Here is a 51,441-nt window from a genome sequence, read left to right on the forward strand (position 1 = left end):
TTTTTTCCTGGAACCCGTCGGCTATACCTTTGGTTTCGGTGGGGGGGGGGGGGATCTTTGCTTTTCAAATAAGTTTTCTTATTTTACTCTCCTTGATTCGATTTAGATTATCATATTCAGATATGGGGACATTTGAGAGTAAACTTGGATCAACAACCAAAACCGAAAACCCAGTTAAAAGGCAGAATAGAAATGTATGTAAGAGAACAGAAGTTCACAGACTGTCATGAAAGCACAGAATTACATGTTGGATAAGATAGCACGACGGAACACTTAAAAGCTTGAGACGATAAAGAGAAATTAATTTTTCTCTCTTTTTGAATGTAGTGATACCAGTTTTGAAGTGCTACAACATATATCAAGAGTGCTTCTGTTAACCATCATGATTGAACGAAAGTCAAGTCCTCTTCGAAGTTTGGAAATATCATAAGCTAGAAAATAAGTAGACTCACGGCATATTATAGGATGATCAAAGCAGTATAGATTTAAGCTTCGAAGTTTCCTGAAACCTATACCATCGTCTATGATGGCAACGTCTACGCCACCAGATCACCGATACTTCTTTGTCATGAGGGTGTTGAGCCGCAACATTTCCTAGGCTCCTGTATCTCCATCGAGCTTCCAGTATAGGTAAGTTCCTATACGACGGATTAATCTTAATTGGTTGCCAGAAATTGCGTGACTCACTATCTATCTACAGCAGTCAACCAGAGGGCGTAATCGTTGGCTGACTCACATTCGGAGTTAAGCCCCGGAACTCTGTGTTCTCTCGGATCCGAGCCCCGAGCCTCTACTATTAAGCTCAAGACTTCCAAACTCTCGAAAACGAACCCAAGTCCTATGCTCGACGTCTACAATCATGACTGAACAACCAATTGGTCCAATTACCCCCTCGGGCATCGCGTCCGCACCCTCTCGTGGGGCCCTTGACGGACGCTACACTTCTCTTATCCCATTGGAACCCTCTCACGCCGATCCAAGCTATAAGCACCTTGGTGGCGAGGAAAATGGCCATCTTTGGACATATATGTTTGGAGGACCATATCTTGATCAGCAACAATGGAGAGAAGCTGTTGAAGGATTCTGCAAGTCTGAGGATCCATTGTTCTATACTGTTCTATCTGGGCCACGCGATGACCCCAAGTCTGAACCAGTTGGGCAAATGTCTTATCTCAACATCGTTCCAAGCCATAGAAGGATTGAAATTGGGAGCATCATCTTTGGGTCTCAGCTGAAACAGACACGCGCTGCCACTGAAGCCTTTTATCTAATTATCAAGCACGCCTTTGAGGATCTTGGTTATCTAAGAGTCGAGTGGAAAGCGAATCATCTCAACAAACCTAGTCTCGCAGCTGCAGAGCGATTAGGCTTTGTTTTTGAGGGTATCTTCAGGTATTTCTCATACATCTCATTGCATGAGAGCCCCTACTAATATCTCTGTATAGAAAGCATATGATTCTCAAAGGGAGGCGTCGAGACACAGCTTGGCTGAGCATTACTGATGAGGAGTGGCCTCTTGTTAAGAAGGCGTTTGAGGCTTGGCTCAGCGAAGATAACTTTGATACAAAGGGAAAGCAGATCAAGTCTTTGAAGGATATCAGACAAGACTTAGCGAAGGACCAAAGTATGTCGGTGCTTGCTTGACCAATGAAGCCGTGCTGAAATTACTGAAGAGGAAGAACGCGGAATGTAATGACGACAGAACTATAATATGATCTAGTTATTACCTTTTGCCGGACTCAAGATTTGTATCCCTAAGGCTGATTTACATCATAGAGCCGACATGTGGGTACAGGACCGAGGCGTCATCTGAGAGACTGAGATTAATATAAATGTGATCTTATCTGTATAAATTCTCATGCATTTCACTCACCATTTTTTGTTCGCCGTCGAAGCCGATCAAACTTGACCATGTTTTCATTGCTTTCACAACCCTGCTTATGATTCTCGGCACATCGATACCGATGTGTGAAGATCAACTTGGAGATTGGCAAATAAATGTCGTTGAAGAGTGGTGGAAGCATCTACGTTAATCAAGCGCCTAGACCTAGTCGAGCTTGCCGTTCGCTCTGTTTTGCCTGTTTCGCGTAGCTCGAGCGCTGGAAGAATTGGCGTGCGCGAACCTTAAAGTGGAATAATTCCAAATACCAGTATCCTCGTGATTACTATTCACAAACGTTAGTCTCACTTTTGATTGCCACGTAAGTCTGAGCTTTGACACTGTTGATAGCGACACATGTGCTCGGACATGAGCGACATCACCAGTTCGTACGATTGAAACTTTTTCGTGCACTGCTCTTATTAAGTCCGATTAAGGGAAGCATTACCCGCAGTTGAGAGTCTGGACCCTTTGTGTGACGTTGGGCGAGTAATATGCGACTCTATTTCAGCCTTGCCGGAAAGGCGTTTGGCATTACAACCTATCATCATGTCACAACCCCGCAAAGATGAGAAAGCCATTCAGTTTAGCCTGGAATGCATTGCCTCAAGTTTGAGAAATGTGGCTTTGTAACTTCGTGTAGCCCGGGGCTGGCTGCATCCGGGTGCCACGACAGATTTGGGGTCTCAGATGTAGGTGATGATGGCGTTCTTGGTGATCCAAACTCGGACCGATATTCAATTCTCAGGGGCAGCTTTTACTTGGACGGTCTGCCACTCTTGGATACCTGTTTGAAGAGATAAGTTATCACTGAGATATCATCACAAAATCAATTGCCGAGGCTCTGGACAAAAACAAAAGAACACCAGGTGATCTAAGACAAACGGGCGGCATTATCCGTTTAGACTAGACCACAACCAGACAAGAGCCATTCCGCATTCATTTACAACAATTCCGGAATAACGCGACAAAGTTTTTCCTCTGCCCATCCTTGGATTCTTCGCGTCGCTCCCTGTCGATCTCCACACGTCAACTCCACACTAACATGGAGGACAACAGCTCGCATACTGTTCAATATCGCTCGGCCTGCGCTGAGTGTCATCGCAGGAAGCAAAAGGTACGTCATGGCCCTTCAGAGATGGCCTGCAGGCCTTCTGGAGAACCTCTCGACCGCCTCGCGGGCCGTATGAAGCCACTGTACTCACTGCCGACAGTGCAATCGAGAATGGCCTTGCAACCATTGCCAGAAGCGCAAAGTCGCAGATAAATGCCGCTTCGTTCAGCCGACTACTACGAGTTCACCGTCTGACGGGCTTACGCCAAATAGCGATAAGAAGCGCTCCCGCAGTCGTGAGGATGACGTTGAACCCGACGACTCCGAGCCTGATGAGGATGACGACGACGTTGGGCTGGGAGCGATGGGCTATGCCGCGGGCCCTCTCTTTGAGTCACTAACTATCGATGCAAAGGTAAGGGATTCTCTTCATACTGACAAAAAATGCCGTATCAGTTGAATTACATGCTAAAATTCATCGCAGAAGGATAAGAAGCCCCTGGGCGAACTGACTTGGGTTCATCCCAGTACCTGTTCCCAGCTCAAGCATGCCCTCGATGTCTTGCCTGGCCGTCCTCAAATGGGTAAATAATGACTCAAAGTAACCAGATTTCAAGAAATTGAGCTGACGACCCGCCAGACGCTCTTGTTCAGAGCTTTTTCAACAACATGAACTATCACTACTACATCATCTATCCGCCAACCTTTCTCCAGGAATATCAACAATGGTGGGAGCGAAGGAATCATAATCAATCGCTCTCACTTCAATGGACTATCCTGCTCGTCATGGTCTGCGCTTGTGCCACGCAGCATCTAGATGTTGAGATAAAGCCCATTGTCGAGGTTGAGCTTTCCGAGCCTGCAGAGAAGCTCACAGTAGAATACCACAAAGCCGCTACGGAACTCGGAAGGGTGATCCCGGTGGGTCACTGTCATCTGTTGAATATTCAGTGGATGCTTCACTCGATCTACTGGTACAAGTCGGAAGCGAAGTTTGTTGAGGCATGGCATGTTATTGGTGCTGCTGTACGAGAGGCACATGAATTAGGTGAGTACGTTCGACCTCCTACGATATCAGTGAACTAACTCTTGCACCAGGTCTTCATCGAACTGCCATTGCCGAAGGCTTATCAGAATTTGAACGTGAGATGCGTAGGAGAGTATGGTGTATCTTGGATTGCTGGGACTGGTAAGTGAAACCACCAAGGCCTAGGTGGATGGCATGCTGACTCTTTTCAGGCAATTTGCTTCTGGTTTAGGTCGCCCGACGATCATTGACCACAGTGATATCAACGTGGAGCCACCGAGTCTCACACTCGAAGACTTTTCTCCCTCACCACTTCTGCATATGAAACTTCAGTCGGAGCTGGTCACGTCACTCGCACAGCGATGGGGTGCTCCCAAGAACATCACTTCAGCAAGCGATATTCAAGAGTACAAGTCCATGCTTGAAGACTGGATCCGACGTTTCCCTGCAGTTTATGATGTCGACAACCCTGACACGTCGAAGGACTATAAGTTTCCATGGATTGTCTACCATCGGTTCTACATCCACACAATGGCATATCTTATGATTCTCAACCCTATGCGAGCGTTCATGGCCCAAGTTTACACGAAAAACTCACCTGCGGATCTACTAGCAGTCCGAGAAGATGCAGTCTTCTATTCCCTCAAGAATCTGGACACAACTACTCGGTGGGCTGATCATGCTTCTCATCGAGACGCAAGATTCCACTTCATCATTTTCTCACTCTTCGATACAGCCGCTGTTCTCTCCACTGCTGTTATCAAGGATCAGGACGACACAATCCCCAGGAAGGATGAGATCGTCGAATCAGTGGATACCGCAATCAAGTTGTTGAAGCGTCTCAAGGCTTTGTCGAAGACAGCCAAGACATCTCATGACATTCTTGTCAAGATGGTTCAGAAGATGCCCAGACGATCGCCACCGCCACGTGAGACTGTGAATCGTAAGAAACAACGAGTGGCTCCAGTTTCCCCAGCAGCACAAGCCACAAATACCAGTCATGATGTCGTTATCAAGCCTGAGGGTGGATATCAACCGGAGCATGTGTCACAGGAAAGCTCACCGAGCTATTACGCCAGCTCTGAAGGTGCACCTTCAGGATCGACGCCGCAGAGCACTCACTCTTCCTATGATAACCACGAGAACACTGGTTATGTCATGAACAACCAAGTCCCCGCCGAAGGGTATGCGAAACCTCAGGTTGCTTACAACATGGGTGTCGCGCCCGGGCACATGCCACCTCAGCATGTCCCATCACCAAGTGCCGGGATCGATGGCATTGTCCAAGGAGGCCTTTATGGCATGCCGCATGCTGACCATACCGGAGGTGGTATGGTTCCTCCAGCATACGTTGATTATCATCCCCAGGATCTCAATGTCGATTACGGTCTAGGCAACATCACCGAAGTCGACCTCGGAGACTTCTCGCAGCTCTGGGATTGGAGGAGTCTCAACTTGGATTTTATTCAGAGCTCAACATAGCACCTTCTCTTCTTTTCACTTCACATAGTTGGTGTACATAGATATGACTTTACGTTCATTGATGAGGTAATCTGACCGAATCTTGATTTTTCCTCTCCTTGTTGTAACTCGTTGTATTCGGTCTTTAATGGGTTGGTCAAAAATGCTCTGCTTATATTCTTTGGAGGGTTCAGTTTTATATCTCTGGCTTTTTGCTCAGTGCGGGATCTTGGATGTTCGGTGCGATTCCTTGAGGGATTACGTTGAAGGATAACCAAGACTGAGATGATATTGTAGTGTAGCTAAGACAGTCAAGGTTCAAAGGGAATCAACTTTACACTTTTGCCCTGGGCTCTCAGATTCTCGCCTGCCAACATCTTATCTGACCATAAAGAGGACCACGTGTAGTCTATGTTAATTATTAAACCAAGCTTCGCGAAAACCTGAAAGCCTAGCCAATCCAGAGATCAAAGGGGAGGAAATGAAACAACAACAAGAAGAAAATAATGAAGTGAAAATTAAGAATTTGTGTGGTCTCAGAACTGACCAGTCCGTATATCCCCGTCACCGAACGTATCAACTTCCATGAACGTTCTATCTGGGATAGCACCGTAGTACTGCACCCACTGATCCGTGTCGCGATTTTGGGCACCGATAGTAGCAATAGTTCCCCCGGGCTGGATGGTATAGTAGAAGAAGGTAATTGGGGTCTGTTGATCCTCTGAGATCACCATTTGAAAGTGGTTCGGCTCAGTTGCACCTGGTGTAGTGAAGACACACCAATCTATGGTCAGCACCCCTGGTTGATTGGGAGTCTGCTCAACCTGGTATGTAACCTCGGCCCCTGAACCTTCTGGAACGATCATGTCAATCCAGTAAGGGAAAATAGCCAGCGACTCAATGTTTTCATCTGGTAGGAAGGCCAGATCGGGGACCGAGTCGGCCCCGAAGGAGCCTCTGAGTGTAACAAGTCCATTGGGGCTGACATAGACCATTTCACTGGTTTCACCGTAGAGTGGTACCTGAAACGGGAGCACGAGCCATTCGACACCATTGTCAGATGGCCTCTCGCCATTGAACAGTGTCAGTGGATCAGACAAGCCTTCTGGACACGCACGTGTTCCTGTCGGTTCAGAGCTTGTAGTTGTTGAAGTTGTGGTATCGGCAGCTGTCGTGGTGAAAAGACTGGTATCAGCCGTTGAGAGGACCGTTGAGCTCGAGTCAAGAGATGAACTGGTATCCAATGGCAGATCGGATAGTGTGCTGGTATCAGTCTCTAAACTGTATGATGATGCAGACGTAGTTGAAGAACCATCAACAGAGCTTGCCGTGGATTCGGTACCAGAGCTAGTGACACTTGTAATCTGAGAATTTGTAGTAGTTGGTTCAGGGGTAGAAGGTAGCTCTTCTGACGTTTCCAAGACATCCGTGGACAGTGCATCCGTGGATAGGCTCTCCGGTTCTGAGGTCTCGGAGCTCAGCCGAGATGTAAGTGGGAAGTCTACAACACTGGTTGAAATGTCCAACACAGAAGATGTTTGAGTAAGACCAGGTTGCGTGACAGATATGATAGATGAAGAGCTGTTATAAAATCGCACAGAGCTCGTATACACAGGTTCAACCTGAGAAGTGAAAGCTGGAACATCTGTAGCGGAAGAACCCACCTGGATATCCTCTGTGGTCGTGGAAGCTACTGCGTTGGAGGGAGACGTCGTTCCGGACAACACAGATGTAAACTCTGATATCAGAGGTGTACTGGCAGTTCGAGAAGAAAAGCTCGAGGATACATCGCCATCTCGGCAATCGTCAACTAGAAGGAAGCGAGTCAGCCTAGCACCAGTGGCACGAAATGATGCCCATACCTTCAGTAATAGAAAGTCTTATCTTTTGGCAACCTAAGGGCAATGCAGTGAAAGTAATATAGACTTGACCGCTCTCGGTGTCCTGACAGAAGCCTGCCTCACCATTTGGTAGGGCTGAGTTGGAAAATCGGAGGAATCCATCCTCATCAGCAAAGGTCTCCGTGACAGCCCTTCGAGATAACGCTCCTGGGGAGCCACGTAGCTCCTTGAAACTCTCGCCGTTGTAGTATATGGGCAATGTACCATCCAACAGACGACCTTGCACCAGGTTGAAGACAGCGGCAGCGGCACAAATTTCTGACTGACTGCCAACAAAACCGCCGACTGCCCTGGCCTGTAGGGCTCGTTTGGTGTCCTGCGATTCTGGAACGACACGGAATATCACTGATCGGCCACTGGCTTCAGGGATTGGAATTCCAGTAGTTTGACTTGGGGCCGAAGTAGTAATAATTACATCATCAGGAACAGAGAGAGTTGAGGGGATAGCCAGATCTGTAGAAAATGTCAAAGGTGCTTCAGAGGTCTCTGGGAAAATGGTTTCTTCAGGAGAAGAAGTCGTTGGGCCAGTGTGACCCCCTGATACGGGGACCAAATAAGTTGATAGATATGTTATGCACCAAGTTTCAGGCTGTATTTGGTCATTTTGAAGAGCAATGGATGCACCAAAGAGACTTGCAAGTAAGAAAGGGAATAAACGAACTGGAGACATCATGAAGAACGAGTGAAAGCCTTGGTAAGACGGAGATCAGGGACTTGTCCAACACTATGAATTTCTACGACTCTTAACTACTCTGCACTCAAATTTTCAGCTTCAGCCTTGCAAACGCACGGCCAATGAAGCCTAAGACATCTGTTGGTTGCTGTCAATATTTCAAGATGTTAAAATTTGGTGGTGAGCGCCAAGTGGATAGTGTCTCATCTAGTTAATGAGGCGTTGGTCTAGAATATGGTTTCTAATATGATATGTCATCGCGTCCAAGTTGAGACATAAACCATCGTACTAAACGAGCTAAGTCACTAAGACTCCCTTGAGCTGCTCCCTTGCATACCAGAGACCAAACAACACAGACTTTTGGTGCCAACAGAATCACTGATTTCAATGTAAACAACCGTAACGGGCTTTGGCCTTTCAGTCAGCCACAGACAGTCAAGCTATCCACGGAACCGGAATTTAAAAGTAAACGAGCGCCAAATTGAACGCTAAGAACAAATAGTGCATGGCCCACGCGCTACCTGGGTCTTCTGGGGAGACACTATCATATTCTGGCATGAAACTATTCATGTCGCCGGTAAGCCACAGTCTTTGGGTAATTAGATGGACGTTGAGGTATGGAAGTAACATTTCTGCATTTTTAGTATGAGGCTTTAATAAGCGCCAAGTCCCCTTTATGCCATCCAACATAATCTTTCTCTGCTCTTTCGCTCAGGCTGTGTGATCTCCAGCTGTAGTCATTCGTTTGGTGCATTTTTGCTCTTCACACTCGTTAATCATGTATTCCAAGTCAATCGTTATTCCAGCGCTCTTCGCTACTTTCGGAGTCGCTCAAGATGATGTCCAGTACGAGACCCGCACAGCAACGATAACTCAATGCTTCACACGCGATGGCCTACATCCTCCGGCTACCGCCACCGTGCCTGGCCCGACATGCGTGGTTCACAAGCCAGCTGTGACAGGAGAAGTCATCGTCGTTGAGGTTCAAGCTCCCGACTGCCACTGTGGCTGCCCAACTTGTGTCCACACTCTTGAGTATACGACCAAGTACCCTGCTTTCTGCTCTACTGGTATGTTTGAGCAGGAGTATGTCATCACGGAGACGTACAGTGGCATGGAGGCAAAGCCTACCAAGAACGAGCACGATCTTCCCCATGGATTCACGTGTGAGGTTCAGACGTGTACTACTTGTGGCCCTGAGCCCGTTACCGCAACTATCACGCACCCTGTTGAGGGTCATTACATGAACGAAGTTGCACCAACTGGGATGCCCATGGCAAAGCCCGGCGAGGAGCAGCCTGGCAAGGAGCAGCCAAGCTATGAGCAGCCCAAGAAGCAGCCTGAGGAGCAAGGAAACTCTGCACCCAAGGTCACTGGAGACGGCAATGGTTTCCGATCAAGCGTCAAGCCCACCCCAGTCCCTTATTCTTCAGAGAGTGCTGCTCCTGGTAAGTTCACTATTGGTCTCCTGATAGGTATGAAAGCTAACGCTTGTACAGGAGAGTCCACAGATCACCCTGTTATCGTATCCGGCGCCATGAGCCAGCATTTGGGCCTGGCTGGTGCTGGTATTGCATTCTTTGCTCTTATTCAATTCTTGTTCCTCTGAGCTTTCTCTTGAAAGTTCATTGATGGCATTTAATCTGATGGCATTTACTATTGAGCCAAGATATCTTTGGTAAATAGAACAATTTCACTATTTTGGGTCTTCAAACTCAATTGCATTTCTAGTCCATATCGGAGTCTCTGAGTGACGCAAAGTGTACCTTGGCCTACTAAAGAGAGTAAAGATTGTCAAGGCCCAGATTATAGGCATCGACGTAATGTTAATGCTACGGGCGGTAACCGCGGCTATACCGGGCACGATGCTCCATTTGAAGGTGGGACATCTCCATAATAAAAGGACTCTATCACAGAGAAAAGTTACTCATGTGCGATCAAGATGGCCAAGGAAATATGCAAGTGTTGGCGCATACAATGATAATCGATGGTGAGATTAATCCTTGCAGTGCAGAAACGTTATGTCGTATTGCCTTGACCTGTCACAGACTCAAACAGACCAATGAGATGGACTTTTCTCGGGGAGTTGAGCCTCAGCTCTCACCAATCCCTGTCCGCGGCCCTGGATCGAGGCCAAGGAGCAAAAGTTCCGGTGAGTTGCATCTCGATAGACAATGGATCAAGACCATAAACATCGATGTGATATCATTATTCTACCATCGATTCTGAACGTCCAGCTTAAATTGATCGCTGTTCCAAGCAACAGTTGACCTCTATTCCCCTTTTTCAGTGGTCGCACGTGATAACGCATAGTGAAATTCCCAGTGGCCCAGGTGACCTCTCGTCCCCACCCAAAAACTCACCGCCCGGCCGAGTCCCGACTGGGCGAGCTAGTACTAAGGTTTGGTTTAGAATTGGTTCCCATCGTTTTTGATCCAGGCAGGTCTTGTCAAGACTGTACCAACACACGACTTTGTTGTTGGAGCATTTGCTTCGGCTTCAGCCTCAGCCTCCCACCGAAAAGTCACGAGGGGGCTTTTTTTTATTCTCCCTTCCTTTCTTCCCCTCCTATCCTAGAACAATGTCCGACGAAGACGTCGATGTCCTCGGCCCAGACGGCCAGCCCCCAGCTCGAGTCGACCGCGATCGAAGAGCTCCACGCTTCAGCTGGACTCCCGCATACGAAGCGACCTTCTTCCGAAGCCTGTGCGAGAGTGTCCAGCTTGGTCTCCGCGAAAACTCCTCCTTCAAAGCAGAGGCCTGGGAGCGCGCTGCTCTGGCTCTGCAGGAGAGTCATGGTGCCTACCCGGCCAAGAGCCACCTGATCAACAAGAGCGACAACGCGAGAAAACGGTTTCGGCTATGGAGAGGTCTTCGTGAGGACCCCGAGTTTGTCTACAACCCGGTTAAGAGAACGGTCACTGCTAGTGAGGAGGCGTGGATTGCCCATATCGAGGTAAACATTCCTTGTACTATGACGATGCAATGATCGGGAATTGCCATCACGCGAACGACGAGGCCCGGCTGCTATAGCCTCGCGCACACGAAACGACTGTGTCAAGCACATACTGACGCTCAAATAGAGGGAACCGCTTTCTAGGGCGTTGCGCGGTCGACCATTTGATCATGAAGACTTTATGGAAGTCCTTTATCCAGACGTCATCGGCTCAGGTGGCGCTCCCAAACGTATAATGAAACCACGGAGACGAACAGATGGCCCTATGACCGATGATCCCGATATGCCGGGCACCGGTATACTCAATCTGACTAGCGATCCTCCTCCGCCTCGACCTCCGGGCCTCGAGAGCCCGAACTCTCGGCCTATGTTGACTCAGACTCCCACTACATCCTCCACTGGGTCCGCGACCCAGCCGCGACCGACGTCTACTACAATTCCCCCACGCGGACCACCGACTGTAGCAAATGCTAATGCTCTTACCCCTCCCGACGAGACTATCACACAGAGCCGCAAGCGACAGCTGCCCACTACAAGCACCTCAAACATGCTCGAATCAACGCCACCTGCTACTACTATTCCTATGGGTCAGTCAGCCCCCGAATCTCCTGGAAAGCGTCGCCGTACTTCGTCCAACGATGGTTCTCGTGCTCTATCAGCGTCTGTTCTCAACTCCTCCATGTTGCCACTGGCTGTTCGTGATGGCCCGGGTGCTGGGTCCCCGACCCAGGCTGATAGCCAGAACACCAACGGGACCAACGGGCCTGTGATGGAGGAGATTGTCGAAGCTGTACGGTCTCGAAATACGCTACGTTGGCAAGAGGAAGCGCTGGACATATTCTTCCGTGACTTTGCAGACGAGGATCTTGATGTGCAGGTCAAAATCTCTGAGGGCGTGCTCATCAATGAGTGCAAAGCGATGGTGTTTTGTAAGATGCCCAGCCGCGTGCGACAGCACTGGGTAAAGCGCCTTGGTCGAAAGCTTTAAGGAAGCTCCTATCCGGCAGTAGTATGTCGGCCCTTGCAACTTCTTTCTCAGGTGTCTATAGACCGATACCCATGAAAGCATTAAGGACGGGGGTGATGAATCATGAACCTCGAGGCTCCAACACCAAACATCACAATCTAAGGAAACAAAAGACACATATCCACAGCAATCAGGGCAGGAGTGATAAAAAAAAGAAATCCAAGAGAGTATGGTCTGGCGCTTATTTGGTCGTGTTGAAGATACCAAGGGTTACGGATATGAAAGCGACACGGCGTTCTATTTGGGCAAAAACAACATCTATTTGTTTTCTTGCTTTTTGTTTCTGCTTTTTTCCATGTTTGAGGAGTTGCATATAGCGGGACATTTACCTAGTAACGGGTGATAGTTATGTGAAAGGATGGGATTGTTAAGGGGTTATGGAGCTGATGGTGGGTTGATGAAGCGTGCTTTGTCATGTCCTTTTTTGTTGATACCTAATATATATAATTCTCACCTCTCGCTACTCTTATGTCCATGATGGAAGACGAGTCCAGACTATTTGGGGCTTCATGAACATCATGGCGTGATTTTGTAAGAACCATGAAGGTAAGAGGGGATTCACCTATCGACACTCTTCCATCGCCTGCTGCATGAATTAATATACGTAGGCAACTATTTTGAAGTATACATAGCTACCTTGAGGCTGTTTCTTGCTTGAACCCAGACATATGCTTTCGAACCGCAACACATGATATCAAACAATGCCATCTACCTCTCGATCAATATTCGCAACAAATTTCGCTAATCCCATTGATATCATTACTTTCTATCTATCCATTATTTTGTCCCGTAGTAGTTAGTTCTTTTCGATCCCAAACATCTTATTTTTCTTCTTATATATCATGATACTCAGCCCAAATTCGACTCCTCCTCCAAGACCCCCTTGGCTCTCAGAATGGGTCCCAGCTCCTTCAACCTCACAGGCTTTGTCAAGAACAAATCCAATCCGCTGACAGTAGCCTCCCTCTGCGCCTCCTCAGAAGCCAACCCTGTCAAAGCAAGGATCAGAGCAGGCCTCAACCCCTGTTGTGACTCAAAAGCACGAATCCTCCTCGTTGCTTCAAAACCATCCATGACCGGCATCGAAATATCCATCAAGATACAGCTATACCGACCAGGGTCTGCTTCATATGCTGTGACGGCTTCTAAACCGTCTGAAGCTGTTTGATATGGCTGTTTGAGCTTCTTCATGTAAGAGGAGAGGATCTTGAGGTTGATGAAGTTATCGTCAACGAGGAGGAACTCGGATACTTTGAAGTAGCCTTTTTGTTGCGTTGGGGTTTCGTCTTCGCTTGCGGGGAAGGGTGAGCTTGGGTTTGTTAGTGAAGGGGCTGTGCTGGTGACGATGCTCAACGATTCGGGCTCTGTTGAGGCTGTGGTTGGAGATTGGGTAGATGTTTGCATGACTGTCCAGCGATACAAGGCTAGTGAACACGCTTTGGCAAGCTTTCGAGGGCCGAGTCTTGAGTTGTGGTTAGCCTAGAGCACGGCGTATGGAGAGAATTATAAAGGATTACTTACGGTTGTGAAATGAACTCAAAGACTCCGGGTCGTGGTATTGTCTTTGCACCAGTCGCATACTGATGTGCAGTAACAGCATTGGCACAGAGCACAATGTTTGGAATATCCGGGACTGAATCCTTGGAGACATTTGGTCTTTCAAACCCCTCCTCCGACCAAATTGCGAGATCTGGCATGAAGCAAGGTGTCTCTGAGGTGGTATTGACCTGCATGTTTAACCAGTCTTTGCACATATCTTGCACAAGTTGGTCAGGAGATTCGATCGTTCTTTGTGCGGAACCGCCTCCCGTAACTGAGTCTTTGCTGAAATCGACCAATTTGACCCGAAGACCTCGAAGCTTTTCTGTCTGCGCATCAAACTCTTCTTCTCGTTGTCGAATTTCACAGACGTTGTGATGACAGTCGTCGCCAAGCTTCATCGGTAATCTGACTGTTACTGTAGTACCGACGCCAAGTCTGCTGTCGACAGAGATGTGACCTCCGAACTGTGCAGTTATCTGCTTCACGAAGCTAAGGCCGAGACCTGTGCCAGGAGATAAGTGATTCTCTTGCGAGAATGGTTTGAACAAGCCGTTTTGCAGAAAGTCCTCGCTAATGCCCACGCCAGTATCGGAGACCTTAATAGTTACCCAGCAGTCATTGTCATCAGCACCAAAAGCACTGGTCTGCTCTAAAGAGACCCTGATGATTCCACATTGCGTGTACTTGAGCGAGTTGCCGAACAGATTCATGATAATTCGACGCACGGGACCTGGCTGGGTGTAGAAGCCCCACGATGGTCGTGAGTCGATAACCAGGAAAACGTCGACGTCTCCAATCTTCGTTGAAAGATTTCCTTTCTTTTTCGATGGAGCTTGAAGCTCCTCCATAGCTTGCATGGTGTCCATTCGGCGGATAGAGGTGTGACCAGGTCGTCGAGGGGTTTGGCTGGATGATTGGGCAAGGGTGACCTGTTGAAAGTTGAATCCAGCGTAGATACTCTCGAGAACCTCTTCGGCCAGAACATCTAGCTGTACAACCTTTCTTGATGGCTTTGAAGCTATGCTGACGGACGAGGACCTGTTGATGCCACTGCCATCTGCTTGAGTCTCTCGAGTCGCTTCTTGAGGCAAAGCCTTGTTGACCTTGGAATATTCGAGCAGATGATCGATCGTATCTGAGAGTGTTCGACAGCATGTTTCGATGGTGCGAACAATATTTTGTTGTGGAATAGTAAGGTCTGTATCGTTAAGCAATTCAACACTCAAAACAGCACCATGAAGCGGCGATCTCAACTCATGAGATAGTGAGCCTAGGACATCAGTCTTGGCCTTGTCCGCAGCTAGAGTCTCCAACTTGAAAGCCTCAGCAGCTGCGAGCATACCCAGAGCTCTGAGGTAGCTCAAGTCGAGGTCGATCGTGAAGGTACGTTTGATGTTGTAAGTGTGAATAAAGCCACCAGCAGACCATCGTTTCTTCCTGAGATCCCAGACAGGAACAAATGCAATGCTTCGAGCACCAGGGAAGGTCTCGAGGAGAATGCTTGCTTCTCTCTGCTGAACTCGGAATCTATGGTCCTGTCTGTTATGTAGGTTTCCCCATTCATTGTTGTTTGGCAGATGACGGGTCGAATCATCAGGTAGTTCTTCTTGGAGTAGATTTCCGTCAGCATCGTAATTGAACACATGGCCCCTAGGGTATTGTCGAATCATCCTGGCGAGAAGGGCTTGTGGGAGAGCAATATGAGCTGCCCCGTGTTCGGAAGAGCCGAGTGCCTGGCAAGAGGGCCGTAGACGGTCATCAGAAGAGGATACAGTTGTGTAGGCATCTTCACTTTCATTGTAGCTGAATGTTGAAGGTCGCCGAGTCGCCAGGTCCTCATCTATCCATTCAGTGGAAGAGCCTGCACTTGAAAACTCAAGCATGTCTGCATTGAGGAACAAACAGCCATCAGTCTCAATAGAATCCTTGACAATTGATGCTGCTTTTGAGAAGATTTGCTTCGGTGTTTCGAGTAGCTGACTTGGGTCATGGGCAAACTTCGAGCTGGCCTGAGGATCGCACATGATAACCTCTTTAGTATGAGGAGCGTTAGTTGAGCGGGAGTCCGCTGTGACAGTTGAGTTTCTGACACTCATTCCTCCCAAAGCTTGCTGCAAGTCGTCGATTCTTGGCCTTTGCGATCTGGCCAGCCCGTCACCTCTCGTCTCATGTTGTGCATACTCTCGTCCGGTAGATGAGACTTGACTCAAAGGTGCTGTGTTCCCTTCAACAAAGCTAGTCAAACCCCAACTCTTCCTTTCGCTCCTTCGTTGGTGGCTTTTCAGGCTGATGGTCTCAAGATGCTCGGTCACGGCTCGTGATAGCTCCCTCATAAGTCTTGAATGACTGTCGTCCCATGGCAGTGAAGGTTGGGTATGGATTACGCAAATAACTCCGATGTTGACACCTCGATCCGTACGAATTGGCACGGCGGCGTAGAATCTTGCGGCGCCTCCGGGTCGACAGTACGGCTTGCATGAGTACTCGGGATTGAGCGTAACATCGTCAACTACAATGACAGGCAAGTCGTGGTTGGCCATTGGCCCAGATGAGTCTACTTCGATTTCATCAGAACATAATGTGCTTTCACAAGCACTATGTGATCGCGGGATTGCAGTTCCGCAATGCCAAAGAGTTTCCGGTTGAGCATCCCGTCCCAAGCTTGGAATCAATGGGGTTATCGATGAAGCTTCCGCGATGATATACTGATGAGTCTGATCGAACAATGAGATCATTGAGCGCGCCGCGCCAGTCTGAGAAGCGGCTAGACGAGCCAGAGCCGTCAATATGACATCGGGACACGTTGAGAGCTCATTACTCGGCACAGGTAATCCAGTGTCGTTGAAGCGAACATTGGTGAAAAGCGAGTCGTCATATCTAATCGGATCTCAGTAACATAACTCAACGGTTTTTGGTGTGAAATTGCCTCGTTACCTGAACGTCTCACGTTCCCGAGTAGCTTCAGAAACGATACTTTTCTTAGGTACCTTTAGATAGGCTGGACTGGCCATTCTCAGGGCTGCACATGCGAAGGAGTCTTCAAAGTTTCCCACCAACGGTCATTCTCACCATTGGCAAAAGACAGAAGAAGAGCATTGAAGGTTGGGTTCAGGGCTTTCCGCTAGGGGCGAAACGCCGAAGACCGGGAGGCTGGAGGTAGAGTTTAGTTAGGGTGAGTCTAGACTCGGCGATTATGCTAGAATCGCCACAGAGCGGCGATCGACAAATCTGCGGTTGAGATGGAGACGCGAGTCTCAGTCCAAGTGGAGAATCATGTCATAATTGGCACTAGAGGCACTCTTTTCCTCCCTTTAGTTTGATGTCTTCAGCTTTGGATTGGTGGCTGTCCCTCCGTTTAGAAAGCCACGATACGGGCTATTGATCGAAACAGGTTTACCCGTCTGTGCTGCCGTTTCCCGATTCTGCCGATCATCGAGATGGCCACCGTTTCTAGAATCTTTCCATAAAACAGCAAATAATTACTGTTATCCATCAACTGTCAATAAACGCTACCATCTCAACTAGCTTGCGCAATTAACTGAAGGGTTCCATATTGACAGATACCGTCTTGAAAAGAACCTGAGATCAGACCCCTGTCAGTGTCCAGTAGGTACATACCTGGCTGTGGCTTACATAATACATCCAGATTGCAACGCTATTTGGCTTTGTATGTACGAAATACGAAAATATGTTTGCATGACTGCGTAAAAAGAGCATAGACATCCTATCACCATGTAATCAGCTCTCTCACGGGCTTCTATCAACTTGCGTTTACTCACAAGCTCGACGAGATCGAATACGCTCCGTCATTTGTACGTGTGTCACGTGAAGCTACTAGCTTCCCGATGTTTTAGATTGAACCTCGGTTTAGCTTCCGTATCATTGATGAACGGCATCTCTCCGATGGCTGGAGGAAACCTATTCTACCCTTGTATATCGCAGAATTGCAACCTCAAATTTCTCGTTCAAACCTGACTTCTGCTGAGACATCAATGGCTCTTCAATTCTCCCTGTCTCAGGCTTCTCTAGCAGCAGCCATACTCGGTTCAACTTACGGAACCTACCTGGCTCTATCTCCTCCCAATCCCAGCGAACATTCAGCGCCATCAACAGGCGACTCAGTTCGATGGTTATTCTTGACGAGGAAACACACTACAAAGGTCGTCCTAGCCCCTCTTGGGCTTCTATCGTTGCACACTGCTAGCCTAGCTCTCCGCTACCCCAATATCCCTCCATCTCTTGTTCATCATGGAATTGATAACGGGCTCAATCCAGACATGATTACATGGTCTGCTGCAACTGCAATCCCTCTGGCTCTGATTCTCTGTGCCGGTGTTCCTCTGCGTTTGGTACCGTATGCATCACTGGGCAAAAACTTCACATTTGCTCTAAAAGAGCCAGATCGGTTGAAAACCACCGGTATTTATCAATATCTTCAACATCCAAGTTACACTGGACTTGCTATCCTCATGATAGCCAACGTGGCGCTGCTTGGTAGACTGGATGGTGCTCTGAGCTGTTGGATTCCTCCAAGTGTCTATGAGACTTTCTGTTCCTGGGCCATAAGATTCCTTCCTTTCACTATATCAGGTATCACGTTTGGAATATGGACCAGGGTTTCCGAAGAGGAGAAGATGCTCAAGAGGGCTTTTGGAAAAGAATGGGAGAGTTGGCATGCAAAAACAGCTCGCTTTATTCCTTTTATTCTTTAGTTGATTTATGTCCCTCATTAATCAAAGTACCAATAAAATCTACTTTGGCTTCCTAATAAACTTGACCTCAAATTCAAGTATTCGTTTGACGACATCATAACGCAATTATAGTGATACGTAAGGTAGAAACCAGTTTTACAAATATAGCAATGCAGCATATTCCTAAAAATAACAAGATGCCCGTTCAACTGAAAACCGGAAACTAAATAATTGAATAAATCAATACCAAAGTCTTTTTAGTCCAACATTTGCTCCAAAAAACAAGTGTATGTTCTGCAACTCTTCTTCCCAGAGTTCAGCGATGCCATCCACTTCCTCCATCCTACAACCCAGAAGGTCCGCATCCGTTATCTTACTGCAAGGCACTTATCTCAAAATTCATCCTAGAAAGTCCCAGCCTAACCCTCGTCTTTCAGACCGCTTCTTGGAAAGCTCTATGAAGCTGTTGAGTTGCCTGGGCATGATCCCCTCCCATTTCTTTCCGTCCCGGTGACAGTTGTCTGCTGGTTGCCGAAAACACACTATTCCCGTTGCTTCCCTTGACTTTGAGTGATCTCGGTGCTCCTCAAAAGTCTTGAAGGTGATGCAGCAGGTGCTGCACCACGGCTTGCCAAGCTGCATGTTGTTTGAAGGGGAAGTGGAGAAGACTTGAAGATACAAATTTAGGTTGTTCTTCAAAGATGTCTGATGAATTTAGAATCAAAAGGACGGAAAGAAAAAAAGGGAAAGGAATAAGGTCAGTAGTTGTGTACAGTTTCTATAGTACACTTAAGTTGAGTTTGGAATTTCCTGAGAGATTGTAAATAAAGAAGAAATTTCTTAGCCCAGATATGCGATGGATGCCTCTTATAGTCACTCTTGAAGCCTTTCACTTTGGCATGAACGCCTAGGCTTTTCAAAATGGCAACCAAAATCATGCTATGATCCGGCAAAGACAATAAGTCATGAGCATCTTGGTGGCTCGGAACCACATGTGTATCAGGAGCCAACGAGAAGAGCAGAACCGGAAAGTTACCCTTACTTACAGATCTCAAACTGAAGTCAAAAATTGAACGGCCACGATGGTATACCAAGCTGCTCAATCCCTGATAGGTCATTGTTACAAAACGTAAACCTTATGATGTTTAAGGGGCAATATACTGAAGGCAAAGTATGAAATGCTTCAATGGAATAAACTTAGTCGTACCTAACTTTTATAACATATCAATGTTCCCTCAGTGCCTTGAGTACCGCAGTCGCCAACTCTGCATTTTTTGTGAACAATTCCAACTCATGCTCTGGGTAACCAGATTGGATAGCGATCACGGCGTCCAACTTTGGAACTATGTAGATAGACTGGCCATACATACCAATCGCTGCGAACGCGCCATCGTCTCCCATCTTATAGTCTTTGTCCCCCCTGCCTGTCGTCCACCAACCACTTTCGTAGCCAAAGTTGGAGACAAAGTTATCCGGTTGAAGAGCCCTGGCTCCGACACTGTTCTTGGCATCAGATATGTCTTGGAACCAAACGGGTGGCACATTAGGGCCTTTCCCTCCGTCTTTGAAAGTTTCAAGAATAAAACACCCAAACCGTGCCATGTCTGTCAAAGTTATCGAGAGACCTCCGTGTCCATCCACGTGTCCTGCGCCTGTTGTTCGTATATACCCATCGTATTGCATTCCAGCAGGATCCCATATCGTGCGTGAGATGTATTCATTCAGAGGCTCTCCGGTTGCGCGTGAGATCGCTGTCGACAGCACATAATAGTTCGGGTTATAGTAATGAAACTCTTCCCAAGGTTCAGCCACCTTCCTCGAGGTCTTGAGCCAGTTGATAACAGCCTCTGGATCCGTTTGGGGATAAAGCTCAGTGGCATACATGGGATTGGGCACATCGGCGGGTCGCTCTTCTTCTGATTGTTCAACTACCCCTGAAGACATGCTAGATAGAGCAAGAAGTGGCACGTCTGCCCAAGCAGTTCCTTTCAACTCTTCTACATGGTGAGATACGGGGTCGTTGACGGATAGTTTTCCTTCTTGCTGCGCAATGGCGAGAGCTGTTGCAACGAAAGATTTTGTGACTGATTGAACGTCGTTACGAGATGCTTGAGAGTTTCCGTGTCTGTATTCTTCGAGTTTTATGGCTCCATTCTGAACAACAACGCAGCCGGTCAATCCATATCGACGCATGAAATTGTTGAGATCAATCCCGGAGTCTTCCTTGATAGCTTCAGCTATGTTGAAGGAAGTATCTCGAGTAAACCGTCTGAGATAAGAACCATGTCTGACTTGAGTTGTTCGGTTCTGGAAGGTTTCTTCGCGTAGCCGATAGAGGAGCGGAGTGTAAGCTGGGTCAGCCGGGTGAATAGATGATAAGCTGAAGCTTCCGATATGATCACTCAAATGTGGCAAGTCTCCCATCCTGACTGCGTGTCTTGAAACTTCGGTAAGTCTATAATAGAGGAAGCTCGGTATCGTTGATATTGAGATTTTCAGGTTTGGCTATTTTTGAAGTCGGGTCGCATCCGAAGCTACACAACGGAGATGGATACCGGCGTTAATAAGGGGTTCATGAGACCTCCAATCATGATTTATCGTTACCTTTTGTGGTGTCCACCTAGGGTACCTATTATCGGCAGACTCGGCCGAGCCAAACCGGCTTTAACCCTCCGAACTCTGAAGCAGGCATCAAATATTAGGCCTTTGTTATGATAGTACGAAGACTTTGAAATTAGTTTACTATCACATTTCCGGTATGTAATCACTGAGTTCGACTACGTTGCGGTGCATCCAGGGGAATAAACTTATACAGATGTCAAAATATCAGCCTTGCCAAATCACGATGATCACGTCAACAGCATGTGCAATGCTGTGCTAGGGAGAAGTTGTACACGTCAAAGGATCATCAGGATATCTGTAGTTTTACCTGAGCTAACCCCCACTCTTGATTGGGAGGGCGGCATTGATGGGTATATAATCCTCATGTTGGGGTAAGGGAGCGGGCTCACTTCTGCCTCCGACACTATCGATTCATCCTCTGTAAACAACTCATCATGCTAGAAGTCCACTGCTCTGGCACGCCCTATGAGGTAAAGAGATTACATTCTACGAACGGCGTAATACAATCTTGAGGACTAACTTACGATTCAAATACAGATTGGCCATCAACATGGCACAGCTGCAAAAGACAGGGTTGTAGGATCTATCGCCTTTTACAAAGATCTGTTCCAAGAATCATGCGCCATGGACTGGGAGGCAGTACGCCAAGAGGCTCAGCAATACATTCAGCCTCTGCAAACACTATTCCCACGCTATTTCGAGGAGCTTCAAGGTTTAGCGGACGGCGCTGGCTTCGAGCTAGTTGATATCGTCGCTCTCAACGTTCGAACAGAGATCACATTCGGCTTATATACTCGAGTCCCGAGTGCACCTATCCAGACCGATGGCTGTACGAGTGCTGCATATCGTCAGCCAAACGGGGAGGTTCTCCTTGCGCAGAACTGGGACTGGCAGCCTGAACAAGCACCTAATCTGTTCATCTGTCATATCTCCCAGCCTGGGACAGATATACCCGATATCTCCATGGTGACTGAAGGAGGTGTAATTGGCAAGATTGGTATCAACTCCTCTGGTGTAGGCACCTGTCTAAACGCTATCCGAGCTCGGGGTGTTGATAACACCAAAATTCCCATCCATCTCGCCCTGCGAACAGCTTTGGAATCTCATTCGGCGCGCGAAGCAGCCAAGAAGCTGTATGAAGTGGGCACGGCAGGAAGTGGTCATATTCTCGTGTCAGATCCATCTGAAGCTATAGGCTTGGAATGCACCAGCATAGGGATCAAAGAGATCAACTTTGACGGCAACGGAACACTTATTCACACGAACCATCTACTTCTTGACCATCCCGGGGTGGATGAGCCTGGCTGGATACCCGATTCCACGGATCGCATCAAGCGCATCGCCCAGCTTCTTGATGAGAGATTAGACACTTCAACCATCGACCATTCTTCATTCTTTGACTTTTTTAAGGATGAGCAAGGTTATCCAACAGCAATCAACCGTGATCAGTTCTCGCCCGGGAACGGCAAAGCAACACTTTTCAACATTAATATGGACCTGACCAAGAGAAAAGCGATTGTCACTATGGGGAGGCCAACGAATTGGACTGAGAGAATTCAACTATCACCAGGCTTAGCTTAGGCGGAAGAACAAGCCTTGTAATCAAAAGAGAGGAAGTTATTGCTGTTTCCATATTCTTATCTTTCTGAGCATTTAGCCTTATCATGAAAGCAACTCCAATCCTCAACTCTGTAAAACTGTGGCTTTTTATGATCAAGGTTGTGGCTAACTTTAAATGAAACGGCGATGCATTCCTGCTATGGAACATCGAGAGCTTATACGCATAGAGTTTATTGGAAGAACTTCATATCAGAGTACACGAGGTTAGAAAGATACAAAAACAAAATTGGCATCGGAAGACTTTGTGATCAAAATGTCGCCCCCTTACTTCGGATGTTGAGAAGATACAGGGTAACCTGCTTTGGACTGTATTAGACGGTGTGTCATTAATCCGTTCCGCGAGATCTGGCCTTATCATGTATCTGAACACCTAGAAATCATGATGAAAGTTGTCGTTGCATTGCTCGACAACCTCCAGCATCTTCCCTCAAGCCCGCCGCCATGGTAAGTCAGATGGAACAAATACTCAAGCATAAATCCGCTGACTCATAAACGCAGAATATCGCCTACAATTCCGCCTTGCGGCAAAGCAAGTCTCTCCGCGCAGAGCTCTCCAACCTCAACAGCAAACCTCAAGCGTCTCCCTCCGAAATTGGCAACGTGTCCGCCTCAATCGCCTCCTTCACCAAGACCCTCGATGAATATCAAGCTCTCGCCCGTCAGGAGATTGTCCCCAAGAAGCAAGAAGAGGGCTTCGAGCGAGTAAAGAGGTTCCGCGAAGACCTCTCCGACTTTCGAACCCAAGTCGATTCGCTGAAGAAAGTTCGCGATGATGCTCAACACCAGGCAAATCGTACAGAACTTCTTGGCCGAAGACCGTATAATGCTACACCCGAGAACCCTTATGCGAACGCTACAACAACAAACACGCACTCTGCGTTCCAGCCTCGACACCCACCTCAAGCCAGCGCCTTGACAACGGGCTCGCCAGATGAGCAGCGCGAGGCACATGCTTTCAGGGAGCAGAACTTCTTTGCAAACACAAACCAAGCGCTAGATGATTATATTGCACGCGGACAGGCTGTACTGGGCGATCTAGGTCAACAACGGGAGATGCTCAAGAGCACCCAGAAGCGACTCTACAATGTAGCCAACACCCTTGGCGTAAGCGGCGATACGATCCGTATGGTAGAGCGACGGGCAAAAGAGGACAAATGGATCTTCTTTGCGGGCGTCTTGATATTCTTCCTGTTTTGTTGGCTGGTGCTCCATTTCCTGCGGTAGAAAGAACCCGAACTGGGCTTCAAGTATTTGGAAGAGAAATGTCACAGAAATGTACGCTTAGGGGTATCAGCGCGGCGCATGGAGTTTTTGAGTGTCTTGTGTTGTCTTTTTGCCTGTATCATACCACGCTAGGCCAACATGTTCTTTGCCGAAGCACTATTCTATTCGTCATCGCCGTCGCCTTCTTTGAGTGCTACTGTGAACAATACATCCTTGTCCGTCGTCACTGACACGACCTGGGATTCGGGCAGGATGTGGTTGCTAGTGCTCAGCTTGCCACCGATCTCAGTATGCCAGTTCTCGACGTCCCACTCGAAACCCTTTGTCGTGATGTTGGCAGCCTCTTTCAGAGGGATGATACCAACATGCTTGCCAAAGGCATCTTCCTCACCCTCCTCTCGAACTTGGATCTGATGACTACCAGCCTTGAGCAGGAAAGTCAAGCTTGAGCCAGAAAGAAGAAACAGTCGACCGGTCGTATAATCGGGGTCGTTTTGGAAGAGGTACAGGTGGTGAAGCTGAGAAAGACCCTGGTCGACACGGCCTCCAATACCTCCAAGTGCGACGATGTCGATACCTTCGGGGTATTCTTTGCGAATCCAGTTAATAGCCTTTGCAAAGTCGGTCGACTCTTGGTCAGCGTCGTGGATGACTGTCGCAGGGGAGGGTTGCGACGAGTAGAAATCGCGGACTTGTGGGGTGAGGGAATCGAGGTCGCCAATGATGAGTTGAAGGTTAGACTATAGGATTAGCAACCATTTAATATTATTATCCACGAGCAGTATCGTAACGTACGTATTTTCCGTGGAAAGACGACAGCTTGTGTAGACGATTCGCTCCACCATCAGCAGCTACTCTCACAGAAGCTGTGAAATGGACGTTAGGTACTGAGACCGCAAGAGCAGCATGTCAAGCTACGTACAGTTCTTCCAGAGCTTGCGCAAATTGACGCCGTTCTTCAACGGCTGGTTTAGAATGAGCAGCGCAAAGTCCTGGCCTATGTTATAGTCCTGGAGCAGCTTTGCCGGCCGCCATTCGAAAGATTTGGACGCCATGATTGAGGATATCTTTGGTTAGTATGCGACTTGCAATGAGTAGAAGAAGATGAAGTAGATGCGATCTAAATCGTCGTGTCCCTTGCGTGATATTCGCAAGTTGTCAAGTCAAGAATGGTTTTGCTTTTTCCTCTCCCTGAGAAATGGCGAGACAATGTCTAGCTCGAGAACTTCCCCTCGATTCCTGTGCGACAGCTTTCTCCCTTTCTCTCCTTTGTCTTCTGCTGATCGCTTGAACCAACGTGTTTGACAAAACAAACTTTGGTCTACTGTAACAGCCACAATCTAGGTCGAAAGTCAAAAAGAGATCTAGACGCAGCCTGCACGTTAAGCCTTATGAGGGTATAGAAGCAGCTCATATGAGCAGGAATGAATGTACACTACCTAGATCCAATAAGCCGATGGTGGGGGAACGTCATGGCGCGATAAGGCTGTTATCAGATAAAGAGCACGGACGGTTAAATTACGGTTACACTTTTTTCACGCAACCGGCCGGCGTCTCGGAGACCAGGGCCAAGTATTTCCAAGCATCATACCTACTCCAAGATTTCGATGCTCCACCACTGCTGACCAATTCCTCTTGTATTCTTGATTTCCTGCATTGACCTTCGTTCCTTTGTTAACTACTGTAATTCAAAATGTATCGTACCACTATGCGATCGGCCTCGAGGCCTGTAATTACCAGCCTGCGCTCGAACACGATCCGCGCAGCCCCTCGACGATTCAACTCGACAGCTACTCCCGCCGACAAGTCCCGATCATGGAAGAGCTCTGTGGCACGATTGGGTCTGGCCTTCGGTGCTGTCTATTACTACAACACAAGTCCCATCTTTGCTGATGAGGCTATCTGTGCGTTGCAATTGATACTCAGAATTCGAGATTATGCGACTAATATCGAACAGCAAAAACGGTTCCCGCACCTGCTGCCTTCTCCGACGATGACCTCCCCACTGTCGACTCCGTCCTCGAGGAGAAGCGCAAACAGATCAAGGCCAAGAGCGAGAAGCCCGCCGAGTCATCAAAGCCCTCCGAGCCTCAACAGTCCAATACTCAAGCCGCCGCCGCCGATGGATCGCCTGCTGCCTTAGAAGAGGAGGCCGACCAGCAAGGCGCTTTCAACCCCGAGACTGGAGAGATCAACTGGGACTGCCCTTGCTTGGGTGGTATGGCCCACGGCCCCTGCGGTGAGGAGTTCAAGACTGCGTTCAGCTGCTTTGTGTACTCGACCGAGGAGCCCAAGGGTATGGACTGTATCGAGAAGTTCCAGTACGTCACATCGAACAATGGTCTTGTTTCATAGCTTGCTAATTCAGGAATAGGGGCATGCAAGAGTGCTTCAAGAAATACCCAGAAATCTATGGCGCTGAGCTCGCCGATGACGAGGAGGGTGCTCCCACTCCCGATTTTGGCGATGAGCAGCCCACCCCCGACGCTCTCAAGGCTCCTGCTACCGACTTCGAGTCCCTACCCGAAGATTCCTCTGCCACAGCCGAGCCCGATTCACAAGCCCCTCCCCGAGCAACTTCCAGCGAAGCTGAGAAGAATACCCTTGTTAACGGATCCCGAAAGGTTCAGGATGTCGCTACCCCCATAGAGAAGCCACACAACCCAGAACTGTGGCAGGATATGCACAAGTCCGAGGTCCCCGTAAAGGAGGTTTTCGTTGAGCCTTCACAAGCGCATGATGCTACTGCTGCCAATGCTGAGATCAAGATTATTGAGCAGGAGAGGGAAGCCAAGAAGAAGGCTGAGAAGACGCAGTAACAAGGTGTAAAATATTGGCGCTGTTAGGGCGAAGGACTACATTTTGTAAAATATTTAGGATCTTGATACGGGCGAGGTTGTCCATGTGTACCAATGCTGTATGATGAGAAGGGACAGAACCACGAAATTAATACACGATCACACCTCAATGTTTTAGTGTTTCGAATCTTTAAGCGATCCTTGTGAAGTTTGATTTGAGAACGGTTTTGTTGAACATAGGTATCAATTCTTATGCCTCCAAACGTAAGAGATGAGTAGTAGCCTGGTATCAGCCAGAGTAGAGAATCATGGAACAAAATAAAAATGCAGTAAAACAAAAAACTATATCATATCATCCGTCAACAACATTCGTTCGTTCCTTTCAGCGTTCGACAATTACAAAGCAAGGATATGCTTGTTTAGATGCTTTAGGCCTCAAGAAGACCGTTTGGCACATCGGCCTTTGCGTCGTTGTAGGGTATCATCGCCGCTCGACTCCTAGTTGCCGCCCTTCTTGCCCTTGTACAGATATCGTCCAACAGCACCCTCGGCAGCTGTCACACCAGCGAGGATACCAGCGCCGAGAGTGACGGCCTTCCAGTCAAGCTTGCCCTTCTCATAGAGACCCCAGCCCTTGTAGCCAAGGAATGCGCTGAGACCGACAACGGTAGCGAAATTGGCAATGACAAGGCCAGTAGCACTTCCGTCCGACAGGCGAGAGAATTGTTGGATGAGCCAGTTGTCGGCCTTCTTGGCCTTGGCAGCAGCCTCGTCACGCTTTCGCTTCTCCTGGCGGGCCTCCTCTTCTCGCTCTATGCGAGCAGCTTGGGTCTCTGTCTTGATCTCCTGCTCAAGGAAGTCGTTGGGGACAGTGTGCACGCTAGGCATATCAACATCGACCAAAGAGGCGGTGGAGGCGGACTCGTCAGTGATGACCTGAGGAGGTTGAGGGGCAGCAGCCTGGAGGGGTTAGCAAGAGTGATCGCAGAGATATGATGCGGTATGGAAAGTAAATCACCTCCTCAGGGCTCTGCTTGGGGCCACTGGCAGCAACGTCGGCGTAAGACACTGCGATAGAGTCAGTGATCTGATGTTGGGCACAAATACGCTACAGTGACGTGTATACTTACTGATGGTAAGGCGGGGTAGAGAGGGGAATAAGAGAGTAGACTCGAGTTGCTGGGGATTTATTATCCTGTTGGGTTTGTCGCAAAGGGCAAATTTGACGGAGAGAAACCAAGAGTATCGTGACCGAGGAAAAGATGGAGGAGAGAAGATGGCTCTTCATGTGACGCAGATCATTGAAGCCCGCACCTTTTGAACCTGAGCTTCCGCAATTCGCCGATGACGTATGCGGCTCGAGACCCACTTGGACGCTCTCCTCCTTCAACAAGGAAGCAGGATTTCCCTTGGCTCGGAAGAAATTGGACTCAGGAACAGGACCTGGGGGAGCGAATCAGAAGAGCCAATTCTTTGCTGATGCTGATCAAGTTTCAGTGACAATCGTTTAATTGATGACTTGCTTATTCCCTAGAATCCCTACCATCCCTTCCAAGGAATCCATGTGTCCCTCACCATGCCCTGCTCATCAACAACATAATACACGTAAAACGCAGCCGCAGCTATACAAGCGTGATTGCACCACAGCTGGACCTTTTGTCCGACCTTGAAGTCCTCATCAACCTTTCGTCCCTCGCTCGTCCCCAGGATCCCATGCTCCTGCGACAATCGGACCACACCCCACGCCGGACTGCCCACCACTCGGCCGAATCCGCTAAAGGCGCTGGCCTCACGCGACAGCGCGATTACACCTGCGTTGACGAGCGCTTCGTTCCTCTCCGGGTACACACTACATACTTCAGCGGCTACAGACACAGATTGTTGCGTCTCGGTCACAAGACCAGTTGACACTTGCTGGAGATCGTTGCAGGGGAAGTTGCCTGCGTGGAGCTCCAGCTTGATGTTCTCTGGCATTGATACCTTGAGGCTTTCGACGACATGCGCTGTTGGTGTACTGCCGACGGAGATGACAAGTTGGTGATCAGAGGGTAGAAGCTTAGCTGCGGCTAAGACGCTCGAAACCTCTATGTTGAGCGTTTTCTCGGCCTCGTCTCGCGATCGACCTCCATATGAATGACCCGCGTGACAGTAGAATCCGTAGATACTAATAGCAGACGACTTCTGTGCGCGTTCTACTAAACGGTTCAGTGCAGCGCTGTTAGCTTCAACGCCTGCTCGGCGCGACCCAACATCAAGCTTGATAAAAACATCCCAGGGCTGCTTGCTTGAAGGTGACTCTTCGAGAAACTCGACCTGTTGCTCATTGTCGACCATGAGCATGATACGTAGCGATTTTCGCAACTCAACCAACCTAGGCAGGATACCAGGATAGACAGGAAGCCCGTACAGACACTACGCAATATTCAGTACTTCTCATCTTCATAAATCTCTGGTGAATCTTACCGATTCCAAGATACCCTCCTTCACCAGGGGTAAAGCACCTTGGATCTCAGGGATGGTGGAGGCAATGATTCCTCTGTATTTCCCATCCGCCATCATTAACTGTGTCACCTCAAGAGACTTTATAACACAGAGTTAGCTCATATATCTCGAACTGTATATGTACAACATACCTTCAATGTCTTGACATGAGGTCTGAAGCCAATGCCGAGCTTCTCAACATCGCGATGTAAGGTCTCAACATTCGTCTTGAGAACAGGCAGATTGACAACCAGCGACGGTGTAGGAAGCTCTGAGACGTGCTTTCCGATATAGGCTTTATGATTCTCCAGTGAATAATCCATCTTGAAGAGCTGTCTGGGTTGCTTTGGCTGTATGATCGAAGTGTTCAACGTGGGACAAATCGAGTAATGCAGGGAGCGATATCGAGCTCACTGAGAAGCGTCTCTGCTCGACCCTATACTTCTTCTGCTTCAGCTGAATCACGGACCTGAGGTATTATTTCACTGATGAGCGGTATTTACAGTGATGGCGACCTTACAATTTGAGTATAGATAGATAGTAAAGATGGTCTCCGCGGCGGGCTCATGTTCTAGCGCCGATAGTTTCCCGCGGCCAATTACTAACAATAATTGACGATATGCCTCAGCATCATCATGAAGCTTCACCTACAAACCCAAAGACCTCAAAATTCTGCATCCTATGGTCTAATTTATTCTCCTTGTATCAATCTACTTCACAGATCCACCAGGATTCCGAAAATCATGCCTTATCTGATTCATAAACGTATCTTACAACACCATCTGGCCCATCAAAGTGGAGCCCTGCGATCATCAAGAATGAGGCATCAGGGAGCAAGAAAGCATTGGACAGTAGATCAAGATGTCAAAGACGAAATCATAGTAACAAGATCTTCTAAATTTATCTTGCAATCTACTAAATTTTATATCATACCTACATCTTGTGCTATTCAGGATAGCAGTTACAAGTTTTGCCCCTCCTGGAGAGGTTCAGATCACCAATATCTCAGCTTTCCTAGAATGTGGTAGTTTAGAGAACCATGCGTCTTCGAATGGGCATGAAGGCGTAAGTGATATACTCGTGGCGCTTGTTGATATGCCGAAAGCCTGGAGAGTATTGCAATGGTCATGCTCAAGACTTAGACCTAGGCTAGGTATCGTCTGCGTCACTCGGGCCTAGCTCCAATGCAGTAACAGGTCACGTTGGTTGAAGCATCATCAAGACGCATAGAAACTATCGTCAACCTAAATCAGGCTGAAGAATTGGTTTGACGTAAAGGTAAGATAGTGGTTCGATGAGTTTGTTACACCGCCTGCGTCGACCCAGCACGGTCAATACCATGCATGACTTGAAGCTTGCCCAACACTCTAGAATTTCCAGGGTCAACACCCTGTACTCATAGTTCTGCTCAATAGTTCAAGCTTCTAAAAGAACTTCAGCTCCGATACTTATCCAACCTATTGAGTCATCCCGTAGTCGGAGTCGGAGAAGAGTCCCGTCTTGCAACCAGCCGTTAACTGACACAACTTATACCGGAAATAATATAGTCAATCTCCATTAGCGAGTCTCCAGATCGATTTCTTCGGCCAATCGTAAGGCAAGTTATACTACAAACTGGTGGTTGATTTGCTGCAGAGCACACCCTCAACGCCTGGTGCCGACTCGGCACCGAAAGATGTGGATTCCAGCACTTGCGATCCAAACAGAATCGAATTCTAGCATTTTACCCTTGCTTCTCAAATCGTTATTTATTTCATCTTGATCTCATTGATTCTTAGTTCTTTTATTAATCAAAATGACATTGCTTTGTCTCTTCAGTAAAACTTCAAGAGTTATTGCAAGATGAGTGCACCGAAGCAAGACGACGACCATATTGGCGATAGCGAGAGTACTCACACTCGCGTATCAGACCAAGATCCCGAAAAACAATCCAATACGGAAATTGAAACCCCAGATGCTCCTTATTCAAGCTTCTCACTATGGCAGAAGCGGCTCATCGTTCTGGCTGCCGCTTCAACAGCCCTCTTTTCACCAATGACAGCCCAGATATACTTCCCTGCCCTGCCAGCTATAGCCAACGACTTGGGCGTGACCACATCCCAGATCAACCTTACTGTCACGACTTACATGATCTTCCAGGGTATAACACCCATGTTCATTGGCTCACTAGCTGACAGTGGTGGACGAAGACCTGCATACCTGGTATGCTTTACCATTTACATAGCAGCCAACATTGGTCTCGCCCTGGCTCCTAGCTATGGTGCTCTTCTGGGTCTTCGTTGTCTTCAATCCGCTGGCTCTGCTAGCACGGTTGCGCTATGCTTCGCTGTTGTGGCTGATGTTGTCACCTCAGCCGAAAGAGGTCAGTACATCGGTCTGACAGCTGTTCCATCTGTGCTGGGTCCATCACTAGGTCCAATTATAGGTGGCGTCCTTGCCGAATTCCTAGGTTGGAGGTCGATCTTTTGGTTTCTTGCCATCTTCGCCGGTGTAGCCATCGTTCTTCTCGCTTTGTTCTACCCAGAAACATGCCGGGAGATTGTCGGAGATGGCAGTATCAAAGCGCCTTTGATGTACCGTTCAGTATGGCAGATTCTTGTATCCCGACGGAAGCGGTCTGAGTCTGAGAAGAACGGTTTGAGTCGACAAGCTTCAAGAGCTTCGACCGTCAAGAAGTTCAAGTTCAAGTTCCCCAATGTCCTCGACTCGATTTTGATGTTGTTTGAGAAGGAAACCGGTTTCCTCCTCGGTTTCAGCAGTATCTGCTTCGCAGGCTTCTACTGCATAGCAACCGCCATGCCCACCCTATTCAAGGAGATATATGGCTACAACGAACTAGAGATCGGACTGACCTTCCTCCCTCTGGCAGCTGGATCAGTCATTGCAGCGTTCATCGTGGGTAGTTTTACAAATCGCAACTTCAAGCGACATTGCGAGAAGCAGGGCATACCGTACGAGCGAAGTAAGCAACAAGACTTGTCTGGCTTTCCAATTGAGCGTGCTCGTCTGGAAATCGGCTTTCCTCTACTAATGCTCGCGGCTGCTCTGCTCGTCTGTTGGGGATGGGCCGTTCACGCCCGGGCTCATATTGCTGTCCCGTGTGTGCTGAGTGGGATCTTGGGCGTAGGGGTCGTTGGTTTTAACAATACAGTCAATTCGCTGCTGATTGACATCCATCCTAGGAAGGCTGGCACGGCGAGCGCAGCAAATAACCTAACGCGCTGCTTAGTTGGAGCGGGAGCCAGTGCAGCAATTGTGCCCATGATTGATGCTATGGGTACTGGCTGGGCTTTCACCCTAGTTGGAGGACTCTATGTCCTTGGGTGCCCTATTTTGATCACTGTCATGGTTCGTGGGGTCAAGTGGCGAGAGGAGTTGAGAGTGAAAGAAGAGAAGAAGCAAAAGGCCAAGGAAGCCCAAGAGTGAGGTTGAATAGAGGTTACTAAGAAGCAACAAGCACCTAATGCAGGGATCTGATACAATACAGGGTAAAGAGTCTCGATCAGAATGGTCAGCAATACGAGACAAAATTTTATAGAACAATTAATCTTAATTTTAAGGGTCAAATGGTTGTTGGTAATGAGAATGTCGAGGTTATCACGGCTCAGAATGTGGGGATCACCTCTTTGCCGTTCGTCTTTTTACACCTGGAAAATTTGACCCTTCAACTACATGGTGTTACACTAGATCCTGCCAGTCTCGCCCGTTGTGATGATTCGGTCGTAACAAAATGCCTTTCTCCTATTTATTCACCGGGATCCAATCGCTGGGCAGTTTCTTAGCCCAAGTCCTCTCGCGAATATTTTTCTCGTTGTTCATCCTGGCGATCACTATCGCCATCTACAGGGTATCTCTCCATCCTCTGGCGCGCATTCCTGGACCAAGACTGGCTGCGATTTCAAGCTTCTGGCATGCATATAATGCTCGAATGGGGCGTATGGCATATCTTGGGAAGACACTTCATAGAAAATACGGACCTGTTGTGCGTGTTGGTCCTAATGAAGTATGGTTCAATAGCAAAGAGGCTTTCCATGCCATTTACAGTTCGTGTCTCACCTCATACACAACCGTCAACTGACAGTTTCATCAGGTAGTGGAAGTGGCTATGAAAAGTCCGACTTTTACTGTAATACCAATTTTTTCACATAAAATAGCAAAGCGGGAACTGACATATGTACAGTGGCAACTGCATTGAGCAAACCTCACATCGATTGGCATCTCAACCCTGAATTCCAAGACAATCTCGACCTTTTATCAGAGCGAGATGTGAGACGCTACCGTCTTCAGCGCCGGCTCATTGGGCCTGTGTACCAGACTTCCAATCTCATTCAGTATGAAGCTGCAATCGATGAGGTTCTTGCACGCTCTATCGCCAAGCTAAAGACATTGAACGGTGCTCAGGTTGAACTCAACGAGTGGATGCACATCATCGCTGTCGAATGCCTTGGCGCTGCCGTGCTATCCTGGTCGCCAGGAATGCTAAAGAATGGCACTGATAATGGCTCTGGTGCTCACGCCTACCATGGCTGGAGAAGAAAGAGTGTCTTTGGTTTGTTCCCGATGGCTACCAAGTTGGAGTTCTTACACAAGTCAATTGGGCGACTCTTCAGTACCATATGGGGTGTCAACTTCCAACCGCCAAAGGATTTCCGGCCATTCTTTCCGGTGAGATAACCCTGGCGGTGTCGTGAAATGTCGCAGTGCTGATTAGTGTAGGATGTTGGCAAACGAGTCTCAAGGCGTGTTAACGCAGCCACGAAATCTAAGCTCAATAAAGATGATCGCAAAGATCTCCTAGCAGATTTGATCCAACTACATAAAGAGAAACCTAATTTTACAGAACTTTACCTTCGCAAGATGGCTGTGACCAACTTCGGTGCTGGGCATGAGACCATGGCATCAACACTTACCTCAATCTTTGCGCTACTAGGATCAAACGATAACGTCCAGGCACAAGTATCTCAAGAGATTCTCGGGACAAGTAATCCAGCTGAATACTCCACTGCAACTCGCTTACCAGAGACGCAATCACTCATCAAGGAAGCCAAGCGGCTGTATCCCGTCATCAGCATGTCATTGCCGCGCAAGGTTCCTTCAGAAGGTCTTCATCTTCATGGCTACTATTTCCCACCAAACACAACTGTGGGTTGTAACCCAGTAGCTCTGCATCGGAATCCAGATATCTTTGGTTCGGATTCGGATATCTTCAACCCAGCCCGTTGGTCGACTGCAGATCCCGACGCAGCACGTACAATGGAACGTGTCAACCTCAGCTGGGGCGGCGGCTCCAGATCGTGTCCAGGACGACATTTGGCAGAGCTGGTAGTCTTCAAGGTCGTCCCCGCCTTGGTGAAGGAGTTTAAAATCGAGGTCGACGTGCCTCCCGAAGACAAAAATCGGTCGTATTTCTTGTCAATGCTGATAGGGGTCAAAGCGCGCTTCATTGAACGAGACGCAGGGCTATCGTCGGACAAAGAATGAGTGATCGAGATTTTCTGTTTTGTGTTCACCGATGATGTCTATCTGGAAGGGTTGTTGGTGTGCCGGCTCAATCACAGCTGTCATCTTGTCTCCAGTGACGCCCTTCAGACGACATACTCCGCATTATGAATGCAGTTCTATAAGTATCCAAGAGAGGGATTTCGGATCCCTCTTCAAAGTATACAAACTCAAGAAACGCAATGGTGAAACCAATCGTTACAGAGAACACTCTGATCAAGGGAAGCCGTGTCGCTTATGGCGTTTGCGGTACTGGAAACCCAGTCGTCCTTATCCATGGAACACCGTCCTCATCCCTCATTTGGCGCAACATTGTACCAAAGCTCATCGATGGTGGCTACAAGGTCCATGTCTTTGACCTTCTTGGCTTCGGCCTTTCAGAACGCCCATGGGACTCAGCCGTCGACACTTCAATGACAGGCCAAGTCGCAATCTTAGAGGGCCTTTTGCAGCTTTGGGGTTTGAAGAAGACTCATATCATTGCCCATGATATCGGGGGCGGTATCGCACAGCGCTTCTCTGTCTTCTCGCCCGAGAGGGTTTTATCTTTGACTCTTATCGACGTCGTAAGCTTCGATAGCTACCCTTCGAAACGCACCAAACAGCAGATGCAGAACGGCCTTGAAGCCCTGATCAAGACAGACAGTGATCAACACCGAGCTCACTTCAGAGAATGGCTGTTGTCCGCCGTCAAGAACCCAGACAAACTTGAGACGTCAATTCTCAATACATATCTGGACTATATCTCGGGCCCCATTGGACAACCTAGTCTGTTTGAGCATCAAGTTCGACACTATGATCCGAAGCACACATTAGAAGTGGCGCCTCGTCTTGGTGAACTCGAGAAACTACCTGTACAGTTGATATGGGGTGCCGATGATGCCTGGCAGGTGGTTGATTGGGCCTACAAGCTTCGCGATGCTATTCCTGGGTCAGAGCTGATAATTGTGGAGGATGCTGGCCACTTCTCTCCTGAGGATCAACCAGAGAAGATATCGGAACTTCTTATCAGCTTCCTAGGAAAACATTGATGTCAATGCATACTGATTAGACTAAATGGCTGCAATTGACATAATAGAAGGAGCCTTTTGTTCTGTCTCTACATATTTCCTCTATGTTAACTCAAACCCTTCTTAAGGCATCGTTTTGTGCTTCTTTAGCACGCCGATGCCATCTTGTACCCGGTGCAAGGAACTCAAATACGTGCGGCACCCCAGGCCAAAGGTGAAACTCGACTTCGACATCGTCTTCCAGCAGTCTTCTCACAAACTCTAGATCTTCATCCCTGAATAAGTCGAGCGTTCCAACGTCCACATATGTAGATGGCAGCCCCTTATAGTTCTGAGCCCTCGCTGGTGCTGCATATGGTGAAACATCTGCGTCCGGCTTCCCAGCCTTATCTTCACCAACATAAGCCTTCCATGCGAGCTGATTGTGCTGTGCGGTCCAAGTAGTGAGTTTCAGGAACTCGGTATCAGGAGGATGGCAGGTCCTGTCGTCAAGTTCAGGGTATATGGCCATTAGCTTTGCAACTGGTGGATCGAGCTCCCTGTCCCTAGCCATGAGTACAGTTCCGACAGCTATACCTCCGCCGGCACTATTCCCTTTGACGCATATCCGGAATGGGTCGATATTTAGCTCTTTTGCGTGATCTATAAGGTACTTGAGACTCGCAAAGCTATCCTCCACAGGTGCAGGATAGGGATGCTCAGGTGCAAGGCGATAGTCAACCGCGAACACTGGCCTTTCAATTTCGAGCGCCATAGCGGCATTATTTCCTCCGCATATTTCCACAGTACCCGAAACAAAGCCACCGCCGTGAATCACAAGAATCGCGGGTTGTGGTTCTTTCGCTCTCAGGACCTTTGGTGTTGCATACCGGCGAAGGAGTATCCGTACGCCATCATAGCTCTCAACCGTATAGTCTGTCTGTTCAACGATATCAGAAGGGGGCGGCTTGGGAAACACTTTTAAAAATAGAGCGTGGTTGTTGTGACGCATTTCCAGGGCTGTCTCAGGGGGAGCTGGAGGACGGCCGGATTTGAGAAGGGCCAGTGCCTTAGCGAATTCAGTATCATATTGAACAGGCATGGTAAAGCGGTGTGTATCGAATACTGGGAGCAGTTGAGGTGTCTCTTTGGCGTGAGAGAAAATTCACGGTCACTTAGGCCTTTATATACATATCTACTCTACTTAATATACCGAGGCCGAAGATTAAGCTACTGTGAGGGGTACGAATAAGTTCAACTCTAACATTGCCTGTCTAAGGTCGGCAATGGGGGAATACCATCACCCTTCGGAACCATTGGCCCGAGTGATTTTGTCAACACGAGCAAAATGAACTCACAATACATAATAGGATGAGGTTGAAGATGTCAGAGATCGCTTACATGATTGGCTGGTTCGTAAGGTTTCTCGTTTAGACAAGCTTACTGTACCGATAAATGTCATGGACGCCTGAAGCGCTGGCTACATTGTACTTGTAGTTATTGGGTATAGGCAAATAATTTAATCAGATTAGATCTGAGAGATAGAAAATGGTGCCTTAATTCAGGTTTGGTCTGAGACATTTCTTTAAGTGTCTTCCCTCCTACTGGGCTGTCCTCTGATGGAACTTCCAATGAGGGGTTCAATCACTGTTCCTGCTTCTTCGGAAACATTAGTTTCTCATTCGCCTCCTGAATCGTATTAAGCCTAAATTAACTGTCCTGCTGAGAACGTGCTTAGGCAGCTATTATTGAGAAGGCAATGGAGGCTTTTGGAAGCAAATGGCGTGCCGTGAGGCATCACGTGACGCTATCGGTGGATGACAAGCTCCGAGACGCCGGTCCATACCGTACTAAGCGTGGCGTGGGCCAAACCCATCGATTACCTCGACGAAAAGTACAGATCGCGACTTGCAGGTTGCAACCAAGAAATTGGGACATTTAGCCACTCGCGGGCAGACAACCGCAAACACTCGAAAAGAGTCAAACATTTCATCTAATGATATAGTTCAAACCCGAAAATACCCCCCAGATCGAGATACGCCTATCTCGACCCCTTTCGCCCATCATGGCACCCCTCGTCGACAACCCGCAGATCAAGAACGCCGAGCTGCTGCGCCCGTTGTCATTCCATTTCCACGCATACATCTGGCCCTTTACTATTATCTGGCCCATCTTCTTCGCATTCTACTTGAGCCCCGAGCTCTACGAAAAGTACATTGGCGCCGAGGAATGGACTGTAGTCTGGGTCGGAACCATTATCACTCTGCAGTCTCTCGTCTGGCTCAGCACACATTGGAGTGTTGATCTTGAGGGCAAATTCAAGGCCTCCAAGGCTAAGGATGTCGAGGATGCGGAGTTGATCAAGGTCATCCCCATCGCAAACGCCGGTTCCGCCGAGATTTGCAAGCTTGTTCGCGATAAGGTGGGGAGATTTTGATATTCAGAAACAGCTCAAATTACTAACATTGTCGTTGCAGGCTGGTGGCAAGCTCAACACTTCGTTCCTCTTCCAGAAGCGACGCTTCCTCTATGATCCCACTACCAAGTCTTTCACGACCCTAAAGTACGATATTGATGTCGAGCCCAAGCCTTCTATCGGCCACTTCCAGACTTCCAAGGGTATCCAGACCCAGACCGAGTTGTCGCGAATTGAGCAACACTATGGCAAGAATGCTTTCGATATTCCCGTCCCTACCTTCACCGAGCTTTTCAAGGAGCACGCAGTCGCCCCATTCTTCGTCTTCCAGATATTCTGTGTCGGACTTTGGATGCTTGATGAGTACTGGTATTATTCGCTCTTTACTCTCTTCATGCTTGTCGTGTTCGAGAGTACTGTTGTTTGGCAGCGTCAGCGCACCCTGAACGAGTTCCGTGGCATGAGCATCAAGCCCTACGATATGTGGGTGTTCCGTCTGGGCAAGTGGATCGAGGTACAAAGTGACGAGCTTCTCCCTGGCGACCTCGCCTCTGTCAACCGAACCAAGGAGGATAGTGGTGTTGCTTGTGATATGCTCTTGGTCGAAGGTACCGCTATTGTCAACGAAGCTATGCTTTCCGGCGAGAGTACTCCTCTCCTCAAAGACTCTATCCAACTTCGACCCTCCGATGTTCCTCTGGACGCTGAAGGTCTTGATAAAAACGCTTTCTTGTGGGGTGGTACCAAGGTTCTCCAGATCACACACGGAAACCCTGACCAAGAGAAGCCTAAGCTTTCCTCTGGTGTTCCACCTCCCCCGGATAACGGCGCTATGGCCATCGTCATGAAAACTGGTTTCGAGACATCTCAGGGTAACCTGGTTCGAACTATGATCTACTCCACTGAACGAGTATCTGCCAACAACGCTGAGGCTCTCTTCTTCATTCTGTTCCTTCTGATTTTCGCCATTGCTGCCGCTTGGTATGTTTGGGATGAGGGCGTTCGCAAGGATCGCAAGCGCTCCAAGCTCATGCTCGACTGTGTCTTGATTGTTACCAGTGTCGTCCCTCCTGAGCTGCCCATGGAACTTAGTCTCGCCGTCAATACCAGTTTGGCGGCTTTGGCGAAGCTGGCTATCTTCTGTACTGAACCCTTCCGAATTCCTTTCGCTGGTCGTGTTGATGTGGCCTGCTTTGACAAGACAGGTACCCTGACTGGCGAGGATCTCGTCGTTGAGGGTATCGCTGGTCTGGCTCTTGGACATGAAGATGAGATCAAGGACACCAAGGAGGAGGATGGTGCTCACTCTACCATGACTGCTGTCACAGAGGCTTCTCTCGAGACTAAGTTGGTTCTTGCTACCGCCCACGCCCTTGTCAAACTTGACGAGGGAGACATCGTCGGTGACCCCATGGAGAAAGCTACTCTCACCTCCCTTGGCTGGACTCTTGGCCGCAACGACACCCTGATGAGCACCAACAAGGCTGGCAGCACACATGGTACCGTTCAGATCAAGCGTCGATTCCAATTCTCTTCTGCCCTCAAGCGTCAAAGTTCTGTTGCTATGGTTCACGGAAATGATATCAAGACCGGACGCAAGATCAAGGGTACTTTCGCTGGTGTCAAGGGTGCGCCCGAGACCATCCAGAAGATGCTCAAGGTGATCCCCGATGACTACGAAGAGACTTACAAGTACTTCACTCGCAAGGGTTCTCGTGTTCTGGCTCTCGCTTACAAGCAGCTGACCATCGATACTGAGCTTGGTTCCGGAAAGATCAATGATCTGAAGCGAGAGAAGGTTGAGTCTGACCTGACTTTCGCCGGTTTCCTCGTTTTGCACTGCCCTCTCAAGGATGATGCCAAGGAGGCTGTCCAGATGTTGAACGAGAGCAGCCATCGCGTTGTCATGATTACTGGAGACAACCCCCTTACCGCCGTACATGTCGCTCGTGAGGTTGAGATCGTTGACCGTGACGTCCTCATCCTTGATGCCCCCGAAGATAACTCCAACGGTGACAAGCTCGTCTGGAAGAGTGTTGATGATAAGGTCAGCATCAAGGTCGACCCCACAAAGCCCATTGACCCCGAGATCATTCGCTCCAAGGATATCTGCGTTACCGGTTACGCTCTTGCCAAGTTCAAGGGACAAGTCGCCTGGAATGAGATTTTGCGTCATACCTGGGTCTACGCTCGTGTTTCCCCTAAGCAAAAGGAGGATATTCTCCTTGGTCTTAAGGATATGGGTTACTACACTCTGATGGCTGGTGACGGTACCAACGATGTTGGTGCTTTGAAGCAGGCTCACATTGGTATTGCTTTGTTGAACGGAACGCCCGAAGATCTCACCCGTATTGCCGAACATTCCCGCAACACTAAGATGAAGGAGATGTATCAGAAGCAATGTGATCTCATGAAGCGTTTCAACCAGCCCAATCCTCCTGTCCCTGCTATGATTGCCCACTTGTACCCCCCTGGACCTCAGAACCCTCAATTTCAGAAGGCTATCGAGCGTGAAGCTCAGAAGAAGAATGTTACCCCCGAGGAATACGCCAAGTCGCAAGGCTTCGATTTCGAAACCATCACTTCTCCTGGCGCTCAGGCTCTTATGGATGCTGGTCCTCACGCTAACCGTCAAGGCGAGGCTGCTAAGAAGGCCGCCGGTTTCGCTGACAAGCTTGCGTCTGGTATGATGGAGGCTGAATTGGGCGATGACGAGCCCCCTACTCTCAAGCTCGGCGATGCCTCAGTTGCTGCTCCTTTCACATCCAAACTCCGAAACGTCGTTGCTGTCCCCAACATCATCCGCCAGGGTCGTTGCACTCTCGTCGCCACTATCCAGATGTACAAGATTCTCGCTCTCAACTGTCTTATTACCGCCTACTCCTTGTCCGTCTTGTATCTTGAGGGTATCAAGTTTGGTGACACACAGTATACCATCAGTGGTATGCTCATGTCGGTTTGCTTCCTCAGCATTTCTCGCGCTCGTGTCGTCGAGGGCCTCAGCAAGGAACGTCCTCAGCCCAACATCTTCAACGTTTACATCATCGGCTCTATTCTGGGACAGTTTGCTGTTCACATCGTCACTCTAATCTACATCGCCCGACTCTGCGATAGACTTGCTCCGTAAGTTAACACTCAATTCGTCGTGACCCTGATATCATAGCTAACATCTTTATAGTCGCTCTGAGGATGTTGATCTTGAGGCTGAATTTGCTCCATCTCTGCTCAACTCTGCCGTCTACCTTCTCCAGCTTATCCAGCAAATCTCTACCTTCGCCATTAACTATCAAGGTCGTCCCTTCCGTGAGTCTCTCTCCGAGAACAAGGGTATGTTCTACGGTATCGTCGGTGTCTCCGGACTCGCTTTTGCCTGTGCTCTCGAGCTTTTCCCCGACATCAACGAGGGTATGAAGCTTGTTCCTTTCTCAGACGAGTTCAAGACCAACATGACCGCCGTCATGGTCATTGACTACGGTGCTTGCTGGCTTATCGAGGTCACCCTGAAGAAGTTCTTCAGTGATTACCGCCCCCGCGATATTGCCGAGCGACGACCCGAGCAGCTGGAGAGGGAGGCTGTTCGCCGCGCCGCCGCCCAGAAGAAGAAGGACGAGGAAGAGGAGAAAAAGAGACTCGAGAAGGTTGCTGAGTTTGAGCGCAAGGTCGAGGAGCGACGAAAAAAGATTGAGGAGTGGCGAACTGGAAGGACTTAATAGTCTTACTCAATCATAATGAGATGATTGAGATTTTGGTTTAGATCTCATGGGAGGCTTTAGACTAAGCGTACTATCATAGACAGGAGGAAATTACCAGGTATGGGTAGGCTGGAGAAGTTTGGAGCCTGCTAATTTGACGGTGTATACTATTGGTGGGTAGACTTGATGATGAAGACAACCAATTTTTTTTTATTTGCTCTTAAGGCCCAAAGTGACCATTTGTTTGGCAAAGGCCAGATTGATTGTAACGCTGTGTCCAGACTACGGAGTACTTCTGATTGTAGTACCAACATTCACTTGCTGGTCAAATTCAGTCACTAAGTAACAAAATCTTGGGGTATTTTTTTCATTCATTGCTATAGTACAGACACAGACCGGATTTCCAAGTCTATAGAGGTGGTAGAACAGTAGGAAAGAAAGCATGGGTATATCAATCGCTCATACACCCCGGCTCTTATTCCCGATCCTCACACGAAAGACATCCGTACTGAGAGTTTACCTCTATCCTTTTTTCCCCTTTTCGCCACAACACCCAGTTCTTTTAAGCTAGGTTGTTCTCTAAAAGCTCGAGGTGAGCCCAGAGATCATTTATTTGGGAGGGTTGGAGGCAACGAAGGCAACGCCCTTCTCGATGTTCTTCTTGAGGTCGACGAGAGCAGCGTCAACGAGCTTCTCCTCGTTGGCATCGAGCTTGCCGAGGGGGTGAATCTTCTCAACACCCTCGGGGCCGAGCTCAACCTTGGAGCTGAAGAACTCAATACCCTGGTCCTTGTAGAGAGGGGACTCGACGAAAGAGGGCTCAATGACACCCTTCTCGCCCTGGACAGCGCGGAGGATGGAGTCGGCCATGCGGGCACCAGCCATGGCCATGGAAAGAGTGGCAGAGCCAGCACCATCCTTGGCCTTGACAACCTCATCACCACCGAACTGGACACGCTTGACGAGCTCAGCGTTGGAAGAGAGGTCGGGGTGGTTGGACTGAGAGAAGAGAGGGACGATGGTGACACCGGAGTGGCCTCCGACAACGGTGATGTTCTCGTCCTTGGGGTCGGTGCCCTTGATCTCGGAAACGAATCGGGAGGCACGGACAACATCGAGGGTGGTGACACCGAAGAGGGTCTTGGGGTTGTAGACACCCTCGGCCTTGAAAACCTCCTTGACGATGGGGACGGTAGAGTTGACGGGGTTGGAGATGATCAGGAGCTTGGCCTTGGGAGCAGCCTGAGCGGCGGCCTTGGCGAGATCGCGGACGATGGAGGCGTTGGTGTTGAAGAGATCGTCACGGGTCATACCGGGCTTGCGGGGAACACCAGCGGGGATGAGGACAACCTCGGCACCGGAGAGAGCCTCCTTGAGACCGGCAGCGTTGGGCTCGTAGCCCTTGACGGTGGACTTGGTGTTGACGTGGGAGATGTCAGCAGCAACACCTGCATTTCACTTGTTAGCTGGCGGTCCAGATTTGGCAAGGTGGCAACAAAGGCTAATTGAGTTACAGCGAGCATGATCAGCATGACCGTCGCTCGATTCTCATTTATGCCAATTCGCAATTGCTTTCGACCTCGACCGAGAGAATCTAGTGATGTCGTTACGTACCGGGTCCGCCACGGATATCGTAGAGAGCGAGGTCAGTGACGCGGGGGTTCATCTTGAGGAGAAGAGAGAGGGGCTGGCCAATGCCACCGGCAGCACCGAGAACGGTGACCTTGGAGAGCTATAGAAGGCATGTCAGTACTCGATGGGAGCATTTAAACGGCTTTAGCTGCTCTGGAGCTCAAATCTAATCTCATGATGGCTTCTCAACAGCCGGGCCGGTGTCGGTCGGTGAAGAGGAAAAAAACCACAAAAGACACAAATCAGTGCGCTCATGAGTGAGGGCATTAACTTACGTCACGGGCGGTGGCCGAGAAAGCACGGCGCTGGATACGAGAAGCGGCGAACATTTTTGCGATTGATTAACTCTTCAATTGGAGAAAAGGGTAAAAAAGGACGGGATGCGGGTGGAAAGAAGAAGAGGTTGGCGATGAGCACTTTAAATACGGGGAGGGAGACCCGGAAGGAGGAGGATGGGGAAGCTCCAGTGCGACGCAATTCAAGGCATATTATGCCATTTCGGGTTTAGCGTATCGAGCTGAGGGGCCGGAGCGGAGGAGGCTCGGAATTTCGATTTTGAGAAGACACGGGAGACCAGACAAGAACGTCTAAGTGATGAAGTACATGCTATGATCCTCTATTGAATCTCTCGACGTTAAAATATCTGATGGCTCATATATGCTCTGAGTAAATATAAGAGCCCTAAGGTATTGCGCTGAAAACCACTTTGTCTAGGCCATCTGATCATTAGATCTTAGGTGGAATATGTCAGTAAATCAAGCAAACTGAGACTACATTAGTTGAGCATCCTGGCTGTCTGGTTGGCTCGCTTCGACATCATTCACTTATCCATTCATCCGACAATGTAAGAAGCTTCCTTCGACTTACACCGAATTGCTGGACTTATGGATCCATGCCCCGTGAACATCCAGCATAAAGCGGATCAATGGCTTTACGCTTGCAGAACCACATGATGGCTCATATCAGATTTCTACGGGTGCCTCGGAAAGAAACATAAAACAGCTGCACGTGTACGGCATACAACAAAAGAGCCAACCACAAATACCCTGTTGCATTCATGGTGAAATTATTTCTTAGCTGATTCAGCCCGTCAAAGTTGACCGAAAGAAAAGTTAATTCTCAAGGCACAGAATGGATCAAAGACAGATGCCAAAGGGGCGAGCGGTTGGCTTGTGATGCAATGGAAACTCCGTCAATATGGAGGGACTGAAAGGCAAAAGTCGGCGTGTGAGTCAGCAAACAGAACGCTCCTACCAGTAAACCCTTGGAGGAGGGGCTACGAAGTTTGGTGGGGGAGCTTCAAGCTATCTTCTTTAACGACGTCAACATTCCATTTTTAACAACATTCATTCTTTACTGTCAGCGAAAAGAAGCCAGTCGCTCAGCCACGTTGAACACACGGAAAGCTTTCAGGAACCTCTTTTCCCACGAGAACAACGAGCCATGTCGATCGCGCAGCTGTCGCAGCTGTTACCGCTTCCCGACGAGGAGCTTAAGCAAGTACTAGATTATGCCTCGACTCTCTCCACAACAGAAGCTGCAGAGCATTTTGGAAACCTCCTAGGAGACTCTCCACAGGCCATAGAGTTTATATCGTCGTTTAACGCCCGACGGCAAACTTCAGCGCCTGGGACCTCATCGTACTCCAATGCCGCTGCACCGCCTGAACCCGAATCACAGAATATCGACGCCGTACCCAAGACGAAACGGCAACCAAAAAAGAAGAAGGCAAATATCCACACACCGCAGGCAAGACAAGTCAACGACTATGCTGCACCTGCGGGTACAACTTACAGCAAAAAGGATCTGAGCCTTGACTACATCCCTCAGCGTTCGAGCGCACCCAGCAGTAACAATGCATCCCGATCGAACACGCCGAAACCAGACCCCAAGCCTGTCGCAAAGCCTCCGCCTAAGCAGCATGCTTCAGCTGGTTATCTGATTGGGGAAGGACCATCGAAACCTAAACCCAAATCTACACCTGTATCACGAAGTTCTACGCCAAAGCCAGCTACAAGCACAAAGATATCTATAGCTGGAGGCATGCCAATGGCTGGAGCTTCGACTGCTATTTCTGATCTCGACGCTGCTATCAGGGCGCTGGAAATCTCAACAAATCCTACACTGGAGAATTCCAAGCCTAGGAAGTGCAATTGTGTCGCTACACGTCACCCGCTTCAAGGCGCTGCGCCAAATTGTCTCTCATGCGGCAAGGTAATATGCATGAAGGAAGGTCTCGGGCCTTGCACATTCTGCGGCAGCCCTCTGTTGACACCAGACGATGTCCAAGCCATGGTCCGGGAGCTCAAGGATGAGCGAGGCCGTGAGCGAATGGCAGCTAACCGAGACGCCAATCGCCGTGCTGACATTGCCAAAACCCCAGCGCCGTTTACTCAACCACGCGGTAACGACGGCCCTTCACTAAGCGATGCTGAAGCCAAGGCTCGTGCGCATCGTGACAAGCTTCTCAATTTTCAAGCACAAAATGCCAGGCGAACGACAGTCCGCGATGAGGCTGCTGACTTTGATGTTGGTGGAGCGCTTACAGGGACAGGCAGCATGTGGGCAACTCCTGAGGAGAGAGCAAGAGAATTGAAACGCCAGCAGAAAGTCCTGCGAGAAATGGAGTGGAACGCGCGGCCAGACTATGAGAAGCGAAAGCAGGTTGTGAGCATTGACGTGGTTGGCGGCAAGGTTGTTCGCAAGATGGCAGCAGTTGAAAGACCTGTGACTCCTGAGTCCGACGAGGACCCTGTCGACAAGGGCGTACTTGAGGAGACATCGGCGAACAAGAACAGTGGAAGAGGCGGCGGAGCATTCAGCGGCAATCCTCTACTGGGAGCGTTGATCAAGCCTGTGTTTGATGCAAAGGGCAAGGGTGCGGAGGTTGAGGGAAGAGAGTCGAGAAAGAAGAAGGGATGGCAGAGGGTTCAGCATGATCTGAATAACAACGAGGAAGTGATTCTGGATGGAGGCGTTCAAGGGCATGATAGAAGTGATGAGCCAGCTTGTGGGTGATTGGGTGGCCATGATGAAACTTATCTCTGGGGAAGATAGACATTTTCCATATCATGATAGACTTGCAGTGCAAAAGCTGATCTACCAGATTACAGTAAGGATCATAACTGGCATGAGAGGCCTAAAAACCAGACATTCTCCCATCGATGCCATCCCAGTCGGTCCCTCTCGTTGCAAGTAGACAATGTTTACTACACAGTCTACCTAGGTAGGGAGGGGGAAAAAAGCTCGGGACCTCTATCTTAAGTGACAGAAAGACTCGGGTAACTTGATGGAAATTTAGGATAAATTTAGGATGCCTTTTGTGATGTTTATTTTGATACCCTGTATTGAGGTCTGGTGTTTTTGGTCCCTGAGGACAGTCCACACACAACCATGATGCTCTACTATTGCCACGTGATCTCGCGTCATCAACGTCTCTGGCTGGCCCAAGCGTGTCATGGGGTCCCATTGAATGAGGGGGACAGGCGAAGTTGGGATTACAGGGGTGAGGTCATTGCTGTCGTACTCGTTCGTCTGCATTCAAGCTGAGGTATGATGTCGAAAAGTGATTTGCTACAGTGTCATGTGCTGTTCTACTCCAACAATCATGTCGTGAGTGTTTTCACTGATGCCTACGCGCGTTGCGCAAGCTCATTATCCCATCGTTTCTCAAAAGTCCTCCCAAAACCTTGCAGCGCCACGCGGCTTTTTTGTATTTTCGAGGTGCATGAGTGGGAATGAGGTCTTTAATGGACACCTCAGATCATGACCCTCTCGTTTTTGCCATCGCACCGTTGAAGTACTCAAATGCTCCAGTGCCTACAGGAATCATCATCGTATTTCTTCTGTTCTCACATTATTCCAGCACGCGACCCGACTGGCTTGTGTAACTGACGAGATGGGAAAGTCAGTGCTGTAACTTCAGCGGATGAACGCCCTGCAAGCTGCCCGAGGACAACCCTGCAGCCACTAAAGCTTAGTGTATCTTTAGCAGATTTCGGGTCTGGGCTTGGCTTGTCGGGTCCCCATGCAGGCGCACATTTTAAGGTATTTTCTGTGTTCGAGTCAAGTCAAGTCGCGTATCAGACCGCGTTGAGACCATGCCAAACCACAAACACCAGTGTAGGCAGGTGTAAAATGGCAACCTAATTCAGTTGACTCACTGCAGCTTATATCTGTCTTTTTCGAGCTTCTTGCTAAATTTTCCCTTCTTCACTTTCAAATCCATCAAATTACGGCTCCATATCAAATAATCGTAAATAAACAAGACAACATTGGATATCGTATCAAATCGTCAAAACCCAATTATTCCCTAGCTCCCTTGGTGGCCCGGACTTCCCGCCGCGTGGTCAGTCTCAGCATCTGTCTAGACCCTAGACCATTCTCTCTGGGGCCCTCTAACGTGTCCGTCGCCCTCCACTTCAGTTGTCGGTCTGCACTCTCCAGCACCTAAGAGCTAATAAGTTAACTAAAAGTGAGAGTTCACTTGTACAGCGGATCTACGTGCTAGGCTTATACGTTCTGGAATCCCTCCAATTGTGGTCCCTCTTCAGCGACTGGACTTTATCTTCGCCCTAACAACGTTCACAACTCCAAACCTGGAGGCTTCCTATTCCTGTCATGAGTCCGAATCAGCCTCTGGTTGAAATTGCGCTGGATAACAATCGCATTGCGCCTCCTCCCCCGTTCAAGACGGCAGATACCCGACTGGACGCTCCCACTGAGACAGTACCAGCGACGGTTACGGGAGCGCGACAAGGTGGGGATTTCGCGGTACCACCCCAGGCCGACGCGCTCTCGCGAGCCTCCCACTCAAACCCGATTGCATCGATAACGCCTACGCCTGTGCCTGCCAGCGATATTGCTGTTGATTCAACAGCGGGAACTACAACCGCCCATGCCGTCGTTGTCGCAGCTATCGCCAAAATGCAGCGCAAATCCTCCATCGACCGCGACGATGGCTCTACACAGAGCCATCCTCACTCAAACACCGATTCGCAAGAGACCACCATGACCACTTCTACAGATCCCGCATTCACACCCCCAGCCAGCGATGCTAGCAACTGCGCACCTGGTCCATCAAGTCAGGACAGCCAGTTGCTGCAACTGTCGGAGATTGCTGCAGCTCAACACAGAATCGCAACAGATCCCACAAATTCACGGAAGCGAATGGCCGATGGAGAGGTTAAAAGCCGGACGGATAGCCAAAGTCCCGTAAAGGGCCATTCAAGAAACCCAAGCGGTGTGAGCAGGACATCGGCAGCAGGTGGCCATATTGGAGAGGTATGTCGAAGGCGATCTCCCGAGAACCGCGTCTCCGTTCAAGGACGTGCTCAATTGCTTGTGAAGCCACGACTAACACGCTTGCTCTAGTTGTCCAACGAGTTAAAGACGCGTCTGTCGTATGCCATGATCAAGGTCAATAAGGGTTGGCAGTCAAACTCACTTGAAGAGGTAGAGAATATGGCGTCCCAAGCTGCATCTCCAGTCTCAAGCACATCGACCACAATACATAACCGACAGGGTTCCTCGGCAAGCCCTCGAATACCCATGAGCAAGCCACCATCTTCGTCAGCTCCTCTACCACATCCATACGGCTCTGCTAGCCAACGTCGAAAATCAAATACACCTCCAAGTTCAGCGTGGAATAAGCCTGCACTCGCGCCCCCAGCACCCATCCGGCCTTCAGTTCCCGTGCCCAACTCCCATGCGAATCCACGCCGCAACTCCCACCCCAATCGAACTCCGAATATGTTGACACATTCTCATTCCGCTTCACCTCACACGCCTGGTCAACCCCCAGCTGTGCCACATGGACCCAAATCACGCGTCATGGGCGACCCAGTTCTCATGTCACCGCATCAAAATGTTAGGGAACAAGATGCTATTGAAACTTTGTTGTTCATGAGTAGTCCAGGCAACTCTGCCAATCTGAAGCACGCTTTCTCTCCTACAGGATCCCCAGGACCCAATGCTGGTATGGCTCGACCTCCTCCTCCACGACACGCGTTGCCTTCAGGGCCGAGAAAACCGCTTCCCACATCACAGCGGCAACCTCAGCAAACGCGAAAAGCTCCTTATGATAAATCACCCATGGCCCCACCACCTGGGTCGCCAATGGACCTGGACTCACCACAGCAACATTATGCTGCACAGAACAGGGCAGCACCTAGAAGGCGAACCATTGGTAGCCGAAGTCAGTTGAGAGGGACGCTCTCGCTGCCAAGTGGTATCGGGCTAGGGAGCGGGAAAACAAGAAAACCACTGAGAGATGAAGATATAGAAAGGATGCTGGATAAGGCGAGCGTGGAGGCAGCCGACAGCTCTGATGATGAGGAGATTTTGATTCCAAGACGGGCTGTCGCGGGAGTCATGCAGTCATAAGGGGTTGATATTATGTGTGGTCATAATAGGCGCCGCTCATTCGTGTTGCCTTACCACATAAGGGTCTGTTTTTCCAGGTATCTTCGTGCCGCGTTTGGACCTCGCGATTTGTCACATTATACCCTTGTGAGAGTCAGGTTAACGAGGGTGTCGAGAGCTGTTCACCGTCGGTGCATGATGGTATGAGAGGAGTTACGGAGCGAGTGGGCACTTGTAGCCTTGGAATATTATACTGGTCTGCATTTGCTACAGACCAGCCTGTTTAACTACGGTATGGTGCATCTGACCATGGTTGGATATTCATTTGTGTATAATGGGATGGCAGAGCTTCTTGCATGAAGGCATGAGACGAATCATGTGTCCCGCGATATCGCAAATATCGCCATGACAAAATTGGCGTTTGAGGCAATTGGTTTCATATATATAGGGCTGTGGCATTTATCAATACCACATTGCATCCGTGGCCCGACTCACTGAAGACTTCTCTAGGTCGTGGATACATGCACAACGTATACCGATATTTGGCCGTTTGAACTAGGCCGAGTCACGAACTGACTGATCAAAAGGGAATGTGGTTTATTTTGATCTTAAGTGTACGCAGTCGCGTTTGTGGTCAAAAGACATTTGGGTTTCACCTGGATAACCCTGGCCAGATTTACACTCTGAATATGCATATAACGCCTGCCCAAGAACGCCTAACGAAGATTTCCACCCAGTCATATGTCACATCTCATACTTGGTTTCTGTACTCTGGGAACAGAGCCATCACCAAACCCTGCCGGTCTGTGCTGGTCTGATATACTCGGTGATGCTCACAGCAACTGAGCTTGCTGGCCTGGAAGAGTCATATGCACTGCCAGGCAAGCCCAGGTAACTACTCTGCCTGCGCATCTGTCGACCCATGAGGAAATCCGTGCCGCTAGTCCTTCGACTGGTAGCCGTTGCTCTGTGCTCGAGCTCAGCCCATGCAGCAGCAGACCTTCGTCGTCGGGCATCCGGGCCAGTTGCAGCGTCGGCCAAGAAAAGGGTATAGTCGTTGGTGCTCTCGCTGCTCGATTCGCTCGAGAGAGCGATACTACGTCTGGCAGTCAGAGCATTGAGGGCTCGTTCCCGATGGTCCACGTCAAGCTCATCGTCTGTGCCGAAGCTTCTGGTGGTCCTGTTGGTGCGAAGGTTGTATGAGCAAAGGGTTGTCTCATCTGCCTCTGCCATCATGGTGAGGCGGTTGGAAGCTGTCTTAGAGAAGTCGCTTGCGGCGTGTCGGGGGACATAAGCGCCCCCATAGGGGGGATATGTGGGCGATTGAGGTGAAGAGTCATCACCATCGAATTGGTTGGCAGCTGAGGTAGACCAGAAGCGGGAGGCTCGTCTAGAAAAGCGAGATTGTGTCGGTGGCTGAATCTATGAAGATATGTGAGAAAGGAGCATTGAAAGGGGAACTGGGGGCTTATTCCGTACCTCTTGGGGAATCACTTGGACGGTGTCATCATCTTCACTGTCATCATACAAGCGAACAGAGTTGGCGCGTCGTCTGGAACTAAGAGAAAGCCGGCGAGAAATGATAGAAAAGAATGATCTCTTGTGTGATTGATTGTTAGGGAGAGACTTGGATCGTTGAGTTCGTCGAGACTTCATCATGGCGATGAATGAATGATTGATGTTGAAGAAAAGGAGTGTGAAGTGGTATAGAAATTGAAGAAGAGAAAGAAAAATGAAAGAATGTTAAACGTGATGTGTATCAAAGTGAGACACTATCAACCGCGCTCCGTCTTCTCTTCTTCCTTGTTGAGAACGGGTTGGGCAAGGCTCGAGTTTATATCCACAAGGCCCCTGTATTGTCCCGTCCCATATTCTACTAAGTACATACTCAACC

At 48.9% G+C, this 51,441-nt stretch overlaps 22 protein-coding genes across 22 annotated transcripts; 14 read left to right on the forward strand and 8 right to left on the reverse strand.

The window, feature by feature from the left end:
- Positions 1 to 859: 859 nt before the first annotated feature.
- On the forward strand, positions 860 to 1,693 carry FTJAE_13897 (GNAT family acetyltransferase; the record flags this gene model as incomplete). The annotated part of the gene is made up of 3 exons (XM_037347082.1): positions 860 to 1,392; positions 1,446 to 1,624; positions 1,674 to 1,693. 3 exons carry the CDS (start codon positions 860 to 862, stop codon positions 1,691 to 1,693), a joined length of 732 nt encoding a protein of 243 aa, XP_037199063.1.
- Positions 1,694 to 2,924: 1,231 nt separating this feature from the next.
- FTJAE_13898 (transcriptional regulatory) lies at positions 2,925 to 5,442 on the forward strand (the record flags this gene model as incomplete). The annotated part of the gene is made up of 6 exons (XM_037347083.1): positions 2,925 to 2,996; positions 3,094 to 3,348; positions 3,418 to 3,517; positions 3,574 to 3,981; positions 4,032 to 4,122; positions 4,173 to 5,442. 6 exons carry the CDS (start codon positions 2,925 to 2,927, stop codon positions 5,440 to 5,442), a joined length of 2,196 nt encoding a protein of 731 aa, XP_037199064.1.
- Positions 5,443 to 5,957: 515 nt separating this feature from the next.
- FTJAE_13899 (uncharacterized protein) lies at positions 5,958 to 7,992 on the reverse strand (the record flags this gene model as incomplete). The annotated part of the gene is made up of 2 exons (XM_037347084.1): positions 5,958 to 7,231; positions 7,284 to 7,992. 2 exons carry the CDS (start codon positions 7,990 to 7,992, stop codon positions 5,958 to 5,960), a joined length of 1,983 nt encoding a protein of 660 aa, XP_037199065.1.
- Positions 7,993 to 8,773: 781 nt separating this feature from the next.
- On the forward strand, positions 8,774 to 9,604 carry FTJAE_13900 (uncharacterized protein; the record flags this gene model as incomplete). Its single annotated transcript, XM_037347087.1, has 2 exons — positions 8,774 to 9,443; positions 9,495 to 9,604. The coding sequence occupies 2 exons, from the start codon at positions 8,774 to 8,776 to the stop codon at positions 9,602 to 9,604; spliced, it is 780 nt and encodes a 259-aa protein (XP_037199066.1).
- A 972-nt stretch (positions 9,605 to 10,576) lies between these two features.
- Positions 10,577 to 11,939, forward strand: FTJAE_13901 (mitochondrial intermembrane space import and assembly 40; the record flags this gene model as incomplete). Its single annotated transcript, XM_037347088.1, has 2 exons — positions 10,577 to 10,951; positions 11,079 to 11,939. 2 exons carry the CDS (start codon positions 10,577 to 10,579, stop codon positions 11,937 to 11,939), a joined length of 1,236 nt encoding a protein of 411 aa, XP_037199067.1.
- An 888-nt stretch (positions 11,940 to 12,827) lies between these two features.
- FTJAE_13902 (nik-1 (Os-1p)) lies at positions 12,828 to 16,531 on the reverse strand (the record flags this gene model as incomplete). Its single annotated transcript, XM_037347089.1, has 3 exons — positions 12,828 to 13,440; positions 13,500 to 16,397; positions 16,455 to 16,531. The coding sequence occupies 3 exons, from the start codon at positions 16,529 to 16,531 to the stop codon at positions 12,828 to 12,830; spliced, it is 3,588 nt and encodes a 1,195-aa protein (XP_037199068.1).
- A 981-nt stretch (positions 16,532 to 17,512) lies between these two features.
- On the forward strand, positions 17,513 to 18,232 carry FTJAE_13903 (isoprenylcysteine carboxyl methyltransferase; the record flags this gene model as incomplete). The annotated part of the gene is made up of 1 exon (XM_037347090.1): positions 17,513 to 18,232. The coding sequence occupies one exon, from the start codon at positions 17,513 to 17,515 to the stop codon at positions 18,230 to 18,232; it is 720 nt and encodes a 239-aa protein (XP_037199069.1).
- A 1,203-nt stretch (positions 18,233 to 19,435) lies between these two features.
- On the reverse strand, positions 19,436 to 20,635 carry FTJAE_13904 (6-aminohexanoate-dimer hydrolase; the record flags this gene model as incomplete). The annotated part of the gene is made up of 1 exon (XM_037347091.1): positions 19,436 to 20,635. One exon carries the CDS (start codon positions 20,633 to 20,635, stop codon positions 19,436 to 19,438), a length of 1,200 nt encoding a protein of 399 aa, XP_037199070.1.
- A 632-nt stretch (positions 20,636 to 21,267) lies between these two features.
- On the forward strand, positions 21,268 to 22,414 carry FTJAE_13905 (isopenicillin-N n-acyltransferase; the record flags this gene model as incomplete). Its single annotated transcript, XM_037347092.1, has 2 exons — positions 21,268 to 21,303; positions 21,371 to 22,414. 2 exons carry the CDS (start codon positions 21,268 to 21,270, stop codon positions 22,412 to 22,414), a joined length of 1,080 nt encoding a protein of 359 aa, XP_037199071.1.
- A 480-nt stretch (positions 22,415 to 22,894) lies between these two features.
- Positions 22,895 to 23,677, forward strand: FTJAE_13906 (acyl-coenzyme A:6-aminopenicillanic-acid-acyltransferase precursor; the record flags this gene model as incomplete). Its single annotated transcript, XM_037347093.1, has 2 exons — positions 22,895 to 22,897; positions 22,952 to 23,677. The coding sequence occupies 2 exons, from the start codon at positions 22,895 to 22,897 to the stop codon at positions 23,675 to 23,677; spliced, it is 729 nt and encodes a 242-aa protein (XP_037199072.1).
- Positions 23,678 to 23,838: 161 nt separating this feature from the next.
- Positions 23,839 to 24,732, reverse strand: FTJAE_13907 (thiamine pyrophosphokinase; the record flags this gene model as incomplete). Its single annotated transcript, XM_037347094.1, has 3 exons — positions 23,839 to 24,417; positions 24,473 to 24,543; positions 24,600 to 24,732. 3 exons carry the CDS (start codon positions 24,730 to 24,732, stop codon positions 23,839 to 23,841), a joined length of 783 nt encoding a protein of 260 aa, XP_037199073.1.
- Positions 24,733 to 25,370: 638 nt separating this feature from the next.
- On the forward strand, positions 25,371 to 26,496 carry FTJAE_13908 (mitochondrial intermembrane space import and assembly 40; the record flags this gene model as incomplete). The annotated part of the gene is made up of 3 exons (XM_037347095.1): positions 25,371 to 25,581; positions 25,635 to 25,998; positions 26,052 to 26,496. The coding sequence occupies 3 exons, from the start codon at positions 25,371 to 25,373 to the stop codon at positions 26,494 to 26,496; spliced, it is 1,020 nt and encodes a 339-aa protein (XP_037199074.1).
- Positions 26,497 to 26,973: 477 nt separating this feature from the next.
- FTJAE_13909 (D-serine dehydratase) lies at positions 26,974 to 29,279 on the reverse strand (the record flags this gene model as incomplete). Its single annotated transcript, XM_037347096.1, has 6 exons — positions 26,974 to 27,435; positions 27,494 to 27,543; positions 27,606 to 27,670; positions 28,019 to 28,887; positions 28,939 to 29,055; positions 29,109 to 29,279. 6 exons carry the CDS (start codon positions 29,277 to 29,279, stop codon positions 26,974 to 26,976), a joined length of 1,734 nt encoding a protein of 577 aa, XP_037199075.1.
- Positions 29,280 to 30,798: 1,519 nt separating this feature from the next.
- FTJAE_13910 (dityrosine transporter) lies at positions 30,799 to 32,382 on the forward strand (the record flags this gene model as incomplete). Its single annotated transcript, XM_037347098.1, has 1 exon — positions 30,799 to 32,382. The coding sequence occupies one exon, from the start codon at positions 30,799 to 30,801 to the stop codon at positions 32,380 to 32,382; it is 1,584 nt and encodes a 527-aa protein (XP_037199076.1).
- Positions 32,383 to 32,686: 304 nt separating this feature from the next.
- Positions 32,687 to 34,437, forward strand: FTJAE_13911 (cytochrome P450 monooxygenase; the record flags this gene model as incomplete). The annotated part of the gene is made up of 4 exons (XM_037347099.1): positions 32,687 to 32,999; positions 33,047 to 33,082; positions 33,137 to 33,621; positions 33,673 to 34,437. The coding sequence occupies 4 exons, from the start codon at positions 32,687 to 32,689 to the stop codon at positions 34,435 to 34,437; spliced, it is 1,599 nt and encodes a 532-aa protein (XP_037199077.1).
- Positions 34,438 to 34,637: 200 nt separating this feature from the next.
- FTJAE_13912 (pisatin demethylase) lies at positions 34,638 to 35,486 on the forward strand (the record flags this gene model as incomplete). The annotated part of the gene is made up of 1 exon (XM_037347100.1): positions 34,638 to 35,486. The coding sequence occupies one exon, from the start codon at positions 34,638 to 34,640 to the stop codon at positions 35,484 to 35,486; it is 849 nt and encodes a 282-aa protein (XP_037199078.1).
- Positions 35,487 to 35,577: 91 nt separating this feature from the next.
- FTJAE_13913 (lipase 2) lies at positions 35,578 to 36,546 on the reverse strand (the record flags this gene model as incomplete). The annotated part of the gene is made up of 1 exon (XM_037347101.1): positions 35,578 to 36,546. One exon carries the CDS (start codon positions 36,544 to 36,546, stop codon positions 35,578 to 35,580), a length of 969 nt encoding a protein of 322 aa, XP_037199079.1.
- Positions 36,547 to 37,509: 963 nt separating this feature from the next.
- On the forward strand, positions 37,510 to 41,570 carry FTJAE_13914 (ATPase; the record flags this gene model as incomplete). Its single annotated transcript, XM_037347102.1, has 3 exons — positions 37,510 to 37,866; positions 37,922 to 40,983; positions 41,039 to 41,570. The coding sequence occupies 3 exons, from the start codon at positions 37,510 to 37,512 to the stop codon at positions 41,568 to 41,570; spliced, it is 3,951 nt and encodes a 1,316-aa protein (XP_037199080.1).
- Positions 41,571 to 42,161: 591 nt separating this feature from the next.
- Positions 42,162 to 43,513, reverse strand: FTJAE_13915 (malate dehydrogenase mitochondrial; the record flags this gene model as incomplete). Its single annotated transcript, XM_037347103.1, has 3 exons — positions 42,162 to 43,000; positions 43,167 to 43,284; positions 43,460 to 43,513. The coding sequence occupies 3 exons, from the start codon at positions 43,511 to 43,513 to the stop codon at positions 42,162 to 42,164; spliced, it is 1,011 nt and encodes a 336-aa protein (XP_037199081.1).
- Positions 43,514 to 44,627: 1,114 nt separating this feature from the next.
- Positions 44,628 to 46,202, forward strand: FTJAE_13916 (C2HC5 ainc finger transcription factor; the record flags this gene model as incomplete). The annotated part of the gene is made up of 1 exon (XM_037347104.1): positions 44,628 to 46,202. One exon carries the CDS (start codon positions 44,628 to 44,630, stop codon positions 46,200 to 46,202), a length of 1,575 nt encoding a protein of 524 aa, XP_037199082.1.
- Positions 46,203 to 47,804: 1,602 nt separating this feature from the next.
- FTJAE_13917 (uncharacterized protein) lies at positions 47,805 to 49,568 on the forward strand (the record flags this gene model as incomplete). Its single annotated transcript, XM_037347105.1, has 2 exons — positions 47,805 to 48,467; positions 48,558 to 49,568. 2 exons carry the CDS (start codon positions 47,805 to 47,807, stop codon positions 49,566 to 49,568), a joined length of 1,674 nt encoding a protein of 557 aa, XP_037199083.1.
- A 765-nt stretch (positions 49,569 to 50,333) lies between these two features.
- On the reverse strand, positions 50,334 to 51,206 carry FTJAE_13918 (uncharacterized protein; the record flags this gene model as incomplete). Its single annotated transcript, XM_037347106.1, has 2 exons — positions 50,334 to 50,969; positions 51,027 to 51,206. 2 exons carry the CDS (start codon positions 51,204 to 51,206, stop codon positions 50,334 to 50,336), a joined length of 816 nt encoding a protein of 271 aa, XP_037199084.1.
- Positions 51,207 to 51,441: the final 235 nt, after the last annotated feature.

This window comes from Fusarium tjaetaba (genome assembly GCF_013396195.1).
Source record: "Fusarium tjaetaba strain NRRL 66243 chromosome Unknown NRRL66243_c0000495, whole genome shotgun sequence".
NCBI lineage: Eukaryota > Fungi > Ascomycota > Sordariomycetes > Hypocreales > Nectriaceae > Fusarium > Fusarium tjaetaba.